The following is a 72,089-nucleotide window of genomic DNA, read 5'->3' as shown; positions in this document are numbered from 1 at the left end:
TAGATAGTTTGATACAGAATATATATACATTTATAAACATATATCTACCTACCTTTATAGATATGTAGACAGATTGGTAGATAGAAAGAAAGACAGTATTACACTTAATCTACATCACTGTTCGTTCCATCATTATAAGCAAAGCTTTTTGTGTGTGTGTGTGTGTGTGTGAAATCGTCATCTCATTCACTGAATTCATGAAAAATGCAAAGATAAAGCATTTTTCATGAATTACGCAAATTTTCTGTGCATGTTTCATGTAACACAAAGACCTGAGACTTCGAGACTTATCCTATCAGTTACAAACAATGACACAGCAGGATTCATAGTACACTAAGAAAAAGTACCTAAGCTCTGTAATAAAATGGTCCATGACAAACATAGAATTTGCAATATTATAGCCTTAAGAATGTAATTAAATAGGATTAACAGTGCACACAATCAAGAGTAACCAAAATCAAGCTCTGCAATATAACTGCTTACCAGAAATTATACATATGCAGCACATGAAATATATAAACAAATCTTATGTTGCATAAAATTAAAATACCACAGATCATACAGTTCAGTTACCAAGTTCAAACTAAAATTAAGCAATAGATTACAAATCCTTCAAAAAACAAAATGCAGAAAACTCGGCGGAGAAACACTGTCAATTCCCCACAACTGGGCATACACACGCACGCATGCACACACACAAAAAAAAACAGACATGCAAACAAACAAACAAATACTTATACTCTGCGCTGATACGCACAAACACTCAGCACACAGACACAGGCATGTTAGGAATACATACACACAAACATACACATGCAAACATTCATAGAAACATATTTATTTGAAATAACCCTGCCTGCCAACTGAACCGAGTCCTATGCCATTGAAATTGTCATCATCATTCTACTAGACTTCTTTTTATAGCTCGCTCCACTTTTTCTAATGACTAGATTCCGACCACACTTGTTATGTGCTACGCTTCTAGGTTTTCAGTGTATCCTGACCTTGGAGTATTTATATAGCTAACACATTCTTGTAATACCCATAATCCCAAATGGAAGACGCAATTTTTAGACGACAAGCGAACTAAAATGCCCCCACACTAGTTGTCACGGTTTTTTTTAAGATTATATAATATTAAAGGATAATTTTCAAATATATATATTATTAAAGGATAATTATAAATAATACTGAGAGCAGGGACAATGAACTGTCTTGCTAAAAATCAAGCAATGATTACTTTATTCTGGCTTGCTTCGCCATTCTCTAAGAAGGAGAATTTATAAACTTTCTCAACACTACACAGCAGAGACTAATTCCTCACAATTGCTGTTTGTTAGTACTGATAGCCTCTGGAGAAAGTGACTTCACCCCTGACAATCAATAACTAATGCTATTAATGATAACAGATTCTTGCTGATGCATTAACTCCTAGATGGCACAATGGATTTTAAGCTTAATACAAAAAGACTGGCCTAAGTACCAGTTATGAATAGCAAAGCGTTTATGCAAGCTAGGAGCTGCAACTAGAATAAGCTTAATATGGATAATAAAACACGAGTTTACATTACATTAAGCTCGAGAAAAGGAACTGTTAAATTTATTGATTACAAAGAAATAAATTTATGCTACTTATCAAAATGAATTCAAAATAAGGAGATCGCACTCACTAGCTCACTCAAAAACTAACTCTTAAACCTAGGAAAAAACGAAAAGAAATACAGGTCAAAGAGTGGACTAAGTGGATGACTGGGTGTCGTTACTGGAAGGACTCTGCACTCGCTAAGTCTCTCGCCAATCACACTACTGTAGGTGGAAATTCAGGAACTGGACAACGGCGGCACTGCTACGGTCTGGGCCCAACCTGCTTTTGTGGCGCTCAAACCTTGACTGACTTCAAATCGTGGGAAAGAGGCGAGCATCCAACCGCATTACTAACGGCTAGAATGAGCGAAACACGCCCACAACAAATCTCTCAGCGGAAGCGCTAATGTCTCGCACAAAGACGATCACTTATGACAGTGAAAAATTCTGAAAACACTCCCGACCGGGTAAATACATAGCGATTAAACTGAACGATAAACACTGGGATTCCACTAGAGTTCGCGGTTTCCCACCAAATGATGTCACGAGCCGACTCGTGACACTAGTTATGGTTAGTCACTTCAGTTCTAGTGGTGTTACTTACAAATGCCCGGTAAACAATCTGCATGGTGCATAGACAAGCAGCATTGCCTCTGGAGAAGCTGTGTGGTAGTTTACAACAGACGGATTTAAGCATAAGTTTTTCCCCTGCCTATTACATGCAAAATGAGTGATTCATGAAAATTGCATTAACTGCTTCTTTCATGATTTCATTGCATGAAATTATGATTTTCTGAGAAGCAAAATACTGAGCAATTACACAGATTAAGCTTAATATATAACCCCCCCTCCTTCTCTCTGTCTCTGTCTCTCTCTCTGTCTGTCTGTCTGTCCGTCTGTCTGTCTGTCTGTCTGTCTCTCTCTCTCTCTCTCTCTCTCTCTCTCTCTCTCTCTCTCTCTCTCTCTGTAAATTTATGTTTATATATATGACTATATATATATATATCAGCAATCAAATTGCTGAGTGGAAATGACAGCCGTGTAAGGAATAGGAACACTAGCGTAGATATGACCCATGTTTTTTTTTTCTGGCCAGCATTTCGAAACGCAGGTTTCATCATCAAAGCCTGTACACAGGAAATAGCACCATTAAAACAAAAGAATAGAAATAATATTTAATATAGATAGATAGACAGATAGACAGATAGATAGATATAGATATTTATGCCTTTTGTAAAATGAAGAAGGGTGCAGAAACAAAACACTTGAAGAGTATGAAGATTAAAGTAAATATGACAATACCAGCCGTGCAGTAAAAATTTGTAAGAGATTAATATGTATACCTACTGTAGACTTGTCGATTAACAAATGAAGAATCCTGTAATGTGAAATATATTCTAAAAGCCACTGATATAAATACCTAATAAAGATCATTTTAAACCAGAATTACCAAACCTTCAAAACAAAGTAACTGATCAGTGATCTCAAGGGATCCAATCGAAGGCCTCTCAATGTAGGTAAAAAATAACTTCATAATTGTTAGTTTCTCTTCCCTTGAACTTCTGTCCATACTATATAGTTCCCTGATTCGTTGCCGACTAAATATGTGAACCAAGTCATTTCCAGAAAATAAGTTACTAATGCAAAAATCAATAGTCTCTTGTAGAAGAATGTTCGGAAATATTATACATCAAAACTTGCCATTCCACATTCACCTTCATTAATATCAGTGATTTCTTCGGCGAATGTAGAAGAATCTTTAACAGTGTATTCATTTACAGTGACTTGTGACAAAATCGGGACCAAATATTTTGCAATATATATCCGCTGTTATCAATACCTGATAAAAGTGGCTAAAGGGGGCGATTTTTATTATACGGGTTACCCAAGGTACATAAACAAAATAGCCCCCTTAGATCAGTTTTATCAACTATTGAAACCACTGGTTAATTATCTATCTATCTATCTATCTATTGCCAGACGCCTCAATCCCGTTTGGGGTGGCCACAAACAAATCGCCTCCAAGTCGCCCTGTCCCCCGCCATTTCACTGCCCTGCTCCCAACTCACACACCCCTCTCTCATATACCTCTCCACCCCATCCCTCCATCTCATCCTCGGCCTCCCCCTCCCTCTTCCCCCCTCCACCTCACTCACATACACCCTCTTCGTCAGTCTTTCACCCTCCATCCTCTCCACATGGCCAAACCACCTCAGTGTGTTCCTCATAACACTTCCTATCACATCCACATCAACACCACAACGCTCCTTTATATCAGCATTCGTCAGCCTGTCTCTCCATGTGACTCCACAGGCTCCTCTTAAATAACTAATTTCCACTGCTCTCACTCTTGACTTGTGTCCTTCCAACAACGTCCAAGCTTCACTTCCGTACGTTAGAGTTGGTATCACAATACTGTCATGTAGTAACTTTTTCACTTCCATGCTCACTTCCCTGTTTCTTATCACTGCTTTCAAAGAACCAGCAACCTTTCTCCCCTGCTGTACTCTTTCAAGCACTTCACCCTCCAAACCTCCATCCTTACTCATCATACTACCCAAGTACTTAGATGTACTCACATTTTCCAATTCCTCACCATCCAACCTCGCTGTACATTCACTGACTTCACCTCTCTCAAAGACCATCACTTTACTCTTCCCTACATTCACCTTTAGATTCCGTTTCTTACACACTCTCTCAAACTCATCCACCAAGCCTTGCAGCTCCCCTTCGTCTTCACTCAACAACACAGTATCATCTGCAAACAACAGTACAGGGAGTTTCCAAACACTATCCTCTCTCACCAGGGCCACTCCAACATCCACTACCCTACCTTGTACCTCTTTTATTACCCCATCTATGTACAGATTGAACAACCATGGAGACATGACACATCCCTGTTTCAAACCAACTTTCAAAGAGAAAAATTCACTTAGTTCACCATCCACACGTACTGCAGCCTTCGCACCATCGTACCTACTCTTCACAGCATTCAACAACTTCCCATCTATTCCATATATTCTTAACACTTTCCACAATCCTTGTCTATCCACCCTGTCATATGCTTTCTCCAAATCCATGAAAGCCGCATACAACTTCTTTCCCTTCTCTAGAAACTTTTCCACTAAAGATCTAAGAATGAATATCTGATCTACACAACCTCTTCCCTTCCTAAAGCCTCCCTGTTCTTCTCCAACTAATTTCTCTGTTCTTTCTCTAACTCTGTCAATAAGTATCCTACCATACACTTTTCCTATTATACTAAGAAGACAAATGCCCCTATGATTACCACACACTTCTTTTTCCCCTTTTCCTTTGTACAAGGGAATAATTATACCTGACTTCCAATCCTCCGGGACTCTACCTTCCTCCCAGGTCAATCTGCACATCTTCCACATCCATTCTACTACTATCTCTCCCCCATGCTTCAGCATTTCACCACACACTCCATCAATTCCTGGGGCTTTCCCCGATTTAACTTTCTTCATTGCTTCCACAACTTCTATCCTACTGATTTCTTCCTGTCTTCTCACCTCCCTCCTTCTCCCAGCCATTCCCCAGCCACTTATACTCGCATTACTTCCATCCTCTACGTTCAACAATTCCTTAAAGTGTTCTCTCCATCTGCTCACTTTTTCTCTCTTCTCCACTAGTAATCTACCATTTTTATCTTTCACTCCCCTGCTAACTTCACTTCCACCCTGTCTTACTCTTTTCACCTCTTTCCAGAACATTTTCTTACAGTCCCTCCACTTTACACTCAAATTCCTTCCAAATTCCTCATCCACTCTCTTCTTACTCTCTCTTACTAATCTTTTCACCTCTCTCTTTCTTTCTACATATAACTCTCTCTTCCGCCTCTCAACTTCTTCCACGCCCCTATTTCTCATCCATTCATTGTATGCTTTCTTCTTTTGTGCCACAGCCTGTTTCACCTCTTCAGTCCACCACGCTGTTCCTTGCACCCCCCTCCGTCTTCTCTTCCTTCCACACACCACATCACATGCTGCACATATTTCTTCTGTAAATATCCTACACACACCTTCCACGTCTCCCATCTGCTTCAATTCATAATTGCCCAATCGTTCCTCCACTTCTCTCTTATACTCTGCCTTTTTCTCATCCTCTTGTAACCTTTCCACTCTCCTTGCAACTACTCCTTCCTCTCGTCTTTCCCTTCTTCTATTCCTCCATCTTACTTGAATTTTAATTCTGGCCACCACCAAGTAGTGGTCAGAAAGTCCACTCCCCCAGCCTCTATAAACTCTTGCATCCATTACACATCTTCGCATCCTTTCATCCACACACACATAATCAATCATTACCTTCCTTTCATTCAGTTCACCACCGACCCTTCTCATCACTCGCCATGTATACCTGTGGATCATTTTATGCCTGAAGAGGGTATTGGCTATCACCAACCCCCTCCCAGCACAAAAGTCCACTAACGCACTCCCATTCTCATCTATCTCAGCAGGCACACCCCACTCACCAACTATTCCATCCACCTTCACATTCCCAACTTTACCATTCATATCACCAATCAAAAACACTCTCTCATTCCTTCCAAACTTTTCCATGCACACTTCCACATTTGTCCAGAACTCATCTCTCACTCTTCCAGCACGATCTTGCATTGGCGCATACACACAAACAATCGCCCACATTTGTATTCCAACTTTCAACTTTACCCACACAATCCTTGACCCAACTGATCCATACTGTCTTATGCTCCTCTTCCATCTTTTATTCACAACTATACATACTCCTTCCTTTTCCCTCTCATTCTCACCTACTCCTGCACATATAACCCATCCATACTCCCATTCTCTCACACTTTCTCCTCCCCATTTTGTTTCAGTTATTCCACATACATCCACTTTCGCACCCTCAAGCACCTGGACAATCTCTCTCTCTTTCACCTCATCATTCGCTCCTCTTACATTCCACGTAGCCATTACCAGGTCCTTTGTCCGGTCCTGGGTTGTCATCGTTTGGTCAGTCCTTGTCCGAGGCTTGTTGTTTGTTTTTTTAGTTAGTTGTTTTCCGGGGAGGGGCACTAACCCTCCGCCAACCCTTTTAGTCGCCTTTTACGACAAGCAGGGATACTGGGGGAGTATTCTTGAAAAACCCCCCTACCCCCAGGGGGGTAATTATAAACTGTCAAAATATTAGACTGGATCCTCTGACTCCAAACCTTCACTGTTCCACCCAAACTCCTTCCTCATCCAGCAACCGGTTATAATGCTCTCTCCAGGCGTCTTCAATATCCTCACTGTTCACCACTACCTTCCGCCCTTCTCCTGGTGATGACCCGAGTTGCCTGGAACCACTGTCTGACTCACTTCTTCATTTCTGCGACATTCGTGGCCTTTCGTCCAACTTTCACTCTGTTGAGCACCACCTCTCCTCCTCTAAACCTCACTTTCTTTTCCTAACTGAGACTCAGCTGTCTGAGGCAAATGACAGTAAACCCTTTTCTGTATTCTCCTACTTTCTCTATACTCATTTCAAAGCCAAAGGTGGTTGTTTTGTATATATACGCAACGACTAATCTTGCTCTCGTGTTCCTGAACTCGTATCTTCTGAATTCTCTACACTTTGGCTTCGGCTTTCCTGTCATTCTCTGACTAACTATATCTGTGCTGTTTACTTATCCCCTAATTCTACTGACTATCAAAAATTCTTCGACTATCTTACTTCTACGATGGAAAACATTCTATCCATTTCTCCTTTCTCTGAAATCTCCATTCAAGGAGATTTCAATATTCACCACCACCTTTGGCTCTCCTCTCCTTTCACTGATCCACCTGGTGAACAAGCCTACACCTTCTCTGTCCTTAACGACCTAGAGCAGCATGTACAGCACCCTACCCGTATCCCTGACTGCCTTGGAGAGAGCTCCAACCTACTTGACCTCTTCCCTACAACTAATCCTTCTGCTTACACTGTTAATCTTTTCTCTCTGTTGAGCTCCTCCAACCACAACCTTATCACCTTAACCTGTCCTATCACTCCAGTGCGGTCTGTGGACCCTCCAAAGAAACGTCACCTGTGGCACTTTGGAGTTGCAGATTAGGAGGCCCTCAGGCAGTACTTCTTTAATTTTCCCTGGAATTATTATTGCTTGCATGGCCGGAAGCCATCTGACTGTGCTTTGCGTGTTACGGAAGTTATTCTTTTGGGCATGGAAGCATACATTCCTTTCTCATATCCTTTGACTAATGCAAGAAAGCCTTGGTTTAATCACGCTTGTTCTAATGCTGTCCGCAACAAGGAGAGGGCTTATAAAAGGTACCAGAACCAACCCACCCCTGAAACACATCTTTTTTACGTTTCTCCCCGGAATCGTGCTAAGTCTGTTCTTCGCCCTGCTAAAAATAATTTCATCTGTACTAAATGCTCTCAAGTTTCCAACTCGAATTATTTCCGCGCCTTCTGGCACCTTTCCAAAAACCTTTCTAACAACTTTACCTCATCATCCTTCCCTCCTCTTTTCTACTTTCATGGTTCTGTAGCTATTTCTTCTACTGATAAAGCAGATCTCTTTGCTCAGACTTTCTCCTCCAATTCCACCTTAGATGATTCTGGTGCTGTTCCTCCACCACTTCCCCCCCTCTGACTTCCTCATGGCTGACATTAAAATTTCTTCAGCTGATGTATTTTCCGCCGTCATAGGCCTCAATACTAACAAGGCATATGGACCTGATGGAGTCCCTCCTGTTGTTCTCAAGAACTGTGCTTCTGTGCTTACACCCTGCCTAGCCAAACTCTTTCGTCTTTGTCTTTCAACTTGTACCTTTCCTTCTTACTGGAAGTTTGTTCTCATTCAGCCAGTCCCAAAGAAGGCTGATCATTCCAAACCCTCTATCTATCGTCCAATTTCTTTAACATCCTGTATCTCAAAAGTTTTCGAGTCAATTCTTAATAGAAAAATTTTAAAACATCTTTCCTATCACAACCTTCTTTCTGATCATCAGTATGGGTTCCGTCAGGGACACTCCAATGGTGATCTTCTCACCTACTTTTTAGACTTCTGGTCATCCTCCTTTCGGGACTTCAGCGAAAGCTTTGCCATTCCACTTGACATCTAAAAGGCTTTCGATCGAGTCTGGCATAAATCTTTAATTTCCAAACTGCTCTCTTACTCTCTTACGGTTTCTATCCTTCTATCTGTGCCTTCATCGCTAGCTTCCTTTCTGGTGGTTCTATAGCCACTGTTGTAGACAGCCATCGTTCTTCTAGATCTATCAACAGTGGTGTTCCTCAGGGCTCTGTCCTATCACCAACTCTCTTCCTTTTATTCATCAATGACCTTCTAAGCTGTACATCTAACCCTATCCACTCATACACTGATGACTCCACCATTCACCTTTCCATTCGTTTCCCGCAACGTCCATCTCAGCAGTTACTTCAACAAACTAGAGATGAGGCTATTGCACACCTAATGTCTGACCTGCTTCGTATCTCTGACTGGGGTAAAAATAATCTTGTTGTTTTTAATGCATCAAAGACTCAAGTCCTTACACCTATCTACTCGACAAATTCTTCCATAGGTGTACCCACTAATGTTTAATAATATTCAGCAATTCTGCATCACCCTTGAACATGCTTGGGGTTTCATTTACTCGGGACTTATCTTGGAAAGATCATATTGCATCTCTTGTAAAATTTACTTCCAAGAGATTAGGTGTGCTAAGCCGACTCCATTCCTTCTTTCCCCCTTCACAATTGTTGACCCTATACAGGGGTTTTATCCGCCCCTGTGTGGAGTACAATTCTCATGTGTGGGGAGGTTCCCCACATACAGCTCTTCTCAATAGGGTCGAGCAAAGGCTTTTCGTCTGACTCCCTTCAACCCCTGTCTCTTCACTGCACTGTTGCATCTTTATCTCTTTTCTATTGCTACTTCAATGGTCACTGCTCCTCTGAACTGCCTGCTTGCATTCCTCCACCTCTACAACGGGCGCGTAGCACCCGTCTAGCAGCAAACTCTCATCATCCCTTTTCTATCCAACTCTCTAATGCAAGATTAACCGTTATTCCCAGTCCTTCATTTATGCAACAGGTCAACTCTGGAACTGTCTCCCTCTGTCTGTATTTCCTGCTTCCTATGATCTCCAGTCTTTCAAACGCAGTGTGCCCAGGCATCTCGAAATGATCGGATATTAAGTTTGGCTCTCTCTTGTATTTTGTTTTTCTCTTGGAAGGAACAGTTATTGCGGGATCGTGGCCTTTGGTTCCTTCTTCCTCACATAAAAAAAAAAAGAATAAAAAAATCTCTCCTTCGCTTTCTTCATGCACTGCTCACCTACAGTATGACATCCGTGTTTTCCCTCTCCACCTAATATGCCGCTTTTAGTATCGTGTTCTTTTTTCTCAGCACTATTTAGGTTATCCAGCAAAAGTCTGAGACTCAGATTTTGCTCTGTATACCCTTTTCTATCCCTACACTTGGTAGCCAATATTTCTCTTTGTTACTACCCATCTTCTACTCCTGGAAAAGTCTTCCTTTCTCGTTAACTCCAGCCTCTACACCCTCATCCCACCACCATGTTACTCTAAGCCTTGGGAATAGATAGACAGATATATAGACAGATAGAAAAACCTTCGGGAAAATATTGATTAAGGTAGTTTTATCTGTCAAAATCATTTAAAATTTTCTACGGGCATATACTTCACTCACAACAGGTCTAGATTAAGGGATGTTAAAGACTAGCATGGCAGCATGAAGTACAGTAACCACCTCCCAGGCTGGTCAGTGACTGTGTTTTGAAGGAGCTACGCATTCTCCTCCTCATCGCTCTCCACACGCAGAGACTTCCCTTAGTTACACAATTCCTTTCAGGATTTCATGAAAATCTTTCCCCCTTCCCTTCTTTAGATCCCCTAACTGTCGTCAAGAGCCACCTAAAAATATCCTAAAATTCTGACAAAAGTATCCTAAATGTCCTCATAAAATCCCTTAAAGTGCGGTGTTACTGTTGCCTTGAGCGCGGCAGATTGGGGCTCCAGTGTCTCCTCCCATGTGATGACGGCTGAGAGGTAGGCTCCCGTGGCCACATATTCCACTTTCGTAAGCTGCCCCTCCACCAGCGCCTCGCGTGGGGGCTTCATCGACACGGAGGTGAGCAGGTCTGGTGAGCAGGAGAGAAAAGGGGGTTAGCTGAGAGAGTAATGGGGTGAATCTGGAGGGGGAGAGAGTTACTGTGAGCAAAGAAGGAGGAGGAGGGGAGAAAAGTTTGTGTAAGTAGAGGAGAAGAGACGGAAAATTAGTATGAGTAGAGGAAGTGGAGAGAAGGACTGTTAGTGTGAGTAGAGGAGATGGAGGAAAGGGCCATTAGTGAGGGTGCAGGTGGAGGGAGGGAAGAAAATCAGTGGGGGTGCAGAGGTAAGAAAACACTAAAGCAGGTGGAAGAATGGATTGGTGAAGAGTGTGAGACGTAGTGTGGATGTGGATGGAGCGAGTTAGAGATAGCGTGAGGGTGGAGGAGTGAGAATGAAAGCAGGTTTGTCAGGCGGGTTGAGGAATACTTGGCATAGGTGAAGGTTTGTGTGTGTGTGTGTGTGTGTGTGTGTGTGTGTGTGTGTGTGAGTGAGAGAGAGAGAGAGAGAGAGAGAGAGAGGGGGGGGGGAGGGAAGTTAAGAAAGAAGAATAGTAAAGCCTAGGGATGATGGAGGTAGCATAACGAAATTAGAAATAGGTGGGGCAGAGAGAAAGGAGAAAACGGTGGGAGAAGGGGAGAGAGGTGCGTTAAGTTGGAGAGATTAGGAGCACGACTTATTACATAAGAACAAATCACACAGATCTTACAGTCGCCGCAATGTGATCTGATCTGAATGTTAATCATTTCTTCCTTGAAAATGAGGACATCAGAAAAAGGTAGGAAACCAAAGATTCTGCATCGTTTGCCTTTCACATCTTCAGACTATAACCTGTACAAAGAAAAGTGGAGAAAGTTTTTCCACCAAAAATGAAGCAACAGAAAGAAATACCATTTTAATGGCAGAGTTATAGTAACAATTAGATTCAAGATCATGCATTCTTAAGACTCCATTTTTACGTAATAAAATGTTGTGCTATTTTTCATACCTAGAAAAGCATTAACAGTTGCAAAGGCCAGATTTAGACCAAGCATAGCGGACAAGTCAAGTGTAGCTCAAGGATCAAGTGATTTTAACCTTGACAGCAATCAAAGGTCAAGGTAACAGGGTAAGGCTAATATTCGATCTGGTATCTCAGAAAGCTTCATCCTATTCGGGCCAACCTTAATGAAAGGGTTGAGAACCAGGAAATTACAGAGATTAAGGACAATGCTTCAGATCTGAACCAGGCTTACAGGAAGGGCTGGCTGGAAGAAAAGGATGAAGTCAATGGATTTTGAGAACAGTTAGCAGAGGTCAAGGTCACATAGCAAAGCCAAATAATTATAGTACCTTAGACCAATATCAGAACGAGGAACTTAGACTCTCTGAGTACTGCTGTCTATCTATATACCTAGGCTGCTTCCCTTCAAAAAAGGGGGGGGGAGGGGTAGCCGAGTCAGGACGACACACTCCCAATTTACTCATCCACACACACACACACACACACACACTCGTATCTTAGCCCCAAGGGTAGAAGAGATAGATCCTCACCGTACCACACCGCACAAGCGTCAGCGGCGCAGTGCAATCAGCGTTATCAGCAGCTGGACCCGACAACAGACTTGGTTTGCCGCTGCTACATCATTATGAAATCATCCCCTTACCCGCACATGACCTGATCAGCTGATCAGACCAAATGCAGGAAAATATCTCCTCAGGGCCACATCACCATATAGCACTTAACAATTTCTCTCTAGTTATCCCTATCATGCACAACCATTCTTCCTTGCTCTACAGACATCCCTTTCCCATCTAACGCTCTCTTCACACTGTCCATTCATCCTACTCGTGGTCATCTCCTTAGCCTTAAACCCCTCACATCCGATCCAGTTATCTATTTCACCAGTCACTCTTCATCCATTCTTTCCGTATGCCCAAACCATCGTAACACTCTCTGCTCAGCTCCATTGACCATCTCCCGCATAACTCCATTTCTCCTTCTCATTTCGTCGTTTCTCATTGGATCCTTATGCATCACTCCACACACACTCCTCAGACACCTCATCTCCATGACATTCAAACTCTTCCTCTGTGCTACACCCATATTCCTTGTTTCAGCCCCATATAACGCAGTCGGTACCACTACACACTCATACAACATTCTTTTTACATTCATTCCAAGGGAACGACATCTAAACACTTTTTTCATTCCTCTCAGCACCTTTCCTATTTCATTCATCGTAAACTTCACCTCTATATCTGTTCTTCCATCCACAGCAACATATGAGTCTTAATACTTAAAACATTCAACCCCCTCAAGCAAATCACCTTTCAAAACTGTAGTCATCCTCCTACCATCTAACAACCTCGTACAGTTCATCACTTTTCTCTTATTTTCATTTACTCTCACTTTCCTCTTTTCACAAACCCTTCCAAACCCCATTCCCAACTGTCCCAATCTCTCCTCCGAATCAGCCACGAACGCAGTATCATCCGCAAACAGCAGATGAATCAGATTCCACTCTTTACCATCAGCATTAACCAGACTCAAATCTCAACCTAACACTCTCGTATTCACCTCCTTTACAACACCATCCCTATAAATATTAAACAAGGAGACATTACACATCCCCGCCGCAGCCTGACCCTGACGGGAATCCAATCATTCAAAGCATTTCCCACTCTTACACACGCTCTACTATTTATTTAAACCTTTTTCATTCCTATTAGCAACCTGTCACCCACGCCATGCAGTTTCAAAACAGTCCTCAAAGCCTCCCTATCAGTTCTATCATACGCTCTCCCTAAATCCATGAACGCCCAAAACACATTTTCACACACCTGTCTCACAGCAACTGATCCATACATCCCCTCCCTCTCCTAAAACCACACTGCTCATCACCAATCACTCCTTCTAACTCTCTTAATCATCACCCAATCATACACCTTACCTACAACACTCATTAGACTTTTCCCCCCTGAAACTAGTACATTTATACTTATCACCCTTACCTTTAGACAACGGAACCACACATGCACTTGCCCAGTCAGTCGGCACCATACCGCTCACAAAACACACATTCAGCAATCATACCGACCGCTCAACAACAGGCGCTCCACCACCTTTCAAATATTCCACAGCACACCCATACATACTGGCAGCTTTCCCTGCTTTCATCTTCTTTACTGCCTTCTGCACTTCCTCCATCGTGATGAAAGAATCATTCAACTCTCTCAACACACTTATTCCTTGCACCCTTCCATTTGCCATATTCTCAGCCTCCCTTTCCTCCTCTACATTCAACAATCTTTCAAGATACTCTGTCCATCTCAACCTTACTGCATCCATCTCAATTAACATCCTTCCATCCTCTGCTTTTACTCACTCTTCCTTCCCAGACTCTCCATCTCGCACCCTCTTCGCCTTCTTCGAAAGCATATTCTTATTCTGTTGAAAATTCTCAGTCAACCACCTACCCCACCTCTTATCTGCTGCGACTTTAGAATCATGCACAGCTCTTCCCACCCTATTCCTCTTTTCCTTATACCTCTCATATGTCCTCATCCTTCCTCTGCAGCCACACTTTATATGCACGTCTCTTCTCATTTACAGCCATACTTACTTCCTCGCACAACCATTCACTTCCCTCTCTTCCGCCAGCACTCACTCGTCTCAAACCACACACCTCATTTGCATACCCCATCACAGTACTACTAATTGCATTAAAAATTTGCTTTTCGTATATTTATGAACGTCTTTCTTATGTGAGAATAAATTTTTATGCATAAACTGATCAACGTCTGTTAAAAATTGTCGAATGTTTGGGAGAGTGGACAAGAGGGAAAGAAAAAAAAAAGTCGTGTGATCAAGAGGTGCAAAGGGAGCAAATCATGTCGTTTATAGTAAAGTGTATCGTTAATTACATACTTATTCGTTTGGCAACTGATTCTTTGTGATTTTATGTCATGTATACCTAGCTCTACAAAACGGCTGCAAGATAATAAGGACAATTATACTCCGAAACACTAAAGGGAAAATAAAATAGATTCCTCTTTGCAAATACCGTTCAAAAAGCGGTAAACGTGTTCCCCACTCGTGATGATGAATAAAAACAAGGACAAAGCAACCGCAGCACAAGGCATGGGCGGTCAGTAAAGACAGCACCATGAAACTCACTCAAATGTAAAAGAGGCATACCAACCAGAAGCTGACATGTGGCTATCAGACTGTATTTTAATGGCTAACTTGGCTGCACGGTATATGTTAGACGGTCAAACATGGAACATACTGCTCATTCATCGATGACATCGTTGAATATCAATCACATTACGTGTATATATATATATATATATATATATATATATATATATATATATATATATATATATATATATATATATATATATATATATAACCCATTGGATCCCAGGGGTGCTGGGTGAGGCATTGCACTGGGAGGGCACTAAGCGTACCGCCCTCCGCCTATCAGCTCATAGTCGCAAAGCTCATAGGTCCCTACCCGGGGGTTCTCTACTTTATAAAGACCTGAAAAATCCCAGTTCTGTCCAATACTCTGGACACTGGGCTCCAATGGGATATATATATATATATATATATATATATATATATATATATATATATGTATAGATAGAGAGATAGATAGATAGATAGATAGGTAGATAGATAGATAGATATAGAGAGAGAGAGATAGAGACTCTCCGCGCTGCTTGAGCTCTACCAGCCTCTCAATTTAGATCCTTAATGCTGAAGTCACACTTTATGACGTCGTTCCAAGTCCTCTCCGGTCTGCCTCTTACAACTTTACCCTCAACGTTAACACCTCTTTTGTCATTTTCCATCCTTTCCAAATGACCAAGCCATCTCAATATTCAAGTCCCATCCTTCCTCTCAACTCTTCATCCACAATCCTAACCTCCTGAGCCTGTCATTCAAGGCCACACTATACATCCATCTAATCACTCTCATCTCTGTAGGTTGCAGCCTACAAATATCCTCCTCCTTCATTGCCCAGGTCTCTCTACCGAGCAGTATTACACTTCCAAAATATGTTTGCTTACAAGAACTTCCTAATACAAAGGGAGAGTCGTCACAATGCAGGAGAGGCTACAACCACCTCAGCTTCTTCCAACCACTCCTTATCCTTGCTGCCCAGGTAGCTTCAGCGCATAACAGTTCCCACCAAAAGTAAAATTCCTACACACACTCAAGAGATTCTGTAGCACGTTTTATTCTTTCCCACCTCTCTGTTTCTGCATGATCTCATTTACATACCGTACACTCAAAATCAGTGTTATTTTGCAGCGTACCTTTAATACCACTACATCTCTTATGTCCCCACATACCACAGACGCTACACCAAATGAAGATACATCCCGCGCCCTTGGTAAACTGCACTTTTGCCACATCCCCTCTGCTTTGACAGTATTGCCACCTGCACAAGATAGCAATGTTAAGTGAAACAGCGAGATTTTCAACATTTTGGGAGACAGAAATATTTGTAGCATTGAAGGTACTATAGGAATATGGCAATATCTGTCTATTAGCCCGATTGTTGTTACGTACTTGATGTGATGGAAAACGTGTAGCTGCTACATACATCATATAAGCATTTTTTTTAATTGGTGCATTTCTAATGCTGTTTGGCTTCTCAGCTGGGCTATATCCATCACCAACTGTGCATTCTGCCACTGCCCATGCATCCTCAGTATTTTCCTATTACTAGTATGGAGATGCACAACTTCATTACTTCACCACGGTTGAATTAAGATAAATAATGAACTCATATATGTTTTTCCTGTACTTTTCCATGCACTCATTTTTTTTTTTTTTTTTTAATAAGACCAAAAAATTTTTCTGAGAGAAAAAAAAATCTATTTCTTTTGGACATTGGGGGTAGACCAGGATACCTAATGTAGCCGTTATCGAGTTAGTCAGTTGTATATATTTGGTCTTATTAGCATTAAATGAGACAAGGTTGTTTTGTCCCCATTCAGTGCTCCTAGATATTTCTTGATTTATGGAAGTGGACGGACTGCGCTGTGAGTTTGAGATATTAAACTTTGTGAATGGGTGTTTAAGTGTAAATGAGCTGTGAAGTGTTGAGTCATCTGCATATACAGTAGATGGATGTGATTATGAGTGACATATAAGAGATCATTAATATGAATTAAAAATAGGATTAGAGCCAGAACTGATCCTTGTGGCACACCACCGTTAACTTACTGGAAATTGGAATACACATCATCTACTTTTCACTCTAATCTGTCTGTCACTGCGATATGAGGAAATCAGAGGAACAAAAGACGTTAGTCCATAGCAAGGGAGTTTGGATGGCAGGGAACGATGCCACACTCTGTCAAAAGTTTTAGAAATATCAAAGGCCACTGCATGAGTTTCTCCATGTTAGTCAATCGATTGATGGCTGGTGTGAGTCATGAAATTGAGTTAATCAATGGTGGATCTTTTGTGGCAAAAACCATACCGTTTATCACTAATTAAGTTGTTGGGCTTAAGATGTTTACCTTTTTTCTTTTTTTTAATGTGTCCGACTCTGGACAAAGGCTTCAGAGCCTGCTCTCAATTTTAAACTGACTGAGGGATTCAGAAGATTTCGATTATAAGTAAGAGTTATATGCTAATAACTTTTGGGCCATTGCTCTGGCACAGTTGCTATCAAACCATTTTCGGGAGTCCGATCTTTTAGTGCACTGTTGATTTGATATGAACAGTTCCATACCAGCTTATAGTAAGTCATTACTGTGGGACTGGGTAGAACTGATGTCACTAGAGAAGAAAGAATGCCATGGAATATCAGCAAGATAATTTTTGAATGCATCCCTTTCTGCCCTATCAAAGTGCCTTTGAGTCATCCTGACAGGTTTAGAACGGGGAGATTTGTGGGAGCCGACTAAAGAGGCTTTGATGTATGGTCGGAGGATCCAAGTGGTGACAGTACTTCTTTCCTGTACTGATCTGGATTATTTGTCAGGAACCGAACCCAAGGGATCGGCATTACGGTCAGGATTATCTGGTATTCTTGTTGGTTGCTTTGCCAACTATGTGAGAATGACTGATTCTACAAACAGCTCGCATTTCTCCAGTATGGTCAGTCCTGGCAAGATGCAATAACCATCTTACATTATGTACATTAAAACAACCCAAAACAGCAATTTCAGTGCTAAAAGTGAGGTTGAGGTTAGCCAATTGTGTGGATATGGAGTCAAGTACACAGGGTTCTGAAGAAGCTTTGGGGGAGCAATACACAACACAGATATATTTGGCACTGTTTAGATAATTTAGTTTATAGTGTGACTAATGAAAATTAGATTAAATGAAGTTCAAAACAGTGTCAACTGCAAATTCAGATATGATATAACAGCAGATGCCACCTTTGTTACAGACGTTTGTGAGGTGACGGTAACCAAGAGAACAAAATGGGGATATCTGAGAAGAGGGAGAGATCTGGGATTCTGTAAGGGACAAGGGTAGAGGGGATACTGATTGAAGAAAAAAAGTGAACTGAATTCAGATTGGTGCTAAGGCCATGGATATTAGTGAAGTATAGGGCCGAACCTGTGCTACTCCACTGACGAGTATGAACTATGTTTGCAATAATCACTGTCAGCACAGTCACTTTATAACGACCGGGAGGACCCTGTACCGCAAGCCCTACCTTGCCGGTGGTTGCATTCCAAGATACCACCTCATATGCTGATGTTCATGCAGCGGCCATTGCCAGTGGGGAATGGAAGTAGGTGTGGTAGCTAATGTGTGTGTCTGTGCATATATATATACAGTATAGATATATATATATATATATATATATATATATATATATATATATATATATATATATATATATATATATATATATATATATATATATATATATATTGCATTATCACAAATTCCTTGACTGAGGCAATTTGGCCAGGTTTTGCCAGCAAACTTCTCTAGCTCATCACACCATCTTCTGTCTGGCCTTTTTTTTTTTTTCATTGCTATGGTTGCAATCATCCCTTATTTTTGTCACATGACCTGTCGACCACCATTTCTGTTCGTTTAGGACTTCTGTAATGTTTTTAGCATTTAGTCTGTTCTCTCACCGAACTTGACCTCTCAAAGATATTCCCAACCCTGACCTTTCGGCTGCTCTTTCGGATCATATTAGTTTATTTTCCACTGATTTTGTCAGTTTTCAGGTTTCGCAATCTTATGTCATAGCTGGGATTTTATCATTCGTAATATACTTATCGTTTTATACATAATGGCTGTCACGAGTTGGCGCGATTTTCTATTTAAATAAACTCGTGACATTAAACTTTGGTGGGAAACCGCGAATTCTAGTGGAATCCCAGTATGTATCACTCAGTCAACCGCCACGTATTCACCCGATCGGGAGTGTTTTCAGAACCATTTTTCATTGTTTCATAAGTGATCGTCTTTGTGCGCGACATTAGCACCTCCGCTGAGTGATTTGTTGTGGGCGTGTTTCGCTCATTCTAGCCGTTAGCAAGTGCGGCTCGACACTCGCCTCTCTCTCACGATTTGAACTCAGTCAGGATTTGAGTGCCGTGGAAGCAGGTTAGCAGCGTGTGTGGCAGCGTCCTTCCTCAGCCGACGCCCAGTTCCCACCGCCGCCATTGTCCAGTTCCTGAATTCCCACCTAGCGTGATTTGGCAAGAGGCTCAGCATGTGCAGTGTCCTTCCTCAGCAAAGACGCCCAGTCATTTGCTTAGTCCACTCTCTGACCAGTATTTTCTTTCGTTTTTCCTAGGTTTAAGAGTTTAGCTTTTGAGTGAGCGAGTGAGTGTTCTCCTTATCTTGAAATCATTTGAAACATGTAACGTAAATTTATTTCACTGGAATCAATAAATTTACAGTTCTTTTTCTTGAGCTTAATGTAATGTAAACTCGTGTTTTATTTCTCCATAGTAAGCTTATTCTAGTTGCAGCTCCTAGTTTGCATAAATGCTTTGCATTCATAACTGGTACTTAGGCCAGTCCCTTTGTATTAAGCTTAAAATCCTTTGTGCCATCTAGGAGTTAATGCACCAGCAAGAACCTGTTTATCTTAGCATTAGATATTGATTGTCAGGGGTGGAGTCACTTTCTCCAGAGGCTAACAGTACCAATAAACAGCACGTGTGAGTAATTAATCTCTGCTGTGTACTGTTGAGAAAGTTTATAAATTCTCGTCCTTAGAGAATCGGCGAAGTAAGCCGGCATAAAGTAATCATTGCTTGATTTGCACAAGTCAATTCTTTGTCCTGTTCTCAAGTATTATTGAATATTATTCTTTAATATTGCATACTCTCAAAAACCCCGTGACAATGGCAACTACTTTTGATGTCTCAATGTTTACCGAACGCTTTCCAGCCAATTGTAATGTGTCTTTTTGTTTCGTTTTCATGGCATTTCGTTACTTTTAGTATTTACCCCAAGTAATTGTACTCGTCAGCTTCTTCACAAATTGCTTTTGTTTATTTTGATGAAGGTTTTTGGTGTATTTGGCTAAAACATTAATTTTTACTCCTGTTCATCTTTAGCTCTGCTTTTAGACTTTCTCTGCTTTGGACATTAAACATTTGTTGTAATGTCTCTGCCGTTTCTATGATTAAGACAGTGTCATCAGCAAATCTTATATGATTTAAACTTTCTCCATTTATGTTTACTCCTTTTTTAATCCATTCTAGCCTTCTCAAATACTATCTAAGTTGAAAATAATTTTGGTGAAACTGCCTCTCCGTGATGTGCACCTTTCTCAATCTCATTGTTTCCTGAGACTTTATGTAAATTAAATGAAGTATTTTCTCTTCATATATGTCTTCAAGCAGTTTTAAAATGATTTTGTTTACTCCGTGTTCTCGCAATGAAAATCAAGTAATAATTGTTATTTGCTCCACTGACTCAAAAGCCTTTTCATGATCGACAAAACCTAAGCACAGTGATTTATTATATTTTGTAGTTTTCTCAGTTAGATCATTCATTCTGTTCAGATGATCAGTAGTCAAATACCCACTTCAAAATTCTGTCTGCTCACGAGGTTGGTTTTCTTCAAAGTTTGTTGTATTCTGTTGGTATGGGCTTTAATGAAGAGTGTTATTTGTACGGAATGATAATAAGCCAGTAGGTCGAGAGTTACTAAGGTCTTTTGAGTGGCATTTCATGCAAAGAAAAACAAGTATTGCAGTGCATCATATTTTGGGAATGTTCTTCTTTTTACATTGGGTAAACCAATAATACGCTTTTGTCGGCAATGTACAAGTGAGGCCATTTCTATTCAGAAGCACTGAAATGTCGCCTTACACCCTAAGGATGCCTAGAGTATATAGATGGCCATCTGCATACCGAGGTTCATGCCTTTACGACAAACTGTCAGGCCTGTGGCCCCCTTTTGAAGATGTTTGACATGCTGCACTTGGTGCGTGTCACGTGCCACGTGCAACACGTGAGTGCGATGAAACCTGTTAAAAACAAATCTTAAAGAATTGGGCTATCATATGGTGCAAACCACGCAGTGAGCGACCTTCTGGTTGCTAAGATATAAACCTCTCAAAAGTATTAAGGTTTGGCCGGGTAAAGTTGGGCCACTCAAATGTGAGAAAATGCCACTACTTAACGAGAGACTCGCCCATGTAGCAACTGGCCAATTCACTTTTGAATTTCTGCTCCTGCATCCAACAGTAAATCTGATACTGTTTTATCTTCTCCTGGGGCCTTTCATCTGATCATATTTTTAGGGAAAAGTTCATTTCATATAGTGTTATCTCTGCTACCTTACTTGTGTCATCTGAAAGGCTAGGTATTGATAATAGGCTACTGTCTTTGATGAATACAGTTCTTTGTAAATTCCTTCAACATTTTTCACCATCTTCTCTCTGTGCTTAATGACAGCCATTTTCGTCTTTATGTGATAAAAAATTTTACTTGTGCCATTTTGCTTCGATTTTTTTTTTTTTTTTTTTTTTTTTTTTTTTTTGGTGGGGGTTTCTTTGCTCTGATCCATCCTTGTCTTTCCTTTATCATCTCTCTCTGTCGATTGTTCATAATCTTATTTATTTTTGCTCTTTATGCTTCCATTTTATTTGTTTTTACTTTCATCTCTTTCTTTTCATGAGCACGACCGTCATTTTTAATACTTGTTGGCTTTCATTGTATTAGCTTTACCTATTACCTCCGCTGATTCCCTTAAGACTTTTGTTGGACAAACATTGAACTCACCAATGTCACACACAGCAAAACTTATTGTCTGAAATCTTTTCTTCACGAGTATTTCTTACTCAAGGTAGCTAGGTTTTGCCATACTTTTACTGGGCATATCTATTTATATTTAACCAGCTTCATTCTCCCAGATCTGAAATTGGATCTGGCTGTGCAACCTTCCATTTTATGATCGCTTCCAATATATGCTTTGTTAAAATAACTGTGACATAAGTGACCATGTTGTTCTTATATGCTATAATGAAGTCAGTTTCGTTCTTTGTTTCTCCATTTGAGCTTCTCCAGTTCCATTATCTCAGTGTTCTTTTGCGGAAGGATATATTCGTTAGTCTCATGTTATACATTTCAGAAAAATATTTATCATGATTCAATCATTCCTCTCTCCCACTTCGAATTATCCCAAACATGCTTCTCCATTTTTAGATTTCCCAACTTTTACATTGAAGTCTTCCATGAGTAGAGAATATCTGGTTTTCTCTACTTCTATAATTTGATGTGCATTGTCACTGAATGTTTTTATTCCTTCATCATAGCTTTCAGAAGTGGGTGCACCAGTGTTGCCAGATGGTGCAGAGGAAATTTCAGGAGAAAATTGCCAAAAAATTCAGTAGATATAGGTAAAAATTCGGTAGACACACACCAGTATATATATGCACCATATTGGTACTTAACATATACATTTCTGGAATCAATTTAATGAAATTAAGAAGCTTTTTATATATTTAATATCTTATTACAATAGTTGGTGTGTGTGTGTGTGTGTGTGTGTGTGTGTGTGTGGATATTCGCCCCGCACATGTAGGGGCACGGGCAAACAGAGAGCCCGTCAGGGAAAAGGCGGTATCAAGCTCACGATTCAGAGCAAAGCGGGAAGAGCAGGCTGAAGGACGAGGGGAAGCGGGAACAGCAGGCTGAAGGACGAGGGGAAGCGGGAACAGCAGGCTGAAGGACAAGCACGACGGGGCAGCAGGCGGAAGGAAGCAGAAGAGCTGCTGGGCAAAAAAAGCACCTAAAGTCTGCCCATTAGAGTCCGAGATGTCGGTGTACTTGGAGTCGCGATCTAAATCCTCGTACAACTCTAGCTCCCCCGAGTCCCTAAGGCGAGATGGAACGCCTAATGGGGAGTCTTGAAGGACCTGGCTAAGAGCTAGAGTTATGCTGCGTTCGAGCCTGGCGGCGAGGAGCTCACGAGTACACACAGCATTGTCGGACTCAGCAGAGATAGGCAGAACAAGGGCAGGTGAGGGGCTTGCAGGCGGCGGATCGGTGGCGGAAGTTGTGAGATCCACTCCCTCAGCGGCAGGTGGAGAAACGGGGAGGGAAGGGCCATCGACGTCGCGGTGGTCGGGCGAAACGGGGACGGCAGCCCCTTCCCCCTCGGCTGCAGACGGCAAGGAGTGGATCTCAGCAACGGTGGTGATGGTGTCAAGCTCCATGGCCGTGATCGGTGCCGGGTCGGTAGGGGGAGAGACAGACGAGCCAGTCGCCCTGTTGAGGGGCCCGTCCAGGCACAGCCGTTTGCGCGGTGTACAGCGGGGCCGAGGTGGAGGTGGCCGGGACTTGGGCTGCGCAGGAGGCCGCCGGGGACGACGATCTGGACGAGGGGCTGAATATGCGTCTCCGACAAAGCTCTGGGGGATGACAAGTCTTGGTAGCCCGTTCTCCTCAAAGATCTGAGGGAGAAGAACGTGCAACAGAGCCTTGTCACCCCCACAAAAAGCCTGTGCCGTAGCGACGCACATCGAGACCAGGAGATTATTCTCCCCAGAACACCCAGGATCACGAGACTGGTGTCTCTGGGCCGTGGGGCGCCGCCGTGCATGACCAGAGCCCTGCACAGCAGCACCTCCCGGCCCAGTGACATCCGTAGCCTCGGGACCCTTGGGTGACTGACGGAGCCGAAACTCCACAGCCTCACCCTCGCCAAGAGAGCGCCGAAAGTGTCGGGGGTTAGGTGCAACGATCCCGAGTCTGTGCACGAAAACATCAGCACCGGTGTCCCGGCGCTTGATGAAGCCGTACCCAGACTTCACGTTGAACCACACTACCGCACCTGTGATCTTCGTGACTCCCGGCGGCTTAGAACTACTGCTGGATGCCCCCCTCAACGGGTCGTGGGCGGTGGCAGTAGAACGCTGGTCGGGCATAGCTGGGAAAGTCTAGGGGTTCCGCTAGCCAAGTTTCACTAAGACGGCAGTGATCCTCCTACGGCTGCTAGACCGGAACTGAATAGTTGGTGAAATATTACAAAACAATATAATTTTCTTCACAAACTAAAAATTACAAAATCATTCTTTTATATGCAAATCAGCAGGACCCCCGTGTTCCCTACGAAAATGAATATAATGAATATTGAGTAGCTTTTTAACGACCGTGAATGACAGTAATTCTGACATCTAGTTGTTTTTTTCAGCAAAAATGAACTGATAAAGTAAGTCAGTATAGGTCATTGTTTACTTTAAAATATCCCCCAAACACATTATGATCTAATAAAACTTCTCACCTTTCAATTATGGCGAGGCACAACTGGGAACTCGTAAGATTTGCTGCACTAATGTCTATCTCCCTGCACCTCATCTCGTCCTCAGCGCAACTGCCAACTGCTGTGCCGAATTTCTGACTGATTAGGAAAAGCAGGGCTGCCAAATATTGTTATGTCAAGGCACTAGATTTACAAATAAAAAGCAATAGAAAAGCGCTGGATTCGATATTGGCAGAATTACTAACTAGTTAACCTTACAAACTTAACATCCAAGTAAATCAACAAAATATTTTGAGCCTTTAGGCCATTATATTAGGTCTCGTGGATGTGTGTTCCTCATTGTCTGCAACTCATCCCCGAGCGTTCAGCCCTGTCGCCTTCCTGTACACACCAGTGTTTAATACGAATGGGTGGCAGTCGGCAGTGGTACACGTACAGAAAACGTCACAACACCGGGCATCCAGTCCTCCCTCACCCCTCCCCTGGGCCTCCCACCCCCCCTCTCTCTCTCTCTCTCTCTCTCTCTCTCTCTCTCTCTCTCTCTCTCTCTCTCTCTTATATTTAGCTTTTATGGATTTTCAACTGCCGGGAAGCAAAATTTCTGTAGATTTTCTGGAGAACCTTTCAAAATTCAGTATTTTAGAGCAATAATTCGGTATTTCTTGAGATCCATCAGAAATTCAGTATATCTCACGATATTTCGGTAGATCTGGCAACACTGGGGTGCACATACTTGTTTTACTTTCAGGGTGTATCTGTTACATAGTCTGACTGCAGTCAGTGCTCATCTGTCAGATACAATGTTAAATTTAATAAAGTTCTCTGCAATTTTAATTTTAATTAGAAATCCTACACCAGTAACTTTTATTTTGCCTTCTTTTCAGTAAGATAGGTGGTTGCTGTCGTGAAGTATCAAATTATCTTCCTCTCTGTGGATCTCGCTCAGGCAGGCTATGTCTCAACTAATGTTTTGCAATTCAGTCACAAAGGTATCATTCCCATACTCAGTAATCTTGTGTGTTGTTTAATGCATTGTAAGTGTAGATTTTCACGGGTTTTAGTTTGTCAGAGTATATTGTCCCAGTCTCTAATTTGCCGAGACAGTGCCAGCTCATCTTCAGTGGCACAGTGCTTGTAAGCACAGAAAGCAGTGCAATTGGACCCTTAAAAGATGATGATGCAACAGGGGGATTGTGGCAGATAATCTCACTTCCCTTCCACAATGTTTCTGATGAGTCGAACTTTTTTGTGTCGCCGTAATCTACTATATTCAGTGATTCCCGGATATCTAAGAGGCGTTCCCCTCTCGACCACCTGGAGGTAAGGGAATGGATGTGCATGTGTAATTTACCAGGCTGGTCAGAATCATATGGTTGTGATAATCGGCTTTTTTTACCCTCCTGGAAGAAAGCTGAGAGTTCATATAGTCCGATCTAAGGGCAAAGTCTTGACCTTCACACACGCACACACCCATCCCCATTGCTCAGGGGGGACAGTGATCATCCGTTTCGTCAATGAAACTTTTCACATCCCAAGCAAGGCGAGAACCCCCGTCTGTGTGTGTGTGTGTGTGTGTGTGTGTGTGTGTGTGTGTGTGTGTGTGTTGTATGCCATTCATGTATTAATAACTGTTGATAAACTTTCCATCGTTAACCCTATCATGGCCAGTGACAGAACTAGAGCAAAAAGCTTTACTATCTTTCCATTGCTGGAAAAAAATAAATAAATAAATAAGGGAGACATATAAATGTGGTTGCCAGGTAGGAATAAATGTTAAACTAGGAAGGGAACGTTAGGCATATGCAAGCTTTTTTTCTTTGTTTTTTTTACAGAAAATGAACAGGGAAAGGAAAAACAAAATTAATAAAAAAATAATCCATACACCAGATTACAGGTTTCCTCCGTTTATAAAAAAAAAATCTGTAACCGTTGGACTTGAACAGCTGTGGGTTGAAGTCTGGGGGGAAACACTCTGGAGAAGCCAATTCGAAAGAGATGTAGTTCGGGGAATAAAAGAATTCTAATAGACTGATGTTCTCCAGTGGTAGTGTGACAGTCCAGTCACGAATGCTACCAGATGTCCGTGAAGCGCGGGGGAAGGTGAGAAAGATGAAGGGAACTGAAAATAAAGAATGGATGGCGAAGATATAAATGATGAGAAAGGGAAAATGAGAGAGATAAGAAGCGGTTGAGGCAGCAGATAGGAAAACTGATAAGGAAAGAAAATCAATAGAAAAGAAGGTGTGGATAACATGAGGCTGTGAGCGATGCAAGGGAGAGGAAGGGCAGAACAGGAGGAAAGGGAAGTGAAGCAGGAATAACGTATGAGAAGAGGGGAGGAGAGAGTGAGGGAGCGTGTGAGAAATGAGAACAAGACCAATAAAGTCAGCCCCGAAGAAAGTGAGGAAAGGAGGTAAGTGAAGAGGAGAAGGAAAGAAAGGGAAGATGGAACAGCAACAATAGGGAGCATTCTTAGTGCAACACCCACGCCAACCAACTGGTTTAAGGGCCGAACATACTGAATGTTTGCCTTGTGACCTTGATATTCGACATTTTGTTTCCTGGATCAAGTTCCCTCATCCTTACCTAATCCTTAATCTTCCAGGAAGATTGTTCCTGATCGGATCAAGATGAGACGACATTATCCAGTGATCCTAAACTTTGACCCCTTTTTGTGTTGTTCACCTTTGATTGTTCACAAAACTGGGTCCCTTTATCCTTGCCAGTACTTATAGCCTTCCATAATATTTGCATAAAAAGGAGGAAATACTGTTGAAGCTGACCTTGTCTTGTGACCTTGTCTTTTGATCTATTGCTCCATTATTGTAAAACCCATTAGGTCCACCCTTCCATCAAGTTAGGTTTATGTTAGATCAAAACTGATGAAATTATTTTGCCCACACACAGATAAACGGTTTGACTTTTGACCTTACCCTTTGGCCTTTATCACTGACTAATAGGTTTGGTCCAAACCGGATAAAAAGTTTAGTCTTTTTATGAGAAGCATTCGCCTAATCCTGTAACCCTTACTTTTGACATATTGGCCTCAGCAACAATATATCAGACCCTTGGCTGCCAGGAAATCACTCCATCACATTGGTTAAAATTGTAAAAATATGGTTTGTTATTATATTCACATGTGCGCGCGTGCAAGTTAAGTATAACACATAGTCACGCTCACTTGTTCAGTGCAGGTGTAACAAGGAATAAAGGAGGCAGACGAAATGGGGAAAGGGAGAAGAAAACATACCAAAAGAGAAAGAAAGGAAGAAATGAAATACATGCGAGGAGAGTAGGAAAATGGAAAAGAGGAATTAAACGTGAAGGGACGGTAGCGACAGTAAAGGCATGCAGAAAAAAAGGGAGACCCATTTGTGGTATTGGTTCCCTAACCTTACTGAGGACGAAGACAATCTCGAAAACACTACGAAATATGCCCTACAAAGAACATCTAAAGAAACTAAATGTGTCTTCTTAAAAAAAATAAATAAATAAATAAAAAAAAAAGATGACACTGAACTAATGTAGACATATTTTTAACAGATTCAGCGGCATTAGATGTGAACATTTGTTTGCAAGACAGAATGAAACAAGTAATAATGGAATGTATCACAAAGGCTACAGATCCAACACTAATATTCGGGGGAAAACTTAATATTTGGGTAATGGAGCAATGCAATAAGCTATCAGCCACACTTAGTACTGCAAAAACTATTGATGCATTTCAGATTCGTCTAGACAATTATTTCGAGCCAACAGACCATAAATAATTAAGTGTTGTTTATATTCAGGTTGAAGAGTATACTGATGACAGTGAGACGATTATTTATTTATTTAACCGTTCTACGATTGACTGGTGTATATATATATATATATATATATATATATATATATATATATATATATAAAGATTAATAGATTAGATATTGCATGGTGCATAGGTTTTCTTCTTTTGCCAAACCTGTGAAAATGCTCACGCTTGTTTTTTTCTAACAAGCATGGTGTTTTTCTTATTTTCTTTTTCATGCCCGTTTTTGTCTGATGGTGTGATGAGTAGGGGAGAGCCGTCCTCTTTTCTATCCTTTTCCCATACACGATGGTTGAGTATTAGCCGAATTAGTTTTAGATTTTTTAATAGGCATAATTGTCATTGCCCAATAGGCCTCCTGTTACCTGCATTTCCTATGTAATCCTACATACTTCAGTTATGGGCATGAATATAGTCATGGCACAATATATAGCAGTTATAGGCATTATATAATCATAACACAATATGTAACACTAGCACAATATGTAACACTAGCACAATATGCAATGTCTGGTGCATCAGGAAGAGAATCACAAAGCATTCCCTGGCCCTAGACGACCAAGAATGTATGATGTATGTCAACACACAATTAGCTTATGTATCGGAAGCATGGTAGATGCTATTCACACACACATACGCACACACGTCAAGTAACCGACGCCAGACAGTAATATAATCAGGAATGCAGGAGCAGAAGAGTCAGGAATAGGAGATTGGTAGGAGGCAGAAGGAAATTGGGAGGCATTAGAGGAGATGAAGTAGAGAAGAAGTAGGAGACTGGGGAGAGTAGGATTAGCTGTCCCACTGACAATCCTGGTCATGTCACTTTGTCCATCACACGAACGATATAACACTGTTACAGCAAAACCCCTTAACCCCCGAGTGTCTCTACATCACGTCATTTAAGGTATAAGATAGAAAGAGGGGCCAGTGAGACAGAAAAGTTCTGCCTCGAAAATATACAATCTCTACGTTATCCAACGCCTCACGATTTTCATTGGCAGCAGCAGCAATCTACGATCCTCTATGATACTCGACATTGGTGGCAACGATTCTCTACAATGCCCACAATATCGACACTGGAGGCACCTACCTACCTTGCTACCTACCTACCTCCCTAAATACCTATCGACTATGGGGACAGCGGTAAAGAAGGAATATTACAGCGATAAAGAAGCAGCAGTTAAGCAGCGGTAAAGAAGTACTACAACACCACAGTTTACAACTCTACCATTTACAACTCTACAATTTGCAACTTTACAGTTTGCAACTCTGTGATCAACTACTACAAAGCAGTCTTCTACAAGTAACAACGCAATAAAATGATAAATTACAACAAAGTACCTACAAGTAACAAGCTCTACAAGTTAATCACAAGATAAAGAAGTTAAGAAGTGCCCGCCTGAACTGTGTGAATGGTGTTTTAAGGCTGCAGTTCGAGTCATCGCATCACCTGAGCTCCTGACCACCACCACCACTGCTACCATCACCATCCACCAACAACACCACCTTCATCACCAACATTATCACCATCGGCTACAACCATTCCCACCACAATTACTGTTAAGAAGCGAGACTTGGTAGTTAGGCAGTCTCATAGCTTCTTGACGTTTCTCGATGTTTATGGTAGCTGGTACAAGTCAGAGTTGCCAGTCTGCCAGCTGTTTGTGAGCGTAGTTATTTTTCTTAAGTAATGCACTAATTGTTTTGCTCTTTCTATAATGTTTTATTTATGTGCTTGCTTGTTAAATTATGTTATTCAAGTTTGTATGCAAAATAATTTACAGTGTTATGCAATGTAGGAAAACTATGGCATGTTTTGATGTCTCCTAGATGGTAACTGTTGTTGCTCGGGGCTGATTCAAGACGAGCATGTCCTAGAATGTTGGAGAAGTTGATCATTCTAGTACAATGCAAGCTTATATAAGGATGGATAAGAGACTAGAACAAGTTCAGTCGGTTTTGGTTCAGTTTGAGTGTAGTGCAGTGTCAGTGAAGATCGTATATTTTTCGGTACTTGCGAAAATAGTGGCAAATAGTGACGTGTTACTGAAGTTTGTATATCATTGGTACTTGAGAAAACAGTGAAGTGTTGCCAAGCATTAAGTGTAAGAACTGTGAAGTGTTGCCAGGCATTAAGTGTAATTGCAATTAGTAAAGTGTGTATAGCTACAGTGCTTGTGAGAATAGTGAAGTGAAGTTGGAATGCATTAAGTGTAACCATTTGGAAAATAAAGAACTTAAGAAGCCAGCGTTTATCTTCGCCTAAGCTGATCTTGTATGCTGTATACCTGAAGGCTGACCATAGGAAGAGCAACTCACTGGGCAACGTCCTTCGTATACTGGACTACTGCTGTTGAAGCCTGTGGCAGTGTGGGACAGGGACGTAACATGCCATTAGTGAATTAAATATTTATTCTTTTCAACGTTGCAATATTTCATTACCACTTTATCATTTATGAATATACTTAACATATGTTCATACATTTAAAATATTATACTAACTTTAACTCATTTATCAGTAGTAAAGTAATATCAGCATATTATACTAACAACAACTAACAATTATACATATATAGTATTTCATTTATATTTCCCAGTCATATACAGTAACTTTCATAGTTCAGTAGTTCTCCATATACAACTGTAGTGAAAGACAATAATTTTATACACTTAACACAGATGTATAGTACGTGTTTTATAATCTGAATTATAATTCAGTGAGCAATCAAGTGAACTGTAAAATGTGATTATTAATTAATGCTGTCTAGTGAGTAATATCATTATGCTTAACCCGTTGAGAGCGATAGGCCTCATTTGGAACTTATCAGAGTCGAAAGCAATAGGCCTCAAATGAGCGCGATTGTCAAAGGCGTACCAAAACCACGCCACAAGGAGTAGTTGGCTGAAATTTATATGGATAATAGGGGCAGGTGTCAACTCTTGATACCATCCACGCACTGCCCCACACTGCTCCATATATGCTCAGAATATGCGCGGGTGGACACCATGGACCGTGTACGTAAAATATCCTCATTTTCCTCCCGTGACGCCGCCAGTCCCACACCAGGCGCTAGGGGATCTGTACACACACACACACACACACACACACACACACACACACACACACACACACACACACACACACACACACACACACAGAGAGAGAGAGAGAGAGAGAGAAAGGGGATCTACACACACACACACACACACACACACACACACACACACACACACGAGAGAGAGAGAGAGAGAGAGAGAGAGAGATAAAGGACATTCTTCTGAGACAGTACGAGAGACAGAGAGAAAGAGTAAATATAGGAATGGCAGAAACAGCGTGGACCCTTGCCAATGAGGAGATAGGCGTGACAGCCGTCCCTCTTCTCTCTCTCATTGTCCATTCCCTCCCTGCTGTCTCGGAGGGAGAGAGAGAGAGAGAGAGAGAGAGAGAGAGAGAGAGAGAAAATAAATAAATAAATAAATGCAGGAATGGCACAATGAGCGTCCCTTAATCTCTTCGTCCCTTCAGATGAATGAATGACGTCCCTCTTGACTTTCATTCTTCATTCCCTCCATCCTCTCTCGGAGAGAGTGAGAGAGAGAGAGAGAGAGAGAGAGAGAGAGAAAGTTGATGATACAGTAATCACGTGATCCTTGCCCAAGGCCATGGTATATATATAGGCTGTTTTTCCTGGACATTTACCTTCCCAAACCACGCTCACCGCAGGTGGTGGGTTGCTCGCGCCACCACCTGTTCATCTTCTGGCCATTCTATCTCGCCACCACGTGACTTTATGTGGTCATATATATATATATATATATATATATATATATATATATATATATATATATATATATATATATATATATTGGCGGATGCGTGTTTCATTCAATTCTGTAAGACTTGAAATTTCTGCCAAATCGTCGTTTCCCAGCAGGTACCTACAGAAAAACCACCATGCTTAGTGTCAGAAGAAACTGCATTAGCATTACCTAATAACCAAACACAAGTAGAAGCATAACTCCAAAACCAGGAAAGAAGTAACTCTACAGAAGTAGAAACAGAACAACAAAATGCAGATGAAAATTAGTCTGACGTAAATATGGTGACAAATGGTCAGAGCCGCCAGACGCAGGCCCTAAGAATGTTAAAGCTTTCATACATACTTATGATAGTCTGGTAGATTCAGACAATCTAAACAAGAGAGAATACAGGACAGGAAACACATATGAATTACCTTTACAAGGAAATTCCACTAAAAATGGATGGACAAACAGATAATTGCAAGACAGTTAAAACAAGTGGGTGGGCGGGGGGTTAGTGTCCCTCCACTGAAAACAATTAACTAAAAATATGAAAAAGAAGCCTCAGACCAGGACTGACCAATAGATGACGACTTAGAACCAAACAAAGGACATGGTACGGTTTGTGACATGGAGTGCAAGGGGTGCAAATGATGAGGTGAAAGAGAGAGGGAGATTGTCCAGGTACTGGAGGGTACAAAAGTGGATCTATGTGGATTAACTGAAACTAAATGGAAGGGTGAGAGTGTGGGTGAATATATGGTGTATAGGTTATGTGCGGGAGTGGGTGAGAATGAGAGGGCAAAAGATGGAGTATGTATTGTTGTGTGCAAGAGATGGAAAGAGAATATAAAAGAGTATGGATCATTTGGCTCAAAGATTGTGTGGGTAAAATTGAAAGTTGGACTACAAATGTAGGCGACTTTGTGTGTGTGTGTGTGTGTGTGTGTGTGTGTGTGTGTGTGTGTGTGTGTGTGTGTGTGTGTGTGTGTGTGTGTGTGTGTGTGTGTGTGTGTGTGCCAACACAATATCATGTAAGCAGAGTGAAAGAAGAGTTCTGGACAAATGTTGCAGAGTGCATGGAAAGGTTTGAAAGGCATGACAGAGTGTTTTTGTTTGGAGTTCTGAATGGAAAAGTAGGGAATATGAAGGTGGATGAAGTACTTGGTGAGTGGGGTGTGCCTGCAGAAGTGGATGAGAATGGCAGTGCTCTAGTGAACATTTGAGCTGGGAGGGGGTTGGTGATAGCCAATACCCTCTTCAGGCACAAAATTATCCACAGGCATATGTGGCGAGTGATGAGAAGGGTTAGTAGTGAACTGAATGAACGGGAGGCAATGATTGATTATGTGCGTGTGGATGATAGGATGAGAAGGTGTGTAATGGATGCAAGAGCATAGGTTGGGGTGTGTGGACTTTATGACCAACATTTGGTGGTGGTGAGAATCAAGGTTCAAATGAAATAGGGGAATAGAAGCAGAGAAGGACAGGAGGAAGTAGTTCATACAAGGTGAGTGGAAAGGTTGCAAGAGGAGGAATAAAAAAAAAAAAAGGCAGCATATAAGAGAGAAGTGAAGGAGAGATTGGGTAAATATGGACTGGAGCAGATGAGGGACATGGAAGGTGCGTGCAAAAATATTAACAGAAGAAATCTGTGCAGCATATGAGGTGGCGTGTGGGATGGTGGGAAGACGAAAGGGGGTGCAAGGACAGCATATTGGAATGAAGAGGAGAGACAGGCTGTGGCACAAAAGAGGAAAGCATATAGTGAGTGGATGAGAAACAGGGGCGTGGAAGAAGTTGAGAGACGGAAGAGAGAGAGTTATATGTAGAGAAGAAGAGAGAGGTGAAAAGATTAGTAAAGAAAAGAGTAAGAAAAGAGTGGATGAGGAATTTGGAAGGAATTTGAGTGTAAAGTGGAGGGAATGTAAGAATATGTTCTAGAAAGAGATAAAAAGACTTAGACAGAGGGTCAAAGAAGTTAGCTGGGGAGTGAAAGATACATATGGTAGATTACTGGTGAAGGGAGAAAAAGTGAGCAGACGGAGGGAACACTTTAAAATTGCTGGACATAGAATGAAAGTAATGCGAGTATAAGTGGCTGGGGAATGGCTGGTAGATGGAGGGATGTGACAAGAGAGGAAGAAATCAGTAGGATGAAGCTTGTGGTAGCAATGAAGAAAGTTAAAATGGGGAAAGCCCCACGAATTGACAAAGTGTGTGGTGAAGTGCTAAAGCATGGGGGAGAGACAGTAGTAGAATGGATGTGGAAGATAAGTAGATTGGCCTGGGAGGAAGGTAGAGTCCCGGAGGATTGGAAGTCAGGTTTAATTATTCCCCTGTACAAAGGAAAAGGGGAAAAAGAAATGTGTGGTAATCAGAGGGGTATTTGTCTTCTTAGTGCAATGGGAAAAGTATATGGTAGGATACTTATTGACAGAGTTAGGGAAATAACAAAGGAATTAGTTGGAGAAGAACAGGGAGGTTTTAGGAAGGGAAGAGGTTGTGTAGATTACATATTCATTCTTAGGTCTTGTTTCTAGAGAAGGGAAATAAGTTATATGCAGCCGTCATGGATTTTGAGAAAATATATTACAGGGTGGATAGACAAGGATTGTAGAAAGTATTAAGAATATATGGAGTAAATGGGAAGGTGTTGAATACCGTGAGGAGTATGTATGAGGATACTAAGGCTGCAGTGCATGTGGATAGTGAACTGAGTGAATTATTCTATCTGAAGGTTGGATTGAAACAGGGATGTGTCATGTCTCCACGGTTGTTCAGTCTGTATATAGATAGGGTTATAGAAGTGATACAAGGTAGGGCAGTGGATGTTGGAGTAGCCTTAATGAGAGAGGGCAGTGTTTGGAAACTCCCTGTACTGTTGTCTGCAGATAATACTGTGTTGTTACGCGAACATGAAGGGGAGCTGCAAGGCTTGGTAGATGAGTTTGGGAGTGTGTAAGGAACGGAATCTAAAGGTAAATGTAGGGAAGAGTAAAGTTATGGTCTTCGAGAGAAATGAAGTCAGTGAATGTACAGTGAGGGTGGATGAGGAGGAAAATGAAAATGTGAGTGCATTTAAGTACTTGGGTAGTGTGATGAGTAAGGATGAAAGTTTAGAGGGTGAAGTGCTTGAAAGGGTACAACAAGGAAGAAAGGTTGCTGCTTTCTTGAAAGCAGTGATAAGAAACATGGAAGTGAGCACGGAAGTGGAAAAGTTACTGCATGATAGTAGTGTGACACCAGCTCTAACGAATGGAAGTGAAGCTTGGACCTTGCTGGAGGAACACAAGTCAAGAGTGAGAGCAGTGGAGATGAGTTATTTGAGAGGAGCATGTGGAGTCACATGGAGAGACAGACTGACAAATATGGATGTGAAGGGGAGTTGTAGTGTGGATGTGATAGGAAGCGTTAGAAGAAACACACTGATGTGGAGTCACATGGAGAGACAGACTGACAAATATGGAAGTGAAGGGGAGTTGTAGTGTGGATGTGATAGGAAGCGTTAGAAGAAACACACTGATGTGGAGTCACATGGAGAGACAGACTGACAAATATGGAAGTGAAGGGGAGTTGTAGTGTGGATGTGATAGGAAGCGTTAGACGAAACACACTGAGGTGATTAGGCCATGTGGAAAGGATAGGGAGCGAGAGACTGATGAGGAGAATGTACATGAGTAAGATTGAGGGAGGGATTGGGAGGGGGAAGCCAAGGATGAGATGGAGGGATTGAGTGGAGAGGTATATGAGAGAGGGGTGTGTATGCTGGGAGCAGGGTGGTGAAATGGCTGGGGACAGGGCAACATGGAGGCAATTTGTTTGTGGCCATCCCTTACGGGATTAAGGCTCTGGCAATAGATAGATAGGTATACCAATTCATTACTTTCTTCATAACAAAACTACAGAAATTCGGTACCAGTGTACGTTTATCCGGAGGACTAGTCTCACAAAATTTTCAAGTAATAATAAGGACAGAATATACAGAGTGTTTAACGAATGTGTACAACATTTTGTTAGAAGAAACATCATAGACAAGAAGGAAAAAATAGCTTTTTTTTTTTTTTCAACAAGAAAAACTCAGGAATATTGCCCAGTTGGCAATTTGCTTAAGTCAGCCAAGCTTTTCTGAGCTACTTTAACCCGCCCAGTGCCAACGACGTACATGTACATCGGTCCCTATATGCACAAAGAGTGCTATTGATGTACAGTTGTGAGCAGATGACTCGAGGCCACCTAGTCCACCAACATGTTGGTGTTTTATCTGGTAACAGTGGTAGCTGTGAACTTGACCGAGATTCAGTCGGCTGTTCGGACAAAACAAACCCAGAGATCAATTGACAATGTGCAGTCCTAACTTGTCTCCAATCAATATCATGCAAGTAAATGTATTATATTGATAATGATTAACGTGTCGTACACATGGTAGATATATTTATAACCATAGTATTACAACACTGGCATCCAAATAGTGCTGCGTTCATTCATGTGAGACACACGGGTATCCCGAGTGTGCTGCTCCATCACCACCTCGGTTTGTGACGTAGGCACCACGTGACGTCACGTATGGGGAGAGGCATGAGGGTGGAACTAGTTGACCCGTTCATGATGATAAATATTTATAGAGAGTAATCGTTCGACTTTATCACTCGAATATTAAAAAGCATTGGTCTTCTATGTCAAAACAAACCTATTACAACCTCTAATCTCATATAAATTAAATGCCGCAGCCTACCACTTGCCCCCTCACCCCCCTTCCATCACACGTCCCACCTCGTCCCACCCTTCCTCACCCACCACCCTCCATATAACTCCCACACCCCCCTCCCCTTGTTCCGCCTACTGTGGTGTGAACCTTAAACTGTCCCACCTGTTTTAGAGTCAGAGGTCAACAAAAGTGAGGTTAATTGTGAGGGACGACTGGCATAACGGTGTTTTTTGTGATAATAATGCTAGGTTGCAGGGAAGCCGATAACCCTACGGCATATCTCTTGAAAACTGGTAAAGGTTGTTTAGTTCACGACGATAGTCGAACAAAATAAATCACTACCGATACCTGTGTGTCTCACATGAATGAACGCACCACTATTTGGATGCCAGTGTTGTAATACTATGGTTATAAATATAACTACCATGTGTATGACACGTTAATCATTATCAGTATATTACGTTTACTTGCATGATGCTGATTGGAGACTAGTTAGAACTGCACATTGACAAATTGTCACTGGGTTTGTTTCGCCCGAACAGGTGACTGAATCTTGGTCAAGATCACAGCTACCACTGTTGCCAGATAAAACATCAACATCTTGGTGGACTAGGTGGCCTCGAGTCATCTGCTCGCAAATGTACATGTACTTTGGTAATTTGATATATTTGCCAAAATTCAAATATCCCAATTAGGCGCCAAAACATCGGCTGGGATATTCCCGCGCCTCTCTAGGCCTCTCTAGGCCTTCCTATATAATTTATATACCCAACAGGATTGTTTTTGGCTCCATTAGCATAGTTACCGATAAAGAAAATAAAGATCTTCCTCAAGTCAATGGGTGTCAGAGGCGGCCAATAAAGTCTATGGGCATTACTCCGAAGTTTTCAGCCGCCTGGTCGGGAAGAATCGACCTCAAAATCGACTTAAATGGCTTCTGTGAGTACTTTTATGGTTGTTCTCCATGTTTTCTCATCATTTCTAACTTACCTAGCAAAAATAAAGAAAAGGTCAAAAATTGGCTGACACCACGGCACCATGAGGGTTCAAAGTTTGCTGGCGTTCAGTGGGTTAAGAAAGAGTTCCTGAGAAAATTCTCTGGGGGCAGAATTTGTTTAGTTGGTAAAGCTCCATAATTACTGTACATAAAATTGTAGACCTGCTGAAACAAACAAATTCCAACTTAGATCTGGGTGATATAAATCCAGACGCGTCCACCATTAAAAGAACTGTTAGCCAGCAAAAAAAAATCAGAATGGGCCACAGATGATGGTAACATGTCATCAATACATGACACTGACATAACTGGATACATAGATGCTTTATGTAAATTGCCTGATAGAGTTTTAAAAATCTCAAAGATGATAAATGTAGTCCAGGAATGTGTTTACTAGATTATGTATATGAGTTGGAGTTGCAGTGCAATGATTCAGGTGTCACTGAAATATTACAAAGCAATAAAATAGAGATGAGAGTACCAGTGACTGCTGCAGTAATAAATAAATCTAGTCCAAGTAAAAACCAAAAAAACTGTCATCCAGATTACGGACAAACAAACTGTCTCAGAACTCAAGGCTTCGCACATGCACACCAAGCAACAGACAGGCTCAAAAGTTCGGGCGTAGCCCTAGTAGGCATCATGCCACAGAAAGACCAAAATATGTTAAATCACTTCGTAGGTCAAATTCAACAGATGAACCATATTTGTACTGTGCAAATCCAGGCCACATGAGACCTGAATGTTACATCAAAAATAAAGAGGACAGAGACAAAGCAAAAAGGTTTGAACCCTACTACAGGAAACACAAAACTGGTCAGATGACCTCAGAGTGTAAAATGGTGTAAAAATTGGTAATTGTTCACAGTTCGGGTGAAGACTATATCAGCACAAAAGACAACAATACATAAAACAAAATAAACAATCAAACAAGCCAAATACCGTACTCTGGCAAAATATCCTAATGTTGCATCTTATATTACTCTCATTTTACACTCTGGCTCATGAGCACTCGCTTCTTATCACTCATACATCAGAATCATATTTAACGTTTCTCACATCCTTAACTCCCCGTATGGTTGAAATGAATGTCTTTTAGGCTTTATTTTTAGCACCATGAAAGGACTATAATCAGATTAGGGGAATGTTTGAAAATTGAAGAGATTATGTGATGAAATCGGTATCTGTCTTATAATCCGTTATCTCTCCTAAGTTGAAGAAATTGTTCTACCAGTAAGAAATATTTAGTAAGTAAGGAAAAACTCAAGCTAAGCAATAAAACATCACCATTTCCACGTTAGCATAACACCCTTTCTTACACCTCAGCTCTCTCAACACTCCTTACTTTCTACGTCATTCTTCATAACATACTTCTGCATACCTGCACAGCTTTACGCATTCTTATACACTCACACACACACACACACACACACACACACACACACACACACACACACACATCTATCTATACATATAGTTAACACATAGATTTCGTTTTTTTCGTTTTGATTTTAAAGGCTCCAACATGCTTGCATGTGTCGGGCTTGGTCACCTAATGGCGAATCTTCATGCTGCTCTATCTCTGGCAGCCTCTCCGTTCAGTCCCTTAACCCTGAGGTCACACTTAATGGCCTCGTCCCAGGTCTTTTTTGGTCTACCTCTTTCAACCACACCCCTAATATTAACGATTCTCACTTTCTGCACCCAATCATCATCCCCCATCCTTTCCGCATGCCCAAACCACCACAGTTTACCTCTCCTCATCACGACACTAATACACTCCAGTCCCATCCTACCTTTCAACTCTTCCTTCATAAACCTAGGACCCCCAGGCCTTGCATTCAGGAACGCACTGCACATCCACCTAATTATTTTCATTTCTGTACCTTTGAGCCTGGGAATATGCCCTTCCATTACTGCCCAGGTCTCACTACCATACAGCATTACACTCCTAACAGATGCTGCATACAAAGATCCCTTAGCACGGAGGGAAAGCCCTCTCAATGTCAGGAGAGGCAACGGCTCCCTGAACTTTCTCCAACCACTCCTCACCCTAGCCAAAGAGCTAGCTCCAGCCCACCTCCAGCACATAACATGTCTCTCAAATAACAAAGCTCTTCCACACACTCAAGAGACTCACCAGCAAGTTCAATCCTTTCACGCCTGACAATCTGCACCTGCCCTCCCCAAACATCACACACATAAAATCAGCATTATCTCGCAGTCTAATACCACTATATCTCTTATGCACCCACTTATCACAAACACTTCACAAGATGGAATTACTTCCCATGCCTTTGCGGCAAACTGCACATGGCCACTCTCCCTCTTTTTTGACAGTACCATCACCAACCCTAGATATCATCACTTTTGTTTTATCTGCATTTACTCTTAAGCCCTTGTGCCCCATACCATATCTCCACTTCCTAAATCTTTCCTCCACCACCCTTTTGTTTTCTGTAATCAACATCAAATCATTGACATACAACATCTCCCACGGGAACATTTCTGAAGTCACGTGAGAGGGCTTCAAGTACCATGATAAACAACAAGGGACTCAAAAATGACCCCTGATGCACACCAACATTCACTGAAAACTCATTATTCAAATATCCACTCATCAGAGCGAGCATCCACATACATGGCCACAACCACCCCTAACCAGTCACTCCTAGATCCCAAGCTTTCTCATTGCCCACGTCACCACCTCCCTAGGAACTCTGTCAAAGGTCTTCTCCAAATCAACAGAAACAAAGTGCAGTTCCCTTTTCTTTCCTGTATATTTTTCCTGAAGCTGTCGAAGAACGAATAAGGTATCAGTGGTCCCCCTGCCTGGCATGAACCCAATCTGCATCTCATCAATATTCACTCTTTCACTAATCATACCTTCTAGAACTCTCTCTATTACCTTCATTATCTGATTTAAAAGCTTTATGCCTCTATAATTTCCTCTTTTCACGGCATCACCCTTTCCACTGTACACATTTACAATTACACTCTTCAGCCACATCATCTGGGACAACACGCACACATATAAAATCATATTTATCAGGTTAGTGACTAACCTCACTTTTATATCTCCTGAGGCCATTAACATTTCGGCAGTCAACCCAGACACACCTGGTGCCTTCCCCACCTGCATCCTGCCTATTGCCTCAGTCACAGTAGCAGCGTCAATCAAAGGCCAAGGGCCATACACTGGATCTGCTGGCTCCAAACCTTCCCTGTCACAGTCAAACTCCTCATCAACAACCGGCTATAATGATCTCTCCATGCATCTTTAATATCCCGACTGTTCACTACTACTGTCTGTCACTAGGACAAGGTCGGGTAAATTATTACCAAACACTGCATTCATTGCCTGACTTTAAAATGCATCATCTACCAGTTTTAACCCGTTCCCTTCTTTGAACACGATTTTTCCAGTCAATATTCGGATAATTTAAGTCCCCCCAAATAATGCAATCTTTATTTTGTATTACTGATTTTACTCGTATATCGCTGTACAATAATTTGTTGTTTTCCTTGTCTAACTTGGGAGGTCTGGAAAATAAACCTAAAAGAATGGGAATTAGTCTCTATGGAGCTGTTGACTTACAAAGAATAGCATATCTCAACATCCAATTTACTGATCTGCACTGCATATTTGGGGTTTTTAATATATATATATATATATATATATATATTCATTACCAGACGCCATGTATCCCAAACGGGGTGGCCAAGGCTTAGAGTTAATTATTTTACAGGGAGGGGCACTAATCCTCCACCAACCCCACTTGACACGTAGGGAGAACGTTATGCCAACAGCATCTGGCGTTCCCAGGCGGTCACCAATCCAAGTACTAACCAGACCCAACGTTGCTTAACTTCGCTGATCGGACGGGAAGCGGTGTACTCAACGTGGTTTGGCCGTTATATATATATATATATATATATATATATATATATACTTCGTATATATATATATATATATATATATTTGTACTCCGTCGCCGGTTTTCTGCAGTAGCGAAATTTTCAAGTATATCGTAGTTTCTTAGCGATTCCTCTCCAACAGGGTGCTTATCACGAGTGTTTAAGCAAGATTCTGTAATCATAATGCTGTGATGTCGGGATTTTCGATTATTCGTATCGCTTTAAAATGATACAGAAAAATGAGGAGATGGGTAGTAAGGAGAGTAATAGATGTAAAGAGGATCTATGTAATATTTAGAAAGTGAATGAGAGAAGAAAAGAGAAGGCAATTACTAACTAGTGGAAGAAAGGATACTAAAAGAGACCAAAATTAAAAATAACAAACTAAGTAGTAAAAGCCAAAGGATTCGAACATTAATGCTTATCGCCCATATCATTAGAAAAAAAAATCAGTAATCCTCTGGCAATTGGAGGCATATCATCGTAGCTTCTCCAAAATTGATAATAAGTCCTTTTATTTCACTGTTCACTAATACTAAGCTAAATAGCGTGCTAGCATTCAGAGGCCTGAAATCAGGGGTATCAAACTGGTGAAGGTCATTGAGCATAACAGGCCTGTGAATAATTTCTAATACATACTCTTTAAATTGCCGTTCCCTTTGCTAAGGATACAATAGAAATGGTGAATAATGGCAAGCTAAAGGAAAAGTTACTGCAAGATGGTATTTTTTCTTGCAAACTCCTCTGGTAATCGGAGGCCTATCATCGCAGCATCACCCAAATTATTGACAAACAAGCCATATATCCCGGAATACTGCCCACAAAGTTTGGATACATTTTCCCCACGTGATTTTGAGGTATTTTGGTAACAACTACACACACACACACACACACACACACACACACACACACACACACACACACACAAACACACACACTTAATCACAAGGGCCGTGCATACGTGTATTCTTAATGCAGAGAAACAATAACAGAACCAGTTAGGTAAGAGAGCTTCATAAGTTCATCCTTCCATCACTGCCACAGTCTCTCTCTCTCTCTCTCTCTCCAGCTTATTATATGCCCCACATATCTTTCCCATCTCTCTTTTTGTCGCTCGCAACAATTCACTTTCCTCACCCACATCTACCTCAGTATCACTACACCTTCAACTGTCACTACTGCTTCACCTTTGCCATTCACCTGTCTCACCACATACCCCTGCCTATTTTTAGCACAGCTACAACCTTCCTCTAACAAACAATTCTTTCAGTACAGAACACTCTGCACCAAATCTCATCCCGTCTTCACACCGAATTCCCATATTAGACATTCCATTTATTTTAACTTCATTCACCACACTTTTCTTCGTTTACACACATGGCATTTTCTGTGATACGTGACTTGCCTCTCCACACCTGCCAATCTCATCATGTACCTCCTGTCTCTGTTTCCCTTAATGAACCGATCTCACTATACTTTTCTCTCTACCTTATACATCTTTTACATCACACCTTCCCCTCTATCACATCTGCCTTCCTCGAGGTGTCTGGTTTCCTCGCTGTTTATCCTACCTCACCACATCTGTCTCCCGTCCATCATATCCCAAATTTATGACACATGAAGAAGTGGTCGATGAGTGGAATGATGTTACCTGGATCGCGAGATGGATCCCTCATTGGACGGGTGGTAACAATCTGATGACTAGAGTTCGTTAACAGAGTTTTAAATTAATGATTTTCTTCAAGACCTAACTACATTTCATTTATACATCCCTGCTATTACGTACACAGTAGTCGTAAATTAATTGACCCCAGCATGTTTCAGTATAAACTATAAACGTTGTTGTGTTACTGCCCAGGTGAAGGCAAATGAAGATACAAGAAGGTGATGATGTGTGAGAGATAGTTTGTTCCTCGATGTATGTACGTATGCATGTATGTACGAGTATGCATGCAGACAAATATACAGATAACTTCAGAGATTGAAATATGTCTCCCTCACATCTACCGAGGAGCACACACACACACACACACACACACACACAGATGCTCTTAGATATATAACCATTTTTAAAGATACTGAGGAAAAAGCGAAAATAAAAGCATCGCTATACAGCATTCTTACATCGCTTTCTTAGACACGCTGAACATTACCTCTCTCTCTCTCTCTCTCTCTCTCTCTCTCTCTCTCTCTCTCTCTCTCTCTCTCTCTCTCTCTCTCTCTCTCTCCAGTTTCTTATCAGCAATTTCTACCTTCCTTATCTATTTCAGTGTCTCCCCTCTGCAGCTCATCTTCCTCGTTCCCGTGTCTCTTTTATCATCTTCATCACTCATATCCCACCTCCCACAGCAGCTCGTCTCTCTCACTCTCCTCTCCTCTTTTATCCCCCACTGCTCGTCTTAAAACCCACCACATGTCCAATGCCTGGGACTTACACTCCTCCTCTTACAAATGCTTCCCTTACCTCAGCTTTCTCTGCATTACACTTCTGACCCAAATCTAAGTAGTCACAGACTGTGAATGAATCTGAGCTAAATAAATGTGTTCAAGCGATACCATATTATGGCAGTATATAAGTACTTCTTAACGATCCGATCAAAGTATAGTAAAAATATTCGCATTGGTTGTAGAATTATCGGCAATTGTTGTTAGTCAGACGAAAAAAATAAAAAATCTTCCGTTAGATGGTAATATATGGAACTAATTTCATTTGAATGTTGAAACAGTGATACAGCGATACCATGTTAACAAGTCGCTTGCAAAATTATCCATATAATATACACTGGCGTAAAATGCTGTCGGCTGCATGAATTAAAAAATGAGAAACACAGCTTCTTGAGTTTTTTCTCACCCAGTTCAAGGAAAATAATGCAACAACGCAAAATCTGATGCATTAAATGTTACTTTCCAATATCAGTTAGTGTAGAATAGGACTTTTATTCATCATTACCTATGAAAATTACCAATAGAACTGCTCAGTGCTGCAAATTTGTTCTTGCTTGTTTCTGTCTGCATTTTCAAAATGAAGTAGTGCGTGGGAAGTGCATTTGCTGTATTACAGTCTTTATTACTAAGTCACCGTAAAGATACTGGAATCATAACAAGCAGCCTCGAAGATACCAAAAAAAAACTGATGCTGTTTCCTTTCCTTTGTACTTTTCTGCAGCTTGTACAAACCTTCCTTCCTCCATGTATTGATTCCTCTTCCCCCACTCTTCCTTCCTCCTCTTCCCATATCCTCTTTCAGAAAAGTGCGAGCGTCGGCATAATTCAATTTTAACTTTTCCATCGTCCTCTCCGGCTTATCATAGTTCCTGCACACAGCTTAAATATTCTTTCGCCTGGGTGTTACTTCTTCCTGCTTCCTAATCCTTCTCCACCTCCCAGTTTCACCTCACTCTCCTTTTCCCTAACCTTCCTTCCTTTCCCTCACTTTCTGTCTGTCTGTTTGTCTGTCTGTTTCTCTCTCTCTCTCTCTCTCTCTCTCTCTCTCTCTCTCTCTCTCTCTCTCTCTCTCTCTCTCTCTCTGTTTTAAATCATCGTCCTCTCTTTATCTATCCACCAATTTATTATTATTTAAGCACACAAGCGACAACACTTATACAGTCTAACTCAGCTCTGAGGCCAGTGGGTGTGAGGTGGTGTAAATCAGGGCAGGAACTGATTAAATAAAGATAAATGAAAGGTGCGTGGAAAGGAAGGGAAGAGGAGTGAGGGTGGAGGGATGAACTTGGAGTAGCTGCAGGAAGGAAGTGGGAGGGCTGAGAAGCAGTATTAAGAGAGTAGCATAGGAGGACAGGAAAGTTGAAAAGTGGAAGACAGAGATGAATATGAAGCAGGGAGGAAGGATATTAAGGAGAAGGAAAATGGAAAGGGTGGCAATAGCGATGGAGTGGAAACAGGAAAGGTGTGGCAGTAAGTACAGGTAAAGTTGAAAGGGGAGGAAGTAGTAAAATCAATGGAGTAAAAAATACAGAGAAGCAAGAAGGAAATTAAGGAATGTCATATCGTAGGGAAAGAGAAGAATGGAAGGGAAATACGCCTAGGGAAGGGAAATAGCCTTGAGGAGGGATATATGCATAGGGAAGAGAACTATACAGGATATAAACTGATGAGTGAAGAAGTAGTACTTATTTTTGTTCATTGTTTATGATACACACAGAACCCGTCTAAGGATAAATGAGTAAAAGGCCGAACAGATCAAAATAACTCCGTCAACAGAGTAGCGATGGAAGAGAGAGGAGTAAATAATAAATGAAATGGAATGTAAGATGATAGGGATAATGAAAGAAAAGGAATAAAGAAAATGACGCAATTAGGTGCTAAAGTGAAGAAAGAAACGGAAAAGCGCAAGACGGGAGAGAGATAAACAGCAAAGAACATCAGCCAAGGAAAGGGACATAAGAAGATGAAAGTCAGAAAAGAAAAATAGTGAAGAAGATGAGCATTAGTAGAGTCAAGCGATGGAAGATATATAGGTAAGGGAGAAAAAAATATCAGTAAGCAAGACAGACAAAGTCAGGCAGAGGAAACAGAGACAGATACAGGAAGCAGATACTGGCAGGGGGAGGGGGGCATAAGCTGGCAGAGGAGGAAGAGGAGGCAGAGGCAGGCATGGGATACAGAGACACGTAGGGGAGGCAAAGACAGACAGTTTAGGCAGAGTCAGGCATGGGAGGTAGAGGCAAGCAGGGGTGACGAAGACAGGCAATGGAAACAAAGACAAGCATCGGAGGCAGGACGGAGAAAGAGCTGGCTGGAATACGAGAAGAATGCAGAAGTAGGCTACAAGGGGGGAGGCAGACAGGAGAAGCAGAGGTAGGAAGGAGAGGCACAAGTAGACAGAAGATGAAGAAGAGGCAGAGGCAAGAAAGGAAGGCACAAGCAGGAAGAGGCAGTCATTAGATGTACATACAAGGAGACAGATGAGACAGAGTCAGGCATGGGAGGAAGAGGGAGTCAAGAGAGGCAGAACTGGTAGTGGAAGTAAACATAGGCATGGGAGGCAAGACGGGGAAAGAGGCAGTAGGGATAGGAGAAGCGTCCAGAAGCAGGCATGCAAGGGAGAGACAGACAGGGGAGCTAGAAGCAATCATGGGAAGTAGAGGTAAGAAGGGAAGGTAAACGCAGGCAGGAGAAGCAGAGACAAGGAGGGATGGCAGAAGATGGAATTACAGGTGAATAATAATAGCAGTAGAAGTTGTAGTAGTAGTAGTAATAGTATTAGTAGTAGTAGTAGCAGTAGTAATAGTAGTGGTAGCAGTAGTAGTAGTAGCAGTAGTAGTAGTAGTAGTATCCTGGGGGGGAGTGAGAGGACGTGTGTCCCAGGCGTTCCTTGTTTTCGTCTCAAAATCATAACAATAATGATGGTGGGTTCTTAGAAATTTGTACCCACTACATCATAAGGTGGACATTGATTTATATGTGAAAGAAATTTGTAAACATCAGTTGCACAAAGCATGGAAAATGCGAAAAAGTTTTAAATTTATGGTGTGAGAGGGAGGAAGAGTGATGAGTGTGTGTGGAGGGACAGCTGAGAGTGAGGTGCTGCCCTGAGGTTACCAGAACTGGTATCAACACCATGCACTTCATCACCACCTGGCACCCACCACCACAAATGTGCTGCTCCCCACACCCACAGTATAAGTATCGTCACCCTCACTCACAATATAATTATCTCTCTGAAGCTTATTTTTCACAATTATCAACTTTGTCCACAAATAACAAAGAGACAAGGGAAGCCTGTCACACACCTCTTGCTCCCTCCATTATCATTGGAGCAATAACTCCATTTCCCTAACACATAAGTTGTTACCACATAGTGTATATCACAAGCACCATACACCCACTGATCATTTGCACATACACCAACCAGTCATACGATTTGTAAAAACAATATCAAGCTGTGAATGTGACAATAACTGCCACTAACAATACAACATTCACTAACACAACACCAGCATAGACAGGTGGTATAGAAGTGTGGCATACAGTAACATTAGGTAGGGAATCTTACACACACCCCAGATGACACAGTAATGTAAACATATCATACATACATACACACACTCACTGTTTGTTTTTCCATCCATTCATCCATCATCCAATCCTACGTTGCCCCATGAGAAGCGTAGGAGCCCGGGGCTAGGCAAGTTGGTCCTGACATTTAAGAATAGAGTGACCAGCCTCACTCATCCCTGAGTGGCATTACGTGAGCAATAACCCAACCACCCCATGGATATACACCTTCACCAGCTCAATCCGACTGGAGCGCCTCAATTACCCACTAAACCACCAGGAGCCATAATTTGGTTATGTGGTTACCACCCAGAGTAGTAAATGGTTCCATTGTGTACAGGCAACCATTGGGCTTGTCACTTAGTGCAGAGTCACCCACAGGCAGAAGGACCAGGAAGGAATGAAGGAAAGAATGACAAAAGAGGGAGTGTAAAATCACCCGTAGGCAGAAGGACGAGGGAAGAATGAAATAAAGAAAGAAGTTAAATTACTATAAAACATAATTAATAAAAAACCTCATCATACATATATTGTAGACTCAATCACTGTAGATTAATCAATAATTAAATATAATAATTAATATCACTGTAATAACTAAAATATTAACCGTAATATATTAGTAAGAAATGTAATTGTAATTACAATATCACCAAATTTAGTCATGGTACCCTAGTTTTAAATACAATATTACTATTACATACAGTAGTAATAAGCGTAATTTTAATGTCATTTCAGTGTGATAAACCTTATGTAAACTCTTGTGATATTACAAACTAGAACTACTTATATACTTAACCGTCACCAAATTTCTAACACTATCTCCTAATTATAATCAATACTAATTAAACCATGTTAAGCCAATGTGCCTTACTAAACAAGGTGCCTTCTATTATCATAACCACCACAACACACCACAACCATGCATCACACATCATCTGCTGCAACACCAGCACACACAGTGTCCCAGCACCACACCCCCCATCACTCTCACCCCTACACCATTATGCCTAAACACCCAGTACCACTACACAAGGCTCTAGTGCACCACACCACACTACAACGATGCATCACACATCATCTGCTGCAACACGAACACACACACTGTCCCAATACCACATACCTCACCACTCTCACCCCCACACCACAACGTCTGAAGACCAAATATCACTAAGCGACACACACACACACACACACACACACATTGCCTCTACACCACACACCACACCACTCTCACCCATACACCGTAGCACCTGAAGACTCTATCTATCTGTCTATTGCCAGACACACACACACACACACACACACACACACACACACACACACACACACACACACACACACGTATGGTTTGGTTATATGGTTACCACCCAGCGTTGTAAATGGTTTCTTGGCTTACTGGAAACCATTTGGTTTATCACTCAATGTAAAGCCATCTGTAAAAGAAAGAAAAGCAATAAGAAGTGACAGGAAACATGGGAGAAATAGGAAGAGAGGAGGGTCCTGAAGACTCAGTACAATTAAAGAAGGCTCTACAGTACTGCACCACAGCATTGTCCACTTATGTAAACATAGGAAGACTCTGAGATGAATGAAAACGATTGTGTCAGGTATCACATGAGGAGATAAGATCGCTTCCTGGAAAAAGGAACACACGAAAGCAGGGGATATAATCACTGCAATTAAAAACTAGTGATAAAAAACATATGTGAAAATGAATTGGTCACGTCCTATGTAGAAGAGATAACATGTGGACAACGATGGATAACTGAGTGGTAACCCCGAAACGGATCGAGATGATGGGGCAGATGGTGAGATGAGATTCGTAGTTCTCCTGGGACTGGATGGAATAAGCAAACAGCCAATAGGTCAGAGCGGAATAAAAGATAGAAGAGGCCTATCTCCTGCAGTGTACTGACTGAGGCTGTTGCGCTCTTGCTGCCAATGATAATGATTATTATATCTCGCCGGCTGTGCATAAGTGTGACGAATGACAGCCAGATATCTCAAATTTCATCATTCTAACTATTCATTTTTATACTTAGCGTATATTCTGTAGTGCCAGTGTCACCAATAAAGACCTTAGAATTATTACTGGATGAAGATTCACCTTAACATTATATCACATTTAACTATCTCATTTTTCACCCATTGCTAACATATCGCTGGTCATGTAAATGTTACTGAGCAATGAAACCTCAGTATTCAAGATATGTTTATGATTAATATGAATTTCATTATACCCATGACATGGGAAGAGGATTCTGAGTAATACCAAGAGATGTGAAAATACAAGAAGGAATTTTAAATAATAGGCGTAACCAGAGAAAGGAAAGAAAAGCAATAAAAGAGGGGACAGAGATGGGACAAGACATTATAAAGAATGCAAAAGAAAAAAAGAGTAGGAAAGGAATAAAGAAAATGAAGACTTAGAAGAAACGTATAGAGGATAAAGGAGAAAGTGGCAGAGACAAGAGGAAACGAGAAACGGCGAGAAGAAAACAGACATGGAGAAAAAGGACAAAAAGAGAGAATATGGTAGGTCAGGAAGCATCGAGGCGTTAGGCAAACAGATATATGACAAAGATGTTGGCATGAAACGGGAGACAGGATGTTAGGCTTACCGGTATACGGTAGAAAGGCAGAAGGCGAAATGACAAAGGGCAGAGAGGAAGAGAGAGAGGAGAGGGGGTCGCAGGTGATGGGAAAGAAAGGCAGGAGGAAGTACAGTAGTCCGAACAAAGAGGGTGGAAAGAGGACGAAGAAAATGCAAAATATAAGAAAGAACTGGAGGAGCGATTGGATAAATATGATTTGGAGCAGATGGGGTTGGTGGAAGGTCTGTGCAAGATATTCGCTGAAGAAATTTTTGCAGCATGTGAGGTGGTGTGTGGGGTGAAGAGGAATAACAGAGGAATTAGTAGGTGAAGAATTGGGAGGTTTTAGGAGAAGTTTTTTTTTTTTTTTAGATTACATATTGATCCTAAGGTCTTTAGTGGAAAAGTTTCTAGAGACGGGAAAGAAGTTGTATGCGCCCTTCATGGATGTGGAAAGAAAAGGTATAACAGCGTGGATGGACAAGGAATATGGAAAACATTAGGAATATAATAATTAAATGGGAAGTCGTTGAATGCCGTGAGGAGTATGTATGGGGGGCCAGAGGCTTGTGAATGGCGAACTGAGTGAATTTTTCCATCTGAATGCTGGACTAAAATAGGGGCGTGTCATGTCTCCATGGTTGTTCAATCTAGATATGGATGGAGAAACATGGTAGGGTAGTGGATGTTGGACCGACCGTAATGATAGATGGCATCGTTATGAAACTTCCTGTTCTGTTTATGCAGATGATACTGTATTGTTAAGTGAAGATGAATGCAAACTAGATGGCTTGGGGAATGAGTTTTGGGAGAGTGAGTAAGAAACGGTATTTAAACGTGAATGAAGCAAAGAGTAAAGCTGTGGTATCCAAAGAAATGAAGTCACTAAATGCACAAGTAAGTTATATGGCGGAGAAAATGAAAATTTTGGTGTATTTAAGTACTGTGGTAGTGTCATGAGTAAGGATGGAATTTTAGAGGATGAAGTGCTTGAAATGGTACAGTAGGGAAGAAACGTTGTTTCTTTGAGAGCGCTGATAGGGAATTAAGAAGTCAGCATGGAAGAAGAAGATGCACTGCATGACAGTACTGTGATACCAACTCTAACGTATGGAAGCGAAACATGGACCTTGATGGAAAGACAAGGGTCAGTAGTGAAAGCAGTGGAAATAAGTTATTTGATAGAAGCATGTGGAGTTACGTGGAGAGACAGACAGAGAAATGAGAAAGAGAAGGAGCATTGTGGTGTCAATGTGGATGTGATAGAAAGCATTGGGAGAAATACACTGAGGTGGTTTGGCCATGTCGAGAGGATGGAGAGCGAGAGACTAACGAGGAGAGTGTGTGTGAGGTGGAAGAAGGAGAGATGGAGGGGGAGACATGGGATGGCTTGGAGGGATGGAGAGTTAAATGAGAGAGGGGAGTGTGAGCTGGAGGGAGGACAGCAAAATGGTAGGAGATATATATATATATATATATATATATATATATATATATATATATATATATATATATATATATATATATATATATATATATATTAATTCAGTTCAGTTGAGATGTAGGGTCGGGGTACCGGTATTGCCTTTTCTAAGACACCCCTGTTTCTCTTCAGTTTTGTTCTTTTCCCTTTAAGTACATAATTATAAATGACGTCATTACATGCATTGACCATCGTCATCATCCATTAACAGTATTCTGTTTACCTGTCATAGTAACTCATATACTCACATCACTATTTATCCGTACATATTACACATTTTCTAATAATATATAGTCATTGCTAATTATTAGCACAATACGAGTACATGGATCAGTGTCTGGTCAGTACCCATACACCTGTCCTCATACTGTCAAACAGCAAACATGACAGTCGGTGAGGCGTCAGTGACGGTGGCAAAAAATATTTCCAAACAACCTACAGCTCGTGTGGTGGAAAAGGAAGGATATATTTGACGTTTTCGGACACTCTGCTCTGTGGTGGCCATGGCTTCCCATCACAGCCTAGTCAGGGACTATTAGTCGCCAGTGTACATGATATCATTTTTGTCCTTCTGATGAAAAATTGAGTTTAGGATCCTACAAATTCTGCCAACAATTGGCCGATAGCAACTGCGACTATATCATCTAAGAAAATTAAAATAGCTCTATTACATTGGCTGGATGACCACTTATTTTCTGCTGTCAATCAGGTTAGCTACAAGGGAGATCATGGTACCAATAACTATGTCTGGATGATCTAGCATGTTGTTGATTATTATACCCAATGTCTCTCTCCAGCCTATCTGTGCTTCCTTGATTCGAGTATTCAACAAAGCGAATTACTGGACGTTGTTTAACAAACTGCATGAGAGGGGGACTCCTGTTTATCACAATGTTTTGTTAATATACTGGTACACAGTACAAGAATTAATTGTGAAGTGGGGTAACTCCACGTCTTGTGGCTTCAAAACATTATATGGCATCAGACAGGGAGGTATATTGTTTCCTCACTTATACAGTACAATATTTAAATGGATCATCTAAGCACCATACTGAGGGATAAGAAAATTGGCTGCTGCATATATGATAAATGCATAAATTCATTAAGTTACACTGATGACATGGAGCTTATGGTTCCCATGGCAGATGCTCTGCAGATTCTAATTCATACGTGTCAGGCATATGTTAATGACCATGACAACATTTACAACACCAGAAAAACCGAATGCATGGTTTTTCCCCCAAAGATATCCAAAGTCAGCTACATGAAATCAGCATAGCCTGATGGAGTGCTCTTACCTTTGTTGATAGTTTTACCTCCCTTGGTCATATCGTAACAGAAGACAGAAAAGATGACTGTGACATACTAAACCAGCTGAGGAACTCCTAGAGTAATTGGTAATACCACACTGAGGAATTTCTCTTATTATACCCAGGAGGTAAAACTAGAGTTGTTTAGGAGTTACTGCTACCTTAAACAAGTTAAGAGTATCCCACAATGATATACTGAAAAGAATGATCAGGTAACCAAGATGGAAGAGCTTACATACAATGTAAAGCGTCTAGACATGATCAGAAGAAACTCTATATATAACCTCAAGAATTGAATAATCATCCAACTCTATTACCATTACAGTTAGGCAAAGCATTGGGTATGTAACTGGTACAATGCACCAGGAATGGGTGAGCTTCTTATATCGGTAGAAATATTCATATAACTGTAATATATATATTTTTAATATCCCACTTTCTAACTACAAAAATATGCAAGTTTAAGTACAAATATTATTACTTAAAATAATATTATTACTAACTGTTGTTGTGTATTTTTCAGGAACAATGCTAATTTGTTCTTTGTTAATTACTTTATCCATTACTTTTGAAAAATTCTGTCTTTATAATTCCCTATGAAGTTGCTATATATCATAATCGCTACTATTATTACTACTGTTATCATTACTGTTATGATAATTTATACTACTACTACTACTATTATTACTATTACTACTATTTGTTCTTATTTTTAAAACCAATCATTATAATATTATGAAACATCAATAATATGTATACAATATAGCCTATGTCTATGACCAAATAATCTGCTCCACAATAATATACATGTAACATTTAAGTATCATTTTTCCGGTTGTAATTATGTCTATTTTATGGACGGAATAAAGTTATTATTATTATTATTATTATTATTATTATTATTGTTAATATTATTATTATTATTATTATTATTATTATTATTATTATTATCATCATCATTATTATTATTTGAACCACAACTACCAACACAGTTTGTTTTATTGTTAGGTTTTTGTAGGCTTGCTTTTAATGTCTTTTTATTTATTTATTTTTGGCTCAAGGGAATGACACCTTAATGTTCCCCGTATGCAATACAAAAAACATATAAAGTATAGAACTTAGTCTTATTGCTTTCTCCTTCCTCTATCAGTCTCTTTACAAGCAGTATCTTTCTAATTACCTCATTCTATCGCATATTCATGCTATCATCTTCCATTACCATTCTCTCTTCCTCATCTTATCTGTTTATATTCATCGTCTTGCATTTCACTTCTACTCCCCCTCCTTATCCCTCCCACTCCTTTACTCAGTTTCCCTCATCCTCGTCATAACCTCCTTTCATCCCTTCTTCCCCTGTCACTCCCTATTCCCACTCTATCTTTTCATTCCACATCTATTTTTCAATTGGGCAAAAATAACGAAATGAGTATATTATAAATTATCTTTCTCAGTATGCATTATTCATTTTATGATTATTGTACTTGCCACGGGCCTTATTCCTTATAAATTCTCAAGAAGTAAATGGGAATTATGATACCGTGAAAACTTAACCATAAAAAAAAAAAAAAAAAAAAAAAAAGCGACAATGAACAACGCAAATGTAAGTGGATGTTACCTGTACACGCACTGTTCACTATCGTCATTATCACAAACAGGTCCTGGTTACTGAATAATAAATGGGATGAGTGGAGTCAAGATACGGAAAAAAAAGGAGCACACAGGGAATGCAACACTTGCACCCACTGGTTGGTCTAAGGCCCGAACGTTTGACCTTGCAGTGTGACACTGGCCTTCGACCGATTGCTCTCTATTTTGACTTACATCATTCCTAACTTACATTTAATCCTTCTGCTAAGTTTGTTCGAAATCAGAAAATTCTGTTTGACCTTTGTCCTCTGACCTTTACTTTTGACATTCCTCTGTGATATTAGCCTTTGACTGCTCGTTCTCAAAGTCGAAAACCTTTACCAATCCCTTACAGTGAGAACATCTGAAGTCTGACTGAAGTTGACCGTGTAATGTGACCTTGATCTTAGACCTATTGTTCTTAAAACACAGTAACTAAGTTCCTCGCCTGATCCTCAGTACTTCCATCAAGATTAGCCCAAACATGTCAAAACTGCTTTAACCATAATGCTGAATCACAGACAGGAGGGTCAAACTCTGAACTCTGATTGTTACTTTGATTTTTTTACTATTCAAAAAATAATAGCCCTTCTTTCTTGCACAAACTTCAACCGTTCCACCAAATGTTTTTAAATCAGATAAAAACTATTGAAGCTGACATTGCAAGGTCAACATTTGGCAATCCGATCTCTTTGACCTCTGGCCTAATGTTCTCAGAAATAATAGTTCAATCCTTTGGCTGTCCATCACGTATAGATGAGATTGGATAAAAACATTCTGAGTTATTTTGTTCGCACACACACACACACACACACACACACACACACACACACACACACACACACACACACACACACACACACACAGAGTGGGAAAAGCATCATCACAGTGCCCAGCAAAACTGTGCCATTGGGCCACTTCTCCATTCATTGCACAACCTTGAATCCTGAAATAAAAAAATGCTGATTATATTTTAAAAATTACAATCTTATACTGTAAACAGTATTCTGAATGTGCTGATTTCAGAAATAATGTCAAAATTAGTGTAGAACGTCAGCTTATTTTATAAATCATCCATTAAAAATAGTCCAGTAAAATAAAATCAATTCTGTTACCTGATGAAATTCCTTTCTTTTGAGATACAAGATTAACTGATGTAGACACAATCTTGTTCTAAACAGAAGCAGTAGTCGGCCATCATGTCTGTGTGGCATCTCCCTTAATACCCTTTTTCCACTGTGTTGATATTCTAGTGGAAACTTTCTCTCTATGTTCCTCACTTACTGTTTCATGGTTTTCAAGAAAGCAGTCGACATGACTATGTAGGAAATGAAACCTGACATTCATATACCCAGTGTTGACTCGTGGCTCAAAAGTCCCATAAACATTAACCAAGATACTTATTGTAGTCATCATGCTGTCCCTGAAGCACTGACAACACTTTTATATGGCTGCTCATGATTCAGCTGTGCTTATCGAATTCAATGTTTTTCGTTTTTTTGAATTCTCATAACTTTCCTTAAGATGAGTTGAATGACCAATTGAAAATGAAACAAATGAATTTCTCTTACGTAATAAAACACACTTAAGACTTCTTTTTGAGCTATCAATAGAGAGATTTCTTTCATCTGGCTGATATTGACTGCAATCCATTGCTTCCAAAAGTCATTGGTTATCATCACAAAATACAAAGTCATCCTCTGTTTTGAAAACAAAAGCAGTTAATTCTTTCCCAGGTTCTGAAGAAAGAAAATGTTCCTGGAGCTAGCAGGATTTGTCCTTCCATCGTGACTCCGTTAATTCAGCATTTTCCTTTGGTAAACGAAGATCACCTTGCAATAATTCGCTTGTTTCAGCGTGACTAAACAACTGTGCGGCCATGAGATTAAGAAGTAAATCACTGAAATCACAATCCCCATCATCATTTTTTATTCAGACAGACACTGATCAGCTTCATCTTCGAGACAAAGTAGAGTAATGAAGACTGGAACAAGTCTTCCAGTCTTCATTTACGTGAAGGATAGGTATTCTGGCTGATGGGAGGTCAGGATTTTGCCTTAGTGTTGAATCCTGAAATATCGACAAGGCAGAAATGGCAATTATCGATATGATTTTATGGATCCATCTTATCAATTGGAATCTCAAAACCTAAGCTTACAGGTCTATTGCTGTTAGCTTTCCACTGAACTCCTCTGAGCCATTGTTTCAGGTCTTTAACACAAGAGTAGCAGACTGAATGAGGGGCCCTAGGCTTATCTTGATCATCCACTTTCATTCCGAAACATGCATGATATACATCTTAAACAAAATCTGATATATCTGTCTGCTGCTTTGGTGCAGGAAAACATCCAGAGACTTCTGGGTCAAGTTTACACTTTATTCGATTAGTTGCCATAATTACAACTTGAAAAAATAATAAGTTATGCAGTAATATAGAGTTAGCTGAGCCGGTAAAGCAGTTGACAATAACTGAACAAAATTCATACGAAAGAATATATATGGTAGAGATAATATATACATAATATAATATATATAAAGATGCATAATATAACAACCAAGAAAAATATCATAGAAATTACATAAATAAAAAAAAAATAAAAATAATTATGTGCAAATACGAGAATCATGCAGCAGAACGGTGTACTGTATTCCAAACAAAATATAACATATTTCTTGACCAAATGTCACGTGCTAGGGAAAAATTATGCATTCTCGCAATGAGTGCTTTCTAATTATCTTGATTTAAGTGTCAGTTCGTAGTCATTAAAACTGATGCAGGCAGTGATTTATTGAAGCTTTCTAAACTCTCCGATTTCTTGGATATATGCATCTGTTAGGAAATTTCCCTTCATTTTTGAGTGTGTCTAATTTTAGGTATAACTATGGGCTTTCATAGTCCATTACTAAAGTCCTGTAATCTATACACAGTGTAAAACAGGGAATGTTTTTGTGCTTGAACAGACAAACTTACTTGCCAAAATAGAAATTAATAACTGCCACCACCGGTCAGAATTGTTATTTCGAGATGGAAATTTCACCCAGCCATCCTTCTGCCAGCCCGAAACTCATGTTGACTGTGAAAACAAATTACTTCCAATTCGGGCACAATTTGGGTGACAGTTTCGACATGTAAGATCCTATCCTGCTGTAATCACCTACCGAGCGACTTGCAATTCCTCAGTCCAGCCAAGCCTGCAACTCTAACCCGCCCAGAATCAAACATGGTCATGTTCCCAGGTCTGCTGTGTATCGCCAACCAGTCTTAATTAAATCTGGCAAAGGCGCATGCACGGATGTTTGGAAGTGCACTTTAGGGCATAGAGATGGCTGCTGGGGATAGACGGGAGGGGGAAGAAGAGGAATGGAGAAGCGTGGTGGGGATGAGAACAGCAACAATGCTCGAGTGGGGAGGCATGATTGAAATGGGGAGAGATAATTGTGTGTAGGGAGGGGGGTGAAAGAAAGAGTGGTCAGGACGGCGAAGGAGAGTAGCAGAAAATATCGGAACGAGAAAGGGAAAAGAATGCTTAGGTATGAAAGAAGTGCTGGTCATGGAGAAGTACACAGCTGTTGAATGTAAGTTCTTTTGTTCCCCGAACTGCGTCTCTTTGGAACTAGCTTCCTCAAAGTGGTTTCCCTCTAAGCTTCAACCTGCGGCTGTTCAAATCCATCTGTTACAGTTTTTTTTTTTTTTTTTTTTTTTAATGAATGAAGAGTGCCTGTAATCTGGTGTATGGATTATTTGTTTTAATTCATTTGCTTTCCTTCTTATTTTCGCGTATCTAGAAAAATTGTTGAGAGGATGGACAGAGAGATGGGGCTATGGAAAGGAACTTGGAAGAGCTATCGGAAGTGAAAGAGTGGTAGCCAGAGGGAGGAAAAATATCTGGATGTGGAGGAGGGAATAGGGACTATTGGAAAGCAGAGATTTAGCAGAGACAGTGAGATGAGGACATACAGGGAAGGCAGGATGAGGAGGCAACAAATGATAGGGAGTAGGGGAACTGAGTGGGGAGGGGTGAGTAATTGGTAGGGAAATATGACTGACCAAGGAACAGACCGGGGAGAGATGAGAGCGGGAAAGAATAATGGAATATTGAAGGATGATAGAGAACATGTGGGGCGTAGAGAGGAGGAAAGAGAGAAAGAAGTAAGGCAAAAGCGTTTCGGGCTAGAGACGGAAAAGAAGGAAAATACTCGAGGATGGATGGGGAACTGCAGATCAATTAGGCAGAGTACAGGAGGGGGAGAGGAAGGCAGCGAGTGGCTCAGGGCCAAGATATCGGAGGCAGGGAGGATAATGCAGAATTAAGCGAGGGGGGGGAGAGAGAGAGAGAGAGAGAGAGAGAGAGAGAGAGAGAGCGGGGAGGAGGCTGAACTGAACAAGATGTAGTCTTAAGAGAGGAAATGGAATGGGTAGATGAAAGAAACAAATCATGTGTATCAGAATGACTGAGGAAAGGGAAAGAGAACTTGAAGCCAAACAGCAAGAAATGTGATAATTTAGAAAGGATTAATGAAGACAGAGAAATTAGGAGAAATGATAAAGAAATGGACGAGAAAAAGAAAGGACAAGACAAAGTGAAACATCAAAAACTAGGGCACATTAAATGGTATTAGGAGACGCGAGATGCTTGTAAATATATTAAGAGTTCAGTACTGAAACGGACGAATGGATTGGGGATAGTCATACGAAATATGAGGGTTCATTCTTGTATTATCTCATCACGAAATCACTAAAATCCTAACAAGATCCGGTGCCAGGGCACAGCATACCCGACCCCAGCAGTCATTAAACGCAACAGAATATCTAGTCAAAGATGTCACATATCAAATTTGGTGTAAATCGGGTGAAAATAGACGATTATAAACCCAATTAAAATTTTAGGCCCGACCCACCTGACACCGACCGCCCTACCGCTAACTGGGGGTGACCCCTCTGATGTAATGAAGCATGTTATAGGATGCAGATTTGAAAGATGCATCTTTAGGTGTTGGTTTCATGTCGGTATGACGAATTTCAAAGGAGCTATGATGAAAAAAAAATACCCGTCCCCGTTTTTAAATTTTGGGGGGGCCTCAAGCCTAGGCCTTGGCCCAATCTGGCCCAAAAATTCAATCAGGTAATCAGGTCCTAGTCCATCATCCCTATAATTTTTTGTTAAAATCGCACCAGTAGTTTTTGCGTAAAAGCTTTAACAGACAGACAGACAAACAGACAAACCGAGTGAAAACAATACCCGTCCCCGAGCCCCTTCAGGGGGGGGAACAGGTAGTGAAGTCTGCGTACATCATTAATTCAACCATCACGTCATCATCCATTCCTCAAATGACCCAAGCAACAATAAAAAAAAAAAAATAAAACACGTTGGAAACTGGCTTCTTAGTTCGAAACCGCTTACGTATAAAGGAACTATATATTGAGGACCGGGAATAAAGAAGGCCTAGGAAACGTGCGTGAGACGAATGGGTATCCAAGAATAGGATATAGAAAAGAATCGTTCAATAGAATTAAAAAGGAAAAATACAGTGGGAAAAGAACACACAATACAAGAATACAGGAAGGATAAGAACAAACAATATTAAGCGGAAAGTAAAATATAAGAAAATACAAAAACAAAGCTGGACGGGAGAGGGGATGGAGTGAAGTGAAAAGTCAAGATGATTTTATTTACCATAGTTTCTCCCTGTGTGCGCGGTAAGGGAGAGAATTAATTAAGGAACACAGGGAACGCGGAAGAAAAGGGGGCCAAAAGAGCAATCAAAATGAAGTATAAGGTCTGGAAAAACAAAGAAAAAGAAAATATGTCAACGCAAGGGAATGAAAGGGAGAAGCAGAAGAGAAAAAAGTGGAGAGAGGGCTGAGAAGGTATACCAGATAGGAGGAAAACACAAGAAGTAACAGATAACATGATGAAAGGAAGGAGTTGAAAAATGATAGAGTGGGAAGCTCAAAAAGCGATTAAAGCAAAACAGACAAAACATTTTATGACAAGACAAAGGACACATTTGACTGCCGAATCCAGATTCCAATATTGTAAAAGGAAAAGAAATTATTATGTATGGGGTAAGGGTGAACCACGGTGGTCCTCTCGTGTTTTAAAGTCAATAAATGTATAAAGTTTTATGCTCCTAGTTAAAAAGCTATGGCGTTCTACCTCCTGAGGAACACCAGCTCTCGTGGAAGGCGGCTCCCTTAAGTCCGCATCCTGCTTAAAAAGTGGATGGGATGCACGCTTACCAATGGCAAATTTTCACGTTATTAGGCAAAACACTGTGGTTGCTCATAAACGGCTTTGGTCCTGTCAGTGAGGGATGTCTAAGTCTCACCACGCTTTTAACCTAATTTGAGCAAAGGTCTACCACTGTGCAGAACTTACTGTGTGTGTGTGTGTGTGTGTGTGTGTGTGTGTGTGTGTGTGTGTGTGTGTGTGTGCCACAATGAACTGTTAATTTATTTTCACTATTCATATTCTGTTTGTTTCAGCCTTCATATCACATTTCTCTTTCTAATAGTGTAATAAGTTGAGTTCCCTTTCTTCATTTCTGTTGCCTGGTCTCCATATTGCTTATTCGCTCTCTCTCTCTCTCTCTCTCTCTCTCTCTCTCTCTCTCTCTCTCTCTCTCATTTAGTTATTTCAAAAGAAAATAAAAGCTACCAATAAATCTTATCTTGCAAGACAAGAATACCTGTTAAAATGTCCCTCAACTTCACGCCTATCCGTTCAAAAGGATGATAGTTAATTGCAAAAGGGCCCAAGCAGCCTGTATTCCACTGGGTTAATGTCCTCTTGAACCTACGGCAAAGATATCACTAATTCTGGAATATTTTTCAGAGTCAGATGATGGAACGAAGAGGGAAGGGAGGGATATGTTTACCAAACAAGGCTAAAGGGTTTTATGAGTACAGTGTGGAATGTACAGTAGTAATAAGTACTGAATGCTGAATCTCATCCCCTCTCAAGTGCACTCCTGTATTTGTGTTTTTTACATCTATTGTTTCTTGGCTTTTTCATGTTAATATTTTAAACAATAAAATGTTTAATTTATGTGAAGTAATCAATCAATGTACCTAGGAGAAAAAAAAATAAAAAAGTAGTGTGGCCTTCCCTTGGGGCCGCCCTCCGGGGGTGGCCCTCTGGGGTCCCACCCTGTGTAAAACATGACTGGGGTGAGAGTCTAACAGTATGCAGAGTCTCCTTTTCTCAAGATAAAAATTATGAGCATGCATAAGAGATTTGGCTGGTACAGGTATCCTTAGAGTTAGTGCATTTTAAGTACTCTGGTAGCGTGATGAATAAGGATGTCAGTTTGTAGGGTGAAGTGCCTGAAAGGGTACAACAAGGAAGAAAAGTTCCTTTTTATTTGAAAGCTGTAATAAGGATCTTGGAAGTGAGCATGGAAGTAAAAAAGACGCTGCACGACAGCATTGTGATGCCAACTCCAATGTATGGATGTGAAGCTTGGACCTTGTTGGAAGGATTCACGTCAAGAGTGAAAGCAGTGGAAAGGAGTTACTTGAGAGTAGCATGTTGAGTTACATGGAGAGACATACTGACAAATGAGGAAGTGGATGAGTGTTGTGGTGTGGATGTGGATGTGATAGAAAGTGTTAGGAGAAATAAACTGAGGTGATCTGGCCATATGGAGAGGATGGAGAGCGAGAGACTAACAAGGAGAGTGTATGTCAGTGAGGTGGAGGAGGGGAGAGGGAGAGGGAGGCCAAGGATGAGATGGAGGGATGGAGTGGAGAGGTATATGAGAGAAGGGGGTGTGAGCTGGGAGCAGGGCAGTGAAATGGCCGGCAGCCGGGTGACATGAAGGCGATTTTTTTGTGGCCACCCCTTACGGGACTTAAGCAACTGGCAAAAGATAGATTATCATGACATGTTTCCTTTTTGTGTGTGACTGGAAAGTAATTTAAGACTGATTGGATGATGAATGAATTAAAAAAACATATTTTTTTTCCAGTCTGTTATGTCTTATGATTTTGGAAGTTAGCAGTTAATGATTTAAAAAATAGATTTTGCAACACTGTTGTATGCTTTAATTAAAAAACAATGTTTACGTTTGGGATTCTGAATGATTAAGCAAATCTCTTTAACCTGGTATGGTATTTTATTGCATTAAGATCATTTAAGTCAATTTTTTAGAACCATAAAGCACTGAACAAATTCAGATGTTTGGAGGCTACACGTGATTATAATTATCTTTGAATAGCACCTATCAGTAATTTATTAATTTCATGTTTTTTCCATGTCTAACGGAAGCTGAGACTTAAAGGATTAATTTGATGTAAGTTTAATAAAAATCCTATGGTTGGTTCTTGAGAAATTGATCAATTCTATAACCCTTAACTTTAACTCTACTTTTCCCTTGTATTAAAAACTGTCGCTTGAAGCGTTCTCCCGAGAAGCTAATCATATCCTTGTTTTGGATTTACATAATTGTCAGTTGGGCCCTTAGATATACAATCAGGATCTCAGGTTATTCACTGAGAGTCTAGTTGATCTCTGTCTCTCATACCAACTTTCAGGGTAAAAGTAAAGAGAAAATTCCACCGTATGTTGCCCAGTATCATCACTACACTGTGTACACAGAACAGTCTCCTCAGCAGATCTGGTAACAAGGCAAGCCAGCCACTGCCGATTCATGACATTCTACCATCGTCTGACTTAGGACGAATAAGCAGCAAACATCCGCATGTTTATATTTGTCTCCCCTGGCTAGCTAAGATGTCTCCAGACATCTTATAGATGTAGAAATTAATAGAATACAACTTAAATAGAACAATGATACTGATATTATATGAAAATTACAAGAAAATTGTATGGCAGCATACTGTCCCGATAATAAGAGCATACTAGCTAACAGGGAGAATATTTAACAAAATTAATGTACACACATAAGAGAATGATTCAATACAGGTGTATGTTACAGTGGTGAATAAGAAACTTGCATTAATATAATAGGTGGTTATACAGGAAACGCAATGGTATCGAGAGAGAATAAGGTCTCATGATAACTAAATAATGTTCACATAATTTAAATAGTTAGGTGTCCCCACGTCTTCACACAAATCAATAATGTATTGAAGAGTGGGCCGTGACTTGCCCATTTCATCATACTCCCACTCAGATTTCTCCACCTTCAGCATCAGGCTGCAATTTCTTCTTGTCATTTTCACATTTAGCAAGTTTCAGTGTTATCACATTCAATAAATATCAATATTTTCACATTTAACATGTTTCACTATTTTCATTGTTTCATGTCGTAGCCTAATTTCGTAGATTTTTTTTTTTTTTTTATGCATTTAACACAGTAATGGATTAAGATCACTATAAATACAAAAAATCCTACCTATCTATCTATCTATATACCTAGGCTGCTTCCCCCAAGGAAAGGGAGGTAGCCGAGACTGGACGACACACTCCCCATTTACACATCCATTCAAACACATTCATTCGCATCTTAGCCCCAAAGGGGAAAAGGGACAGATCCACACCGCACCACACCGCACAAGGGTCAACTGCGCAGTGCAACCAGTGACATCAGCAGCGGGGTCCGACAGCAGAGCTGGTTTACCCCTGCCACATCATAATAGACCCATCCCCTTACCCACACCTGACCTGACTAGCTGATCAGACCAAATGCGGGAGAATATCCCCTCAGGGCTGCGTCATCATTTATTCATTCACAATTTCTCTCCATTTATTTCTGTCACACACAGCCACACTTCCTTGCCCAACAGACATCCCTCTCTCATCCAGCGCTCTCTTCACACTGTCCATCCATCCCATTCGTGGTCTTCCTCTCAGCCTTACACCTCTCGCATCAGATCTAGTTATCTTTTTCACCAATCGATCATTATCCATTCTCTGCATATGCCCAAACCATTGCAACACCCTCTGCTTAACTCTACCAGCCATCTCCCGAACAACTCCAGTTCTCCTTCGCACTTCATTTCGCACTCGATCCATACGTGTCACTCCACACATACTCCTCAGACACCTCATCTCCATTAAATTCAAACTTTTCCTCTCTGCTACACCCATATTCCATGCTTCAGCCACATGCAGTCAGTACCACAACACCCTCATACAGCCTTCTCTTTACATCCATTCTAAGCAAACGACGTCTAAACACTTTTTTCATTCTTCCCAGCACCTTACCTACTTCATTCATTCTAAACTTCACTTCTGCATATATTCTTCCATCCACAGCAACATGTGACCCTAAATATTTAAAACACTCTACCTCCTCAAGCAACTCACCATTCAAAACTATATTCATCCCCCTACCATCTACCAGCCTCGTACACTTCATCACTTTACTCTTATTGTCATTTACTTTCAATTTCCTCCTTCACACACCCATCCAAACTCCTCTACCAACTGTCTCAATCTCTCCTCTGAATCAGCCATCAGTGCAGTATCGTCTGCAAACAGCAGCTGCTTCAGATTCCACTCTCCACCATCAACTTTCACCAGACTCAGACCTCAACCTAAAACTCTTGCATTCACCTCCCTTACAACACCATCCATATAAATATTAAACAACCAAGGCGACATCACACATCCCTGTCGCAGCCCCACTCTCACGGAAAACCAATCACTCACAGTATTTCCCACTCTTACACACGCTCTACTATTTACATAAAAACTTTTCACCCCTTTTAGTAACGTACCATCAAGTCCACACAATCTTAAAACAGTCCACAAAGCCTCCCTATCAATTCTATCATACGCTTTCTTTAAATCCATGAATGCCCAAAACACATCCTTGCCTTTCGCTAAATACTTTTCACACCCTTGTCTCACAGCGAACACCTGATCCACGCATCTCCTCCCTCTCCTAAAGCCACACTGCTCATCACCAAGCACTCCCTCTGTACCCTCGCTAACTCTCATAATTAACACTCTGCCATACACCTTACCTACAACACTCAACAGACTTATACCCCTAAAGCTAGTACATTCATACTTATCACCCTTGCCTTTACTCGTAATACAACGGGAACACACAAGCACATGCCCAGTCTATTGGCACCATACCTTTCACAAAACACACATTCAACAATCTTACTAACCAGTCAACAATAGTCACTCCACCTCCTTTAATGCATTCCACAGCACACCCATCCATACCTGCAGCTTTTTCTGTTTTCATCTCCTTAACTGCCTTCTCCACTTCCTCCTTCGTGATCAAAGAATCATTCAACTCTTCCAACACATTTATTCATTGCACCCTTCCATCCACCACAATCTCAGCCACCCTTTCCTCCTCTACATTTTACAATCTTCCAAAATACTCTGCCCATCTCTTCCTTACTGCATCCATCTCAATTAACATCCTTCCATCCTCTGCTTTTACTCGCTCTTCCTTCTCAGACTCTCCCTTTTGCACCCTTTTAACCTCCTTCCAGAACATTTTCTTATTCTGTTGAAAATTCTCAGTCAGCCACCTACCCCACTTCTCATCTGCTGCCACTTTAGCATCACGCACAGCCCTTCTCGCCCTATTCCTCTTTCCCTTATACCTCTCATATGACACCTCATCCTTCCTCCGCAGCCACACTTCATATGCACGTCTCTTCTCAGCCACAGCCATACTTACTTCCTCGCACCACCATTCACTTCCTTTTCTTACTACACCACCTATACGTTTCACACCACACACCTCTTCTGCATGCCTCACCACAGCACTCTTAAACAACTGCCATTCCTTCTTCACACTGCCATTTTCCTGATCTTTCACTGCGTTCCACTCATCTTTCAATTTCTCCTGATACTCTATCATTTTCTCTCTTTTATCCAACTCACTCACTTTCAAAACCTCCCTCCCACACCTAACCCTCCTAGCTCTCACCCATCTCTTACCTACTCTTAACTTCCCCTCCACCAGGTAGTGGTCAGACATATCTCCACTCTCCTACTATGACGAATATAATAAAAGATTATACATATAAAATGAGGGCTCAAAAAATGTGATGAAGGAAGAGAGATATTGGAGTATAACATTCTCACATGGAGCACCTGTGATGGGGAAGATACTGAAGGAAAACACCAGGCAAATATGAAGGGTTTGAACAGCGGATGAACACTAATATAAGAGATTAGACGGAACATATAATCGTGAGACAGAAGAAAGAGTTCAGAATACACAAATACCGTATAAACAGACTCATTGGGAGGTAGAGATAAGGGAATCAGTTTGAAAACATCATGGATGACTGTAGAACGAACAGGAATATGGACTATGATAATCGTGGAAAGGATGTTAGCTTCTAGTACAGGATAGTACAGCTTTAGACTTGAGAAAGGAAAAATACAATTAAGATTAGAATTAGTGCAAGCTCATTGCAAACTTAAGCGAAGATTTGACATGGCAACGAGGTCGATGGGAATATGACAACTGGTAAAGTCTCTACTTGCAACATAATTTTTCAAAGGTGATTTAGCATATTTCTCTAATAACATTACTCTTATCATTTCACTAAGACATTCAAAACTTTGTACAATCTTCATACCTATTTCATTTATATATGTAACAATACTACCTACTGTAGTAACAGAGATGACATCCTCCATTAACATTACTTCCTCCCCCGGGGTTTACCGTTTGCCCCCTGGGCGGAGGACCCCATTTCTATCCCTATCATCCAGTGATGAACAAAGGACAGCTAATGCCACCATACAGTAGTTGTCTTTTCTCTCCACAACATCTTACTTACAAAAGGAATCCTGATTAATGTTCAAATCAGCATTTTGATCCCGTCAGGAAAAAACACAAACAATAGTAGAGCAAGTTGCTGAGTAAATCTTTTGTCTGTACTCATTAGGACGGTGGTTCTCAACTCGTTTCAGGCCATGAACCACCAGCCTAATTAAAAAAAAAATATCCTGGACCATTTCATTTTTGAGTAATGATAAATAAAGCATAGACAACAAACATTTTGGTTAGAAATATATTTCTTACAAACAGAATTTCGAGAAATGATATAAAATAGTAGACAGATGACATTTTGGTCTGAAATATATTTCTTCCAAACATAATTTCCAGGAAATACATGAATACTTCTCTAACATTTTGCTGTGCAGTTTATTTCTAACAAACAGAATTTTGAAATTATGTAGAAGTATACAACTAACCTTTTTCTTTGCAACCAGACTTTTGGATTCTCTTCTCACTGACAAGCTTTCCAATGCTGGGAGTGGTAGTTGATAATGCAAAATGAATATCGCTTTCCACTACAAACCGATTCCTCTGTTTGGACTTAATGTGCAACAAACATGAGAATCTGCTCTCACACATGGAAGCTGATGCAAATGGCAGAAGACATCTGACTGCATGTGTTGACAGATTTGGGCAAGTACCAATCATACTGGAATAATCAATAGGAATAATACAATAAAATGAATGGCCAATTATTTATTTTGAAAAAAAGATTGTTGTACTGAATTTTCAATAAATTTAAAAATATGTGCACCAATCTCCAATTTATTACCAAATATAGTGAACGTCCTGTGGACCACCGAAAAAGTCACCATGGACCACCAGTTGAGAACCACTGCATAGGGAGGTAGAATAAAAGACGATGAAGGGGGTAGCAAGGACAGAAGAAGAAGATGCATTATTTTCCATATTTCCTCACACTTGATGTACTGGGAGTTCACGTAAGATGTCTCCATGGACTCACTTACTCTCAGATGACAACAAGTCAAATTTGTAACCGTTACGAGAAGTCATGCAGTATGGGCCTGTAAATTTGTCATCTAATTTAGAACTACACATATATGAACTAGCAAATACTAAGTCCCTAACGTTATTGTTGATAGGCGATTCAGAATTATGTTGGCGATGTATTATATCCTCTTTAGATTATTCCAGATTAGCCTTTGTATACTGGTATATTTTCTAGTCTGTTTACTCTATTTCTTATTCACTTTATCATCCAAATTATAGAGTGGACTAAGTTTTGAAAACAGAACTGGAAGCAACAAAATTTGTACTGAATCTATTATAAGACAAAAAATGGATTTTGGCCAATGGATTTATTGATAGAGCTATTGACTGAGGCCGCAATTTGGGGTATCCACTTATCCCAAGAGATACTTTGAGAACCTAAGTACCTCAAGCATCGTAGCACCTTACAATTTTGCCTTTTGACAAGGCCACCGGAAGCTGGTTGGTTGGGTATGACATTACATCTGTTGATGTTATACAGCTTACAAATCTCAACAAGAAGACTATTGGTGAACTCAGAGCCACTATCAGTAATAACAGTGGATGGCGTAGTAAGTGACAAATAAAATGATCAATGAAAGCACACACAACACTCTTAGCATTCTTTTCTTGCAGAGCTACGAGAACACAGTAGCATGAGAAATGATCAACTACCACAAACAAATACTCTGCATCAGACTCTGTAAGAGGAAATTTAAGGAGGCCAACAGACACATTTTCCCATGTACGTGATGGAACTGGATACTGCAAGAATGTACTAGGAAATCAGGTTAATCTTTTATGATGATTACTGGGAGCATGGGGATCACAGTGAACACTGATGACCTTACAGACAGCAGGCCAATAAAATGAAAGACGTACCTTTCTCAAACACTGATCTTTTCCCGGATGGGATGCACGAAGTGTTGTATGGATGATGTAGAGTACTGCAGGTATTAAAGGCTTGCTATATTCAATGACCTTGACCAACATAATGCCCCTGACTTCAGGCTCCTGAATGATAATATGATAATAACTTAGTAGAAGAAAACAGCAATATCCTAAAACTTTTGTTGCTTTTGGCAAAGCGGCAATGATATGCCTCCGATTGCCAAAGGATTAGTAATTGTGTGTGTGTGTGTGTGTGTGTGTGTGTGTGTGTGTGTGATGATGGGTGATATGCAATCGAGGGTAAATGCTTTGGCTTTATGTGTATCATCGGATAGCAGCACCAACACTCTGCTTACACTTTACTTCATTTTTGTTTTCTTATTCATGGGCTCTTTCTCCTCCTCCTCGTTATCTTCTTCCTCTTTCTCTTCTTCTACTTCTTCTTCCTTCTTTCCCTCATGCTTCTTCTTCTTCTTCTTCCTAATTCTTCCTCTACCTCATCTTCCTCTTCTTCTTCAGGCAACCAAATAAGAAAAATAATCAAATCCACCGGATTTATAACATCTTAAAGTTTGTGAAAGCTGAATCTATCTATCTATATATATATATATATATATATATATATATATATATATATATATATATATATATATATATATCATCAGCCGTTGAGGTCCACAGCAGGACCGGCCTATCCCTACCTAAGCAGGGACGATACAACCAATGTATCTCTACCCAGTGGCTTAGGCTGCCTGCTAGAGACTTATGTAGGGTGAGCAGTGCTTGTGAGTGTAATTGTAATGTTGGAGTGACTTTGGATATGTGTGTAGTCTGAGAACCAAGTGTAATCGGCCCGCCTTAAGCCGACTTGGTGCGAGCATACTAGCATGCAATAGTGGTTCAACCACAGCACCCCTTATGTCCTTAAGTCCGCTAAAGCAGTCAGTGGCTCGGTGAATGCTTCCCAAATTTTTTACAACTCTGGCGGGAAGCGAACCCGCGTCCACCAGCGTGCGAGATGCACACTCTACCACTGAAGCTCCATATATATATATATATATATATATATATATATATATATATATATATATATATATATATATTGTTATGGAACAGAGAAAGATAATGTACACATTAAGTGAGCATACTAAGAGTCACTACTGTTCCGTAAAGTTCCAGGTTCAAAACAAAAGAGTTAGGTAAAATTACAAGTTAAAGTTTAATGCTCAAACTAACAACAAAACATTCAGGACTCATAAGGATAATGTAATGGCAAAAACAGGTTAAGTATATGACTAACTGCAATAGCCTCTATTAACACGAAATTAGCATGAGTAAATTTATCTAAGTCAGCCCTGTTAAAATGAGATACCAGATAATACTCAGTGAATGCCAGATATATTATTACAGATACAAAATATTATTAAAAATGACTGACAAAAACACATGAATCACAAAAACCTCACTAGGCCTAAGAATTAACACCTTACGCTACACAGTACAATAAAAAATGCAACAACAGTTATACTCAAATTACACACAGCTGCTAGATGGTTGGAGACTTCCTGAGCACTCACAATAACAACTGTACAGGGGAGGACAGAGATGTGAACAAAATGAGGAGCAGATCTAAGTGGCAATAATGCAGAGACTGAGCTCATTATATAGGGGCCAGCAGAGCTTGATACAACTTGTAAGAAGGACGCGCAAATGAAGCCACAGGGGACAAAGAGCTGACAATCCTACTCTGAACAACAGAAAGGACGACCCACTCTACTATAACGGTAGAAGGGGGGACTGAGGCAGAACACGCTCGTGATCAAACATGCAGCATACTGTGCGTTAAAATTACACAAAGGATGATGAAATCATAGGCTATGTAACACCTCCCCACAAAGAAAAAGAAATTTACAAAGGAAATTTCTTATTACTCTAAAACAATCTGTCTAAAGTCTAGATAAGCAATCTGCAATAACATTTTCTTTCCCCTTGACATGTTGTATGTCTAATGAATACTCCTGAAGAAGTAGACTCCATCTTGTCAATCTCTCATTTTTATCTTTAAACTTACTAAGGAATTTCAGTGGGTTATGATCGGTATAAATGACTATGGGGTCAAAACCAGAACACAAATAAAATGAAAAATGCTGTAAACCCAAAATCAAGGCCAAAAGCTCTTTCTCAATAGTTGAGTAGTTCTTTTGAAGTGGAGTGAACTTCTTACTGTAATAAGATACAGGGTGTTCAATACCCTGATCAACCTCTTGCAGCAAAACAGCCCCAGCTCCTGTATCACTTGCATCAACAGACATCTTAAAAGGCTTAGCAATATTTGGAGTAGCGAGCACTGGCTGACTTAATAGGATAGCTTTAAGTTTGTTGAAAGAGGATTCACAGTTATCGGTCCAGACAAATTTAACTCCCTTTTTCAGTAGGTCTGTAAGTGGTGATACAAGAATTGAAAAGTTAAGAACAAATCTCCTGTAATAACCTACCATTCCCAAAAATCTTTGTAGCTCTTTCCTACTTTTAGGTCTGGGAAGATCACTTATTACCTGAACCTTAGCTGCTGGTGGTGCAACGTGTCCATCACCAAGTATGTACCCATGGTACTGAACTTTAGCTTGACCAAACTCACACTTTGATAAATTAGCTAGAAGATTAGCCTGAACCAAACGCTCAAGAAATTTACTGACATGGCATAGGTGATCTTTCCAGTTGTCACTGAAGATTAATACATCATCAATATAAACAACACACCCTGCCAAACCCTCTGTTACAACATTCATGAGCTTCTGAAATGTGGCTG

The 72,089-nt window shown here is 40.7% G+C and overlaps 1 pseudogene; it reads right to left on the bottom strand.

Moving 5' to 3' along the window:
• Window positions 1–41,516: 41,516 nt before the first annotated feature.
• Window positions 41,517–41,635, bottom strand: LOC145414724 (5S ribosomal RNA; annotated as a pseudogene).
• Between the last annotated feature and the right edge of the window lie 30,454 nt (window positions 41,636–72,089).

Source organism: Coenobita brevimanus, chromosome 100 (genome assembly GCF_032717465.1).
Source record: "Coenobita brevimanus isolate Jiangsu-jjx chromosome 100, ASM3271746v2, whole genome shotgun sequence".
In the NCBI taxonomy this organism is placed as follows: domain Eukaryota; kingdom Metazoa; phylum Arthropoda; class Malacostraca; order Decapoda; family Coenobitidae; genus Coenobita; species Coenobita brevimanus.
This window is presented reverse-complemented; position numbering and strand designations above follow the sequence as displayed.